At 52.6% G+C, this 70,011-nt stretch overlaps 2 protein-coding genes across 6 annotated transcripts; one reads left to right on the top strand and one right to left on the bottom strand.

Annotated features, from left to right (window-relative positions):
• The first annotated feature begins 26,064 nt into the window (after nucleotides 1-26,064).
• Arvcf (ARVCF delta catenin family member) lies at nucleotides 26,065-50,547 on the top strand. The gene is given in 20 exon segments (XM_028854180.2): nucleotides 26,065-26,253; nucleotides 31,212-31,442; nucleotides 39,212-39,370; nucleotides 39,544-39,967; nucleotides 39,970-40,039; nucleotides 40,923-41,422; nucleotides 41,931-42,114; nucleotides 42,575-42,692; nucleotides 42,961-43,132; nucleotides 43,620-43,637; nucleotides 44,496-44,567; nucleotides 45,720-45,847; nucleotides 46,088-46,238; nucleotides 46,512-46,710; nucleotides 46,800-46,911; nucleotides 47,007-47,094; nucleotides 47,383-47,436; nucleotides 47,663-47,748; nucleotides 48,295-48,414; nucleotides 48,839-50,547. Coding segments are annotated over 19 exon segments (2,928 nt in total). The 5' UTR covers nucleotides 26,065-26,199; the 3' UTR covers nucleotides 48,403-48,414; nucleotides 48,839-50,547.
• A 240-nt stretch (nucleotides 50,548-50,787) lies between these two features.
• LOC114681004 (catechol O-methyltransferase-like) lies at nucleotides 50,788-68,119 on the bottom strand. Of its 5 annotated transcripts, none has more exons than XM_028854192.2 (5): nucleotides 68,032-68,119; nucleotides 55,180-55,339; nucleotides 54,548-54,741; nucleotides 54,129-54,260; nucleotides 50,788-51,274 (listed from the first exon to the last, which is right to left on the bottom strand). In XM_028854192.2, exons 2-5 carry the CDS (start codon nucleotides 55,316-55,318, stop codon nucleotides 51,083-51,085), a joined length of 657 nt encoding a protein of 218 aa, XP_028710025.1. In that variant the 5' UTR covers nucleotides 55,319-55,339; nucleotides 68,032-68,119; the 3' UTR covers nucleotides 50,788-51,082. The 5 variants fall into 5 exon arrangements, with proteins under 5 accessions (XP_028710025.1, XP_037065809.1, XP_028710024.1 ...); XM_037209914.1 differs by having other exon boundaries at nucleotides 55,180-55,447; nucleotides 68,032-68,049; XM_028854191.2 differs by lacking the exon at nucleotides 68,032-68,119 and adding an exon at nucleotides 67,909-68,014.
• Nucleotides 68,120-70,011: the final 1,892 nt, after the last annotated feature.

The raw sequence follows: 70,011 nt of genomic DNA, 5'->3' as shown, positions 1-70,011 counted from the left end.
GCCTCCCAAGTCTGGCAGGCCGGGCTGTGCTCTGTGTACCCGCTGGGCCATGAGACAACAGAGGCTGATGAGATGCCAGCATCTCCCTTCATGCTCTTAATTTTAAAAAATAGGTCCGTGTCTGCTTGTTTATAGAAAATGTAGAAAAGAAACTATGCTTGTCCCTCCACAGCTAGCACCGCGGTCCTCCACCTTGTAAGTCCCACAGATTGGCATGCTGTCCTCCACCTTCTGAGTCCTGTCCTCCACCTTCTGAGTCCCACAGACTGGCACTCAGTCCTCCACCTTGTGAGTCCCACAGACTGGCATGCGGTCCTCCACCTTGTGAGTCCCACAGACTGGCACTCGGTCCTCCACCTTCTGAGTCCTGTCCTCCACCTTGTGAGTCCCACAGACTGGCACTCGGTCCTCCACCTTGTGAGTCCCACAGATTGGCACGCAGTCCTCCATCTTGTGAGTTTTCACGTCTTGTTTTGTTGCTGTGCCGAGGGTGGGGCCCGGAACCCTGCTCCTTCCGTTTATTTACCCTCTGAGTTTGCTGTGGATTGTGGTCTACTCTTCCATGTCCTTCATTGATGTCTTCCGTTGCCCACCTCCAGGGGGCGTGGCTCCTCTCCATGCAGCCTTGCACTTTCCCTGGATGCTTGGAAACGTTCCCTTTTTCCTGTGGTGCGAACTGCAGCTCTCTGCCAGATCAGGGCTCCTGTGGAAAATGCCTCATGCACCCAGAGCCACTTTTCTGTTTTAGAACAACTTGGACCTGACCTTGAGCTCCTAGGAGAGCAGGATGTATGTGTATGCTTGCTACAGACTTAATAGTGAGAAAGATCAACACATCCTTGAGGCCTGGAAGACCAGCCCATGACCCTTGACCTCACAAGTCTAGTTCTGTTCTCTCAGAGCTCCCCGCCTCTTGGTGTTAGTTTCCAGAACCATCCATCCTCTGGGAAAGGGTCTCCATTACTACCCGCAGCTTCTGTGGGCTGCTGTCAGGCCTGGGAAGCCCCCCCCCCCACTGGGCCTGGCTCACCACTGCTTTAGCAAACATTTGCCTCTCGTCCCTTACCCACCACAAGAGTCCCATTACCCTCACGATAAAAGCTCTCCTCCACCCGCCAGTCCACTAGCAGCCTCTCCCATCCACACCCTTCTCAGCTCTGCAGCCTGTGAGACAGCCCACCCTCCTAAGCACCTTACACGTGTGGGTCTCTGGCCCCCTGTAGTCCCGAGGCTGTCTGCCCCAGGGCCATGCCTGGGCACACCCAGCCTAGGGAGCCCTGCTGCTGTGCAGCCTGGGCACTCTTCTCTAGCTGTGGGACCTCGCTTCCTCGTGTGGATGGACCGTAGCTCAGCTCTGCTTTATAATCCAGCAGAGGCCAGTGTGCTCTTGTCTCCTCCCCCAGCTTAACCTTTTCAGATGAAGTGGCAAGGGAAAGGAATGTTTAGGATTTTAAACATCTTCCTGACCCAAGCACAGGTGGCGGAGGCACGTAGGGAGCTTCACGTAGCCTCACAGGTGGAATTTCTAGGTCTTTCTTCAATTCTGTCCTCTCTGGAGCACACCTATTAGACAGGTCTTAGTTCTGGAGTGTGAAAGATAGGCAGTTATAGGCATGTACTTTTTTTGTTGGTGGTGTTTTGGACAGGATCTTTCTATGTAGCCCTGGCTGGCCTAGAATTTGCTATGTAGACGATGCTGGCCTCAAACTTATTCTCTGAGTACTGGGATTAAAGTCATGCTCTACCAAGTCTGTTCTTAAAGTATGATGTAGGAGGTTCCCCACACTGTTTCTTTGTTATCTATAGATTGATCAATCAATCTACCTACCTACCTATCATCTCTGTGTGTCTGTGTCTGTCTGTCTGTCTGTCTGTATGTATGTATGTCTGTATGTCTGTATGTCTGTATGTCTGTCGAGACAGGGTTTCTTTGTGTAGCCTTGGCTTCCCTGGAACTCACTTTAGATCAAGCTGGCCTCTACCTTAGAGATCCACCTGTCTCTGAGTGCTCGAATTAAAGGTGTGCACCACCACTGCCTGGTAGATTTATTTATTTTTTATTTTGTGGGTATGGGTAGTTTGCCTGCATATGTCTGTGTGTCGTGTGCATTCAGTGCCCACGGAGGCCAGAAGAGGACATTGGATGCCCTAGGACTGGAGTTCCAGATGGTTATGAACCATTTTGTGGTGCTAGGAATTGAACCTGGGTCCTCTGGATGAGCAGCCAGTGCTTTTAACCTCTGAGCCATCTCTCCAGCCCTCCCTACTGTTTTGAAATAGCAAACACTATTTTTAAATTTTTATTTTTGATATCGTCATTTGAGAGAGAGAAAGAGAGAGAGTGTGTGTGTGTGCGCGTGTGTGTATTTGGATGTGAGAGGCTGTCAGTTTCCACAGTGCAGAGTGTGGAGGTCAGAGAACAGCCTGAGGTGCCAGTCTTTGTCAGCCTTTAGTGGAAGTCAGCTGTGCACTCCAGGATCCGCTTGTTTCTGTCTCCTGTCTCCCCATCGGAGCACTGAGATTACAAACCCACATGACTCGGGCTGGCTTCACCTCATCCACCGAGTCATCTCCTAAACCCAGTTTTGTGATTTCTAACATTATACAAGGGGAGTCTTTTTAAATTATGGTAAAACATTCTTAACCCTCAATTATACATTTCACCGGTGTTAAGTATATTTGCATTGTTCTGCAGTCAGCTCCAGACTTGTGTTTGCACACCCGGAGCTCTGGGCAGTCGTGTCCTGCTTCCTCTCCAGGGGATCTGATGCCTTTCCTGGCTTTGTAAATACCTGCACTCAAATGTGCACATATCCACAAATAACACACGTGTTAAAAAGAATAAATTTAAAAAAAATTCATGTGTAGGCAGGCTTGGTGGTTCATCCTTGCAATCCCTGCGTTCAGGAGGCTGAGGCAAGAGGTTGCTGCAAGTCCCAGGCTAGCCTGGGCTACAGAGTAAGACCCTTCTCATTAACAGGAACACGATTCCCATGTATGAGAGTTTCCTGCCTCTTGTTTTATTTTGTAGACAGGTTCTAGATTGGTGGCACATATGCCCAACCCTCCTGGAAGCTGAGATTGCAAGCCTGAGCTGCCATGCCTGCCTTCCTTCTTTTATAAGGCCAAATGATACTACGTAGTATTTACGTTTATTCCTCCACCAGTGTATGTTTAAATTGCTTCCTTCTCTTGGCTTTACAAATAATACTTCTTCTGTAAATGTCAGTGAGTATCTAGATGTGTCTTCAAAAGCTGCTTTTAGCCGGGTGGTGGTGGCGTACGCTTATAATCCCAGCTCTCGGGAGGCAGAGACAGGAGGATCTCCGTGAGTTCGAGACCAGCCTGAGCTACAGAGTGAGTTCCAGGACAGCCACAGTGGATACATAGAGAAACCCTGTCTCAAGAAACTAAAAAAAAAAAAAAAAGACAAAAGCTGCTTTTAGCCGGGCAGTGATGGTATGCACACCTTTAATCCCAGTACTTTGGAGGCAGAGCCAGGCAGATCTCTGTGAGTCCAAGGCCAGCCTGGTCTACAGAGTGAGTTCCAGGACAGGCACAAAGCTACACAGAGAAACCCTGTCTCGAAAAAACAAAACAAAAAAAAAAAAACAAAAAAGCAAGTTGGTTACTCTCAGGCTTCTAGCAGCACAGTTCAGCTGAGATTCATTCTGGATGAGGACTCAGAGGCATCCAGTCTGAGGAAACAGGATCATCTGAGGAACTGGTGAGGTGAGGTGGCTGTGGCCTGTTCTGTCTCTCTGATTTTCCAGCATTCACCCCAATACCTGGCTCAGGTTTGATTTAATAATAAGAACTTTTAAGATTCATGCTACATGTAGCCCTGGCTAGCCTCGAACCCCCAGAGGTCCAGCTTCCTCAGTCTCCTGAGTGCTGGGATTGAAAGTGTATCACTGTATCGAGGTAAGACTTATTTCCTGGCTACCCAGCCATCTTTCCACCCGCAGTTTCTTGGTTGGCTTTTTTGTTGATTTTTGAGGCAGGGTTCGTGTAACCCAGACTGGCCTTGCATGTGGAGTGTGACTGAGGCTGGCCTTGAACTCCTGATTAATTCCCCTTCCACAGCCTCACAAATGCTGCAATTACAGGCATGTGTCATCACGCCTGGCTTAGACAGATGTTTTTAATTGTTTGTTTGGTTGGTTGATTGGTTTGTTGCTAGGGATTGAAGCCAGGACCTTGCATATGCAAAACAAATGTTCTACCCTTGCTTTTACCTGCAGCCCAGTGTTTCAATTCTGAACTCATCATTTCATTATTTTGTTGCCAGTTAACTTTGGCATCTTACTTAGAAATGCCAAACCCAATGTCATGAAAAATTTCTTGTAGGTTTAAAGTGTCAGGTGTTACTTTTATTTAAGTTTCTGATTTGTTTTGAGGTACTGGACATATATGGTGATAGATAAGGCTCCAACTTCGTTTCCATATGAGATCTGGTTTCTCCAGCTCTACTTTTGAGGAGATTCTCTTCTCACTGAGTGCTCTTGTTACCCTTGTTGAAAGTCGGTGACTGCATCCATGAGATCTGCTTCCCATGCTCTGTGTTTTGTGCCAGTGAACAGTGCGTGTGTCTGATCGGCCTGCCCCTGCTTCCTGAATGCTGGGGTTAAAGGCGTGTATCACCATGCCAAACTTGTACAAATGTTTGGAAGTTGGCCGAGGGAACTGTAGCTCCATGGCAGAGTGCTTGCCTTGCTTGCATGAGGCCATCGGTTCAATTCCCAGCACTTCCCATGCCCCCCAAAAAAGTTTGAAGTCATAAGTATGAGGTTTCCCACTGTGGTCCTTTCCAGGACCCTTTGGGGACTTCGGGTTCCTCTGTGGACCCAGTGAATCTTTTGATACATGTCATTAGATTTTGAGTTGAAATACATTAAATCCTTAGGTGTAGTTTCATCCTAAATACTAGTAAAGTCTTAGAGCTGGCAAGATGGCCAAGTGGGTAAAGGCTTGCCACCACCAAGCCTGATGACCTGAGATCACCCTGTGGGCCCACATGGTAGCAGGAAAGAATCAACTCCCCAAGTTGCCCTCTGACCTCTACATATAGGCCATTTGTGTTTATATCTTTGTAGTTTTCAGTGTACAAATCTTACATTTATTGCTGCTGCTGCTGCTGCTGCTAATGATGATGATGGTGGTGGTTTTGAGACAGGGTCTCCTTCCCCAGGCTGCTCTGGAACTTGAGGATGACTCTGAACTCCTGATCCTCCTGCCTCCACTTGGAGGGTTGGGATTACAAGCATGTCCCACCATGCCTGATTTGTTTGTTTGTTTGTTTTCCCGATACAGGGTTTCTCTATGTAGTGTTTTTTTTTTTTTTTTTTTTTGGTGCTTGTCCTGGATCTTGCTCTGTAGACCAGGCTGGCCTGGAACTCACAGAGATCCACCTGCCTCTGCCTTCTGAGTGCTGGGATCAAAGGTGTGTGCCACCACTGCCTGGCCCACCATGCCCGAATTATGTGGGCATTGAACCCAGGAATATTTGCCTGCTAGGTAAGCATTCTGTTGAATTACATCCCTGGTATCAGTCTATTTTTTGTTGTTTTTTTATTATTATTTTTAGTGTTATTGTGAATGGCAGATTTTATATGCATTGTGCTAGGGATCAAATCCAGGGTTTTATACATGCTAGTCAAGCATTCTACTGCTAAATATCATTCCCAGCCCTCAGTGTTTTTGAGATAAGTTTTCACTTTGTTACTCAGGCTAGCCTTAAACTCACTGTGTAGCCCAGACTGGATTCACACTTGTCACACTCTCCCTTGGGATTATAGAGTGTTCCCACCTGATTATAAATGGAATGGATTTTTATCTTTTCTTTTTGGATTCTTTGTTATTAGTGTACAAAAATGCAACTGACTTTTCTATGTAGATTTGTATCTTATGACTTTGCTGATTTTAAGTGCTAATGTGTTTCCATGTGTATAAAGTCTTTAGGGATGCCTTTTTTTTAAATTTTATTTTACAATACCATTCAGTTCTACATATCAGCCACGGGTTCCTCTATTCTCCCCCCTCCCACACCCTCCTCTTACCCCCAGCACACCCCCCATTCCCACCTCCTCCAGGGCAAATCCTTCCCCCCAGGACTGCAATCAACCTGGTAGACTCAGTCCAGGCAGGTCCAGTCCCTTCCTCCCAGACTGAGCCAAGTGTCTTAGGGATGCTTTTTATTCCCACTATGTAGCCCTGGCTGTCCTGGAACTCATGTGTGGACCAGGCTGGCCTCAAACTCACAGAGACCTGCTTTCTTCTGCCTTCCAGGTTCTGGGATTAAAGCTGTGTGCCCATTTCTTGCCTAATTGCTTTTGGCTAGGACCTCTGTGTCTTAGTTAGGGTTTCTATTGCTGTGAAGAGACACCAAGACCACAGCAATCCTGTAAAGGAAAACATTTAATCGGGGTGGCGTATAGTTCAGAGGTTTAGTCCATTATCATCATGGCGGGACATGGCAGAATGCAAGCAGACATGGAGCTAGAGAAGGAGCTGAGAGTTCTACATCTTGATCGGTAGGCAGTAGGAAGTGACCTGTGTCACTGGGTGTGGCTTGAACACAGGAGACCTCAAAGCCCACCCCCACAGTGACACACTTCCTCCAACAAGGCCACACCTCCTAATGGTGCCGCTCCCTATGAGGGCCATTTTCTTTCAAACCACCACATTCTACTACTGTGCCCCCTTAATTAATTTCTCTTGATTAGTGTATTAATGTGGTATATTGATTTTTGTTATATTAGTACGAAGGATTGAACATACTTTTGTATGTTGAACCATCCTTGAATTCTAGGAGCAACTGCCACATGGTCAGAGATTAAAATCCTTGTTATATATTGCTGAATGGAGAGTGTTTTGCTTCAGTATTTACTGGTTATGTGGACCTGTGATTTTCTTTTCTTTTAGTGTCTTTGTCTGAATTTACTATTAGAATAGTGCTACCTTATGGAACAACGGGTTTTAGCTGTAAGCGCACCTTTTCATTTTTTGAGAAGAGTTGGAGGGAATTAGTGATAGTTTCTGAGTGTTTAAATGTTAGGTAGAGTTAACCAGTGAAGCTGTCCAGCTCTGGAGTTCCTCTTACTAGGCTTTTGACCACTGTTTGACTGCTTTTTGGTTCCAGGCCTATAGTATTTCTGTATAACAAGACTGTTACCCCAGCCTTGCAGCCTGTGGTTGACTCTAGTTCAGAATATTAGATGGAAAATTCTAGAAAGAATTTGTCTCATGTCATAGCCATTGTGTGACTTATATCACAAAAAAAGGTGAATACAGATACAAGATGCCAAGAGATAGATGCTGTTACTTATTTGTCCGCATTATTTACCAAGTGTGAGAAAACAGAAGGTACAAGGGAACCCACTTGGCAGGTGATTGGAGAGAGAGAGAGAGAGAGAGAGAGAGAGAGAGAGAGAGAGAGAGAGAGAGAGAGAGAGGTGTACATTACCTCAGGCAAGAGGGAGAGAGAGCAGGGAGTCGGTAGAGCTTGCTTTTATAGGGCATCTCGCGCATGCATGTATGGGCTTACGTAGCTACACCATGCATGCGCATGGATTGCATGATCTTGCTGTGTGCAGATTATGTGACCACGCTGTGCATGGAATACGTAGGACTTAAGGCCCTGGAATGTCTAAGCATTTTGCCTGAGTGCAGCGCACGCTCAGTCATGTGACTCCAGAAGTGCCTAGGAATCACAGCAGATGCACCACAGTCACATAATTTTTATCATGCTGTCTGGTTGATGTGTTTTATCAGTGATTGTTATGCCCATGTTGCACATACTTTTTAAGTGTAACTTTATGATCGGTAGGCATGTATAGGAAAAAGCATAGTGTATCTCTTACTACTTCCTGCAGGAGTTTTGGAGCTAGCTTTGAACATCTTGAGAGGTAAGGTGTCTGTGTAGAAACAGTTGGGAGCTTCTGATGGAGTCCCTGGCTGAACTCGCGCCACTGGGGAGCACAGTGAAATCACCAGGGTCATAAAAAGCTGAAAGGATCAGCTCAGGTCCAGCGGAACCACCAGGCAGTGGTTACCTCCTCCCCGTCCCCACATTCTGGCACAGGAAACTGAAACAGCGGTTGGAGCAGAGGGCTCACAGATGCCGTTCTTTAACCCAGCCCTCCGCACATGCATAGACCAGCTAAGGCAGGAGAACCCCAGGGACGCACCTAACTGCTCACTTAGTGCGAGTCAGCCAGAGACTGACTCGTAGTCCTCAGAGAGAGCCGGCGGGTGGCGCAGTGGGTGAGGGCGCTTGACACCCAGCCTGATGACAGGAGCTTGGATCCGTGGCGGAAGGAGAGAACTGAATCCTACAGGTTGTCCTCTGACCCCCAAATGTGCTGAAGCAGACTCCATTCCCATCCACAAATAATGTAGCATTAAAAAAAAAATTAAAGCCCTTAGCAAAAGGGAGACAGCAATGGGATCCTCATCCTAGAGGAACTCCCAGTGGTGAATAGGCTTCCAGCAGCTGGAGAAGTGATATGAGAGGTCAGGTTGAACCCAGAAGTCAGACAAGTCAGTTTTCAAGGCCTAAGCCTCCTGCTCTCTCCCTCGGCATCTGTTCCTTCTGTACCCATACCTGGGTCTGTTTACCAGGTGTGGTGATTTGAATAGGTATGGCCCCCAAAGACTCATGTGTTTGAATGCTTGGCCCATAGGGAGTGGCACTGTTAGGAGATGTGGCCTTTTAGAGGAAGTGTGTCGCTGTGGGGGTGGACTCTGAGGTCTTGCATGCTCAAGATGTACCCAGTGTGATACACAGTCACTTCTGCTCCCTGAAGATGAAGATGTAAAACACTCAGCTCCTTCTGCAGCGTCATGTCTGCATGCACACCACCATGACAATAATGGACTAAACCTATGAACTGTAAGCTAGCCCCAGTTAAATGTTTACCTTCATAAGAGTTTCAGTGGTCAGGTAGGGTGGCTCACACCTTTAATCCCAGCACTTGGGAGACAGAGGTAGGCAAATCTCAGAGTTCAAGGCTAGCCTGGTCTACAGAGTGAGTTCCAGGACAGCCAGGGCCACAAGTGAAACCTTGTCTTGAAAAACAAACAAACAAAAACAGTTACTGTGGTCATGCTGTCTCTTCACAGCAGTAGAAACCCTAACTAAGACACCAGGCTAGCTCAGCGTTACTCTGTTACTGTGCTGTGTTGTTTTATCTTTTATTTCCTACTCTTTTTTTTTCTTCTTCTCCCAAAAGCATTGTCTGGCCTGGTCTGTGCAATCTCCATGACTCACCTCCTGAAGTGAGACTGTTCTGCATTATCTGATAGTAAATCTTTAAAAATATCTTTTTAAGGCTTATTTTTATTTATGTGTGTGCTCACATAGAGGTGAGGAAAGAGCATGGGAGCCCCGAACGCTGGAATCACAGGCAGTGGTGGAACCCCCGGGTCCTCTGAAGGAGCAGCAGCTACCCTGAGCGCTGAGCCATCTCTTCAGCCCGATAGCCTGTTTCCCTCTCTCTTTTCAGTCTCTACTGGAGGTCCTCACCCCCGTTTGCAGCTCCCCTCCTTCACTCTCTGTCACCCCAACACCAGTCACTGGTCTGCTACCAGGGACCCTTACTCCCCATGGTGATTGTTCCGTCTGTTTTGTAGTTGACCGCTTTTCTGTCCGATAGCTGGTCTACCCCTGCATAGAGTCCTGTTGTTCAGATAATATGTTACTCTCAGGAGAAGACTGGAGACAGCCTGGCCCTCAGCTGCAGTCCAACGAGAGAATGGCCCTACAACCTTATCTATCTGAAACACTGCAAACACTGAAAGATTAAAGGTGACCTGAACAATAACAACAGAAATCAACTGTCAGTCTGTCTCCTAATGTTCAAGTTCCAACACAGTATAAATAACATGAAAAGCCAAGGCAGTGTCTCCTCAGAAATGACCAATCCCACATTCCACAGGAATGGCCCCCCAGTGAGAGTGACTTAAATGAAATTCCAGACAAAGAATGATTATAAATATGTTCAGAGAGCTGGGCATAGTGACTCACACCTTTAATCCCAGCACCTGGGAGGCAGAGGCAGGCAGATCTCTATGAGTTTGAGGCCAGCCTGGTCTACGTAGTGAGTTCCAGGACAGCCAGGGTTATATAGTGAGACACTGTCTCAAAACCAACTAACCAACAAAAATATGTTCAAAGAAATGAGTGTGGACACAAACCCGAGTGAATTCCAAGAGAACACAGATAATTGATTGAAATAAGGAAGACACACAGGATATGGAAATGGAATTCAGTCAAGAGATAGAAATACTGAAGGAAAACCAAACTGAGATGATTGGATTGAAAAATCAACCAAATCAAACCCTCAGTGAAAGCCTCACCTATTGAGTGGTTCACAGGGAGGACAGAACAGCAGGTCTCTGGGACATGGGGAATTGGAACCTTCAGTGAAGGACAAAGATAACAAAAAACATGCGAATAGAACATTTGAGATCTTTGAGACACCATGAGCAGACCTAATCTACAAATTATGTAGAGATGAACTCCATGCCAAAGGCATAGAAAATATTTTCAATACATTGAAAGCAGCCAGTTTCCCAAATCTAGGAAAAGAGGCTCATCCAAGAAAAAGATGTATAGAGCCCCAGACAGACAGGAAGGAAATCCCCCCTATTGTTAAAACACTAATTATACACAACACAGAAAATGTATCGAAAGCTTGAAACACAAAGGCAGACCATCAGAATAATAGCAGATTTCTCAGTAAACACTTCAACCCCAGAAAGGCCTTTGTGATCCAATTCAAGTTTTGAAAGACCACATCTGCCACCTGACACTGCTGTACCCAGCACAACTATCTCTGGCACCTGACACTGCTGTACCCAGCACAACTATCTCTGGCACCTGACACTACTGTACCCAGCACAACTATCTCTGGCACCTGACACTGCTGTACCCAGCACAGCTATCTCTGGCACCTGACACTACTGTACCCAGTACAACTATCTCTGGCACCTGACACTGCTGTACCCAGCACAACTATCTCTGGCACCTGACACTACTGTACCCAGCACAACTATCTCTGGCACCTGACACTGCTGTACCCAGCACAACTATCTACCACCTGACACTGCTGTACCCAGCACAACTATCTACCACCTGACACTGCTGTACCCAGCACAACTATCTCTGCCACCTGACACTACTGTGCCCAGCACAACTATCTACCACCTGACACTGCTGTACCCAGCACAACTATCTACCACCTGACACTACTGTACCCAGCACAACTATCTACCACCTGACACTGCTGTACCCAGCACAACTATCTACCACCTGACACTGCTGTACCCAGCACAACTATCTGCCACCTGACACTGCTGTACCCAGCACAACTATCTACCACCTGACACTACTGTACCCAGCACAACTATCTACCACCTGACACTGCTGTACCCAGCACAACTATCTACCACCTGACACTGCTGTACCCAGCACAACTATCTACCACCTGACACTGCTGTACCCAGCACAGCTATCTCTGGCACCTGACACTGCTGTACCCAGCACAGCTATCTCTGGCACCTGACACTGCTGTACCCAGCACAGCTATCTCTGGCACCTGACACTGCTGTACCCAGCACAACTATCTCTGCCACCTGACACTACTGTGCCCAGCACAACTATCTCTGCCACCTGACACTACTGTACCCAGCACAACTATCTCTGCCACCTGACACTGCTGTACCCAGCACAACTATCTGCCACCTGACACTGCTGTACCCAGCACAGCTATCTCTGGCACCTGACACTGCTGTACCCAGCACAACTATCTACCACCTGACACTGCTGTACCCAGCACAACTATCTACCACCTGACACTGCTGTACCCAGCACAACTATCTACCACCTGACACTGCTGTACCCAGCACAACTATCTACCACCTGACACTACTGTACCCAGCACAACTATCTACCACCTGACACTACTGTACCCAGCACAACTATCTGCCACCTGATACTACTATACCCAGCACAACTATCTCTGGCACCTAACACTACTGTACCCAGCACAACTATCTCTGGCACCTGACACTGCTGTACCCAGCACAACTATCTACCATAGTTGAGTGAGAAAGAAAAACACTCCAAGATTTTTTAAGTTGGCTAAGGAATTTATGATCTTGTGATGTGAAGCCAGGTCTGCAGAGGAGACTGGAAGGAATTAGGACTGAAGAGAATGACTAAACACACCCAAGAGCTACAGGGAAGAAATGATGCTAGCACAATAGTTAAATTAAAGTGGATTAGAAAAATGCTGAACACTGAAGCATGACAGGATTTAGTACAAACTTAATGGTTCTGAATATTAATGATCTCAACTTCCCAATCAAGTCATATTATCAGATTAGAATAAAAACAAGAGCCATGTCTTTGCCTCCTCCAACCATATATAACAACACCTCATCATACATATATAGTGGTTCGAATAAGAAATGTCCACAATGTGTAAACCACACTAATAAATCCTGTGTGTGTGTGTGTGTGTGTGTGTGTGTGTGTGTGTGTGTGTGTGTATGTATGCATGCTTTTGTTTTGTTTTTCGAGACAGGGTTTCTCTGTGTGTAGCCCTGGCTGTCTTGGAATTTGCTTTGTAGACCAGGCTGGCCTCAGAGTCACAGAGACCTTCATCCCTCTGCTTCCCAAGTGCTGGGGTTAAAGGTATGTGCCACCATGCCTGGCTGCTTTCTAGTTCTCTTCAGCACGGAGATTTTAAACTTTTAAGTATAGAGTTCACCATCAACAAAGGACTATCCATCACCTTCCCCCCTTGAGTTAAACTCTGAGTGAAATACTTGGGTATAACTTCTTTCTGCCTGCCTCTGCCTTCTGAGTGCTAGGATTAAAGGTGTAGTCACTACTGCCTGGCTCAAATGTGTATTTCTGTTTCTCTAGAGAACCCTGACTAATATAAAATATAAAATAAAAATATTCTAAACAATATCCAATAAAAATAGCTTGAACAGAGTTCTCAAAAGAATATGAATGGCCAATAGATTTTTTTTAATGTTCAGTATCAAGGAAATGCACATTAAAACCTCTTGTCTATTGTCAAGAAAACAAATGACAAGTACTGAGGATGTAAGGAAAAGGGAGCCCTTGTCCACTGTTGGTGTGAGTGTGAACCAGCACAGACATGATGGAAATCCATGTGGCGTTTCTCATACATATCAGCTGTACCCACTCCTGGACACCTACCCAAAGGAGTCTGTATCCACCACAGAGATCTTTGCTCATCCATGTTTATTGCTGCTCTATTCATAATATCAGGGAACTGGAATCAGAATGGATAATGAAAATGTGGTACATACACACATGGAATTTTATTCAGATGCAAAAAGAAACTATGAAATTTGCAGGAAAATGAATAGAACTGGAAAATATATTAAATGAGGTCTTCTAGACTCAGAAAAAAAAATGATGCCTGCATGAAAACCTACTCAAGGTGCTTTGAATTTCAGAGATGCAGGGATAGTTAGGCATATACAAATCCATAAGTATAATATCTCACATAAATAGGAGTGTTTACAGAGCCCAGGAAACTAGAAATGGGCCCATGACACAGGAAACAGGCTGTGGGAGTGATGGCAGGGCACATGTGACATGAATATGGAAGAGGGTCTATTGGGCACAGAACGGCTTAAGCGGAGCCTGCTACAGAGGTGGGGGAGGGGCCTCCAAAACTAAGAATGTATGAAGCAGCCAAGAGGAAGTCTGATTCTTGGTAAGCTGATTGAAAAATAAAATATTTGGGCTGGGCGGTGGTGGCGCACGCCTTTAATCCCAGCACTGAGGAGGCAGAGGCAGGTGGATCTCTGTGAGTTCGAGGCCAGCCTGGGCTACAAAGCGAGTTCCAGGAAAGGCGCAAAGCTACCCAGAGAAACCCTGTCTCAAAAAACCAAAATAAAATAAAATATTTGAGTGAAGGTGCCCTGCATGGGTGGATAAAGTTACTCTCAGAAACTCTAGCTGTTAGATGAAAATCTTAGCTACCTCCTTACACATTGTCGGCCAAGGAAGCCCCTGAGGCACCTGCCACAACTGGATGGTAGATAGTACTGATGAAATAGCACACACTCTGACTGCAGGACATGGAGAGGTGCGGATGAAGATCGGGACCAAGATGGAAGCTTACTCCCCAGTGGCCAGCCCTCGTAGAGCCAGAAGCGTCTCTGCAGACTGTTTTGGGGAGAATTGTCATCAGCTGTCCTTGCTGTGATGCTAATCTTGGTCATCAACTTGGCCACATCTGGAATCTACTAAAACCCAAGCGGCTAGTTTGAGGTGGGAAGACCCACCCTAAACTTGGACCCCAACTTCTGGGGGCAGCCCACAGAAAGGGCCAGGAAGAAGGAAGCTTTGGTTTTTTGCCTGTTTGCCTAGAAGCGTTCCTTTGCTGATATCAGAACATACTCCTTCAGGATCCCGACAGAGACTGAAGACCAGCAGCCCTCTGGGAGTCCTCCAGGACTCGAGCACCAGATTGAGACATCGGAGACGTCCAGTCTTAGGGACTGAACAATTACAGGGTTCTGGGCCTTTGGAGGGACAGCCGCTGCTGGACTACTTTGACCAACATCTTGTGAGCCACTATAGTAAACGCCATAGATTATTTTCATCCTATCAGTTCTGTTCTTTTAGAGAACCCTAGTAGAGCTGTGGACCCTGAGTGCAACGCTGCTGACTGTCTGTCCAGACATGGTGTTCCCCCTGGTGCAGCAGTGGCAATCTATTCTGAGGGTAGCCAACCACTTTCTTATTGGTGTTGAGGCCTATTCATAAGGAAATTCATGTCTGGGACTGTGAACCTGGTCAAAAGCCCGTGGCTGGGAAGGTCGTTCATAGGCTTTAGTGTGCAAACCACAGCTGTTTTGCCCATCAGATTCCCTTCTAAATGACTCTTTATGCCCATAGATTAGTGTTGCTGTCAGCTTTGGTCACAGAAGCTTGTTTTTGCAGGAGACAGTGGTAACTGCAGAGACTCGTAAGTGCTGGGCCGTAAGTGGGACATCTACACCCGACTCCTCCAAGGCTTAGGGAGCACCGTAGGAGAAGAGATGGGAACACTGTAGTCACTGCAGGGAGGAGGGGATGGTGGAGAATGCTCGCTCCTGGGCAGGACAAGGCCATTAGCTCTTGAAGACTGATCAGCTGGGGCTGGAGAGATGGCTTAGTGGTTAAGAGCACTGGCTGCTCTTCCAGAGGTCCTGAGTTCAATTCCCAGCAACCACATGGTGGCTCACAGCCATCTGTAATGAGATCTGGCGCCCTCTTCTGGCCTGCAGGGAAACATGCAGACAGAACACTATATACATAATAAATCTTTAAAAAAAAAAAAAAAAAGACTGATCAGCTGTAATTATCCATACACGATTTGCACAGGACTAGTGGCCCTGCCAGCACCCTCTCATGGAGAGGGTACCATCATCCCTTCCTCAGGATTTATAGGATAAGTAGGAGAGACTAACTGGGAAAAGGGAGGGGGACCAGGAAGTCAGGAGAAGATGAGAGGCCAGGGTAAATATGACCAAAACACACAATATACACACAGGAAAATGTCCTTGACACTGATTATGTGTGTTTAATAAAACAGGTTTAAAAATAAAAGACAAAAGGAGTGTAGCTTCCTTGAGTGTAGTTTTTACTGGAAAGGCAAGAAAAATGCTTATTTTCCAGTTCTCTTAATTGTCAGTTTTCAGAATAAATTGATGCCTTAGAAATGTACAGTGAAAAAAAATATACAGTGGTTGCTGGCTGTGGTGGTACAGGACTTTAATCCCAGCACTCAGGAGGCAGAGGCAGGTGGATCTCTCTAGGTTCAAGGCCAGCCTGGTCTACAGAGGGAGTTCCAGGACAGCCAGGGCTACACAGAGAAACCCTGTCTCAAAAAAAATAAAAAATAAAAAATAAAAAATAAAATAAAATAACCTGCCCCCAAGAAATACACAGAGTTATCCAGTGTGTTTTATTTTGCTTATTTCCTGATGTTTTTATATTTTTAATATTACTCTAAGTTGATGGTTTTTTATTAACTCAAAATGACTTACTGAATTATTGTCATCATTTTTAGCTACTCAGTCTTTGAGATATGGTAATTAAAAGTCATCAATCCAAAACCAAACACAGCAGCAAAAAGATGTTGAGGTACCAGGCAGGCAAATGGCTGATACCTCTGGTCTCAGCTTCTCAGAAGACTGAGGTAGAGCGATCACCTGTCTAGGCTCCTTGAGCCCCACACTGGGCTTTGGGCCTTGCCCTGAGGCTTGAGATCTGTTCCCTGCGGTAAACGAGGACTGCTTTGCTTAGGATTCTCTTTCATGATTCAGTCTTGACAGATGGTCTGTTCCTAGGAGTTTGTTCATTTTGCATAGATTATCCAATTTGTTGGTCATAATTTCTAACCAGGCTTTCTTACTGTCTTTTTATTTTATTTTTATTTTTGGAGACAAGATCTCTTTATGTAGCCCTGGTTGTCCTGGAACTCACTCTGTAGACCAGGCTGGCCTTAATTCACAGAGATACACCTGCCTCTGCCTCCTGCTGAGATTAAAGGTGTGCTACCTCCCTGGCTCTCTTAAAATAAAGGAAGAATCATGTCAAGACAAACATTTTGATTGCTGTGTTGTTGAGCTGCTTGGCTTGGCCAGATCTTGTTTCGTGTTTCTTGGAGTCACACCCAGTCTTGGAGCCACACCCAGTCTTGGAGTCCCAGCCCTCAGTCCACAGATCCTGTTCCCATGATAGTAGCCGTGCTCCCAGGAGCAGTCAGATGACGCTGCTGGTATCTTCATGTCTCACAAACTTCTGGGGGATTACCCAGGACTTGTTCTGTACAACAAATATGGGTTCCCTCTGGTTATCCTGAACTTACAGGCCTGACGTTTATTTTCCCTTTTAATTCTTTTTATCTTTAATTATGTGTATGTGTGTACACATGTGAGTTCAGGTGCCCACAGAGCTCAGAGGTGTCAGATCCCCTGGAGCCGGGAGTACAGGTAGTTGTGAGCCGCCTGACCTGGGTTCTGGGAGTCAGCCTCGGTCTCCAGTCCTTGCTTTGGTTCTTAAACACTCCTTTAGAGTCCAGGGCTCTGGGTGACATGTTTGCTCTGAAAAGCCTGGCAGAATGGAGGAGAGCATGAGGCTGGAATTAGAAAGCCTCACCTGCTGCTTCCTGAAGGACTTCAGAGCTGGTTTAATGTTCTGAAGACCTCATGTATTAGCCAGACACACAGTCCACACCTGCACTCCCAGTTACTCAGGAACTAAGACAGGGGAATCACTTGAGACCAGGAGTTCAAGACCAGCTTGGGCAACATGGTAAGACCCTGACTCTAAACAAACAAAACAAAACAAAAACACTCTCCAAGTGTGCGTTTTAAAAGCCATCTTCCGCCGGGCAGTGGTGCATGCCTTTAATCCCAGCACTCGGGAGGCAGAGCCAGGTGGATCTCTGTGAGTTCGAGGCCAGCCTGGTCTACCAAGTGAGTTCCAGGAAAGGCGCAAAGCTACGCAGAGAAACCCTGTCTCGAAAAACCAATATATATATATATATAAATAAAAGCCATCTTCCTAACCATAAGAACATCAAGGATTTAAGAAGTGGCTGCCAGGCTGTTAGTATTTGTTGATGAGCAGTGACCAACTTCTCTAGGGCTTAGCACAGTTTGGTGGAAAAGTGATCCAGGCCCACCCAGCACGTCAGGAAACCAGAAGAAAGGTGACCTTGATAAAACTTCTAAAATGCCGAGAGACATGTCCATTACTGAAGCTTCTACTGTGGTTGAATCTGGCTTGTTTCCGCCAGACCTCAGCTGAAATTTAATTTTACTTTATAAGATAATAAGGACTGGAGCCGGATGGAGGCTTGAGGGGGTGATTAGGGCTCTGCCCTCGTGAATAGATTAACCTGTTTGTTTAGTTGTTGATAGCTATCTAAGAGTGGATCTGCTATGCGGGCCGGTTGCCCAGGTCTCTTGTTCTCCGTGTTTCTAGCATGTGATGCCCTGCAACCGCTTGCAACCCTACCAACAAGGCCACCCTTGGGTGCAGCCTCCTGACCGTAGACCAGAATCATCAGCCCAAATCAACCTCTTTCCTCACTAACCCCCTCGGTGTGTGGTATTAATACTAACGGTAGAAACAGATGAAGACAGCCTCCTTCTGGACAGCAAACTCATCCCAACCCGGGTTCCCACCGAGCCCACCTGGGTACAGTGTCTGCTCTGGTCTCTGTGGTTGAAACCTTTCTGCCCTTGTGGTCACCTAACTCTGGTCGTGTTTGTCATTTTCTGCGTTTGCAGCTTGAGTTGGCTCTCCACCCCACGAGGCACGGTCTCCGTCACTGCTTTTCCTCTGCAGTCGACTCCCTCTGCTGTGGTTTTGTGAACGTCACTTACGATGGTTCCTTTTCTTTCTGGCCTGTTCCCAATTCATCATACACCATCTTTAACCTTTCTGGGGGGTCGTGGCTATAGTTCCTCACCTCTGTGCTAGTAAATGCACTCACGTGACCCAGCTGAAGGCAGCTTTCCCAGGCCTCTCACAGCAGAAGTGTGGTTGTGGCAGGCCTATGGTTGGCTTTGAGAAGATCCCCTACCTGGCTGGGGGTGTAGCTCAGTGCAGAGTACCTGACTTAGGCAGAGCCCTGGGTTATCAGTACTGCACGGTGCTGTATGCCTGTAAGCCCTGCAATGGCAGGCGGTTACATACTGAGCCCAGGATACGTAGAAGGATCCTGTCTCCAATGCTGTCATCAGGAGCAGGGAAGCTGATGACTTTAGGAGGTTAATGTTTAGGGAAGTGGAATACATAGGAGGATCCTGTCTCAAAAAACATCTCCACCCCTCCAAAAAGGATCTCCGAATCATCCGCATTTCCCACTCCTGATGACAGCATTTGGACAGAAGCAAGTCCAGTTCCCAGAGGCTCTGATGCGTGTGAGGTTGGGAAGCGAGACAGAGCACTGAAGGGCCAGCTCCGCACTGGGTGAGGGCAGAGCAAGCCTGTCGCCCATTTCCACTGTGTTGTTTACATACAAAGGCGGGAGTCTTCTCACTTGCTTGAAGTTGGTGGTGCCTGGCCTGTTAGTGTGGGTCCTCCAGCTGAGCTGGCTTCACCAGGGAAGATGGGTCAGGTGCTGGCCAGGCAGCCAGGTTGTGGGAAGTAAAGGCCCAGGGAGCAGCCAGAGCTGTCCAGAAGCCACGTGGTTGCCTAAGGTGAGGACAGAGCAGAGACACACAGACCTTTGGAGCCTAGAACCTCTCTGCTTCAGATATGGTGGGTTAATGCATGGCTGGGTGAAGAATGGGTTTATTCTCTCTGCTGATTAAAGAATTAAAAGGCAGGAAAAGTTTGAAAGTCAAGCAGAGCCGAAGTTTGTTCCAAGAGGATGTTTTTCTTAGAGTCAAACAAGACAAAACAAGGATGCAGGGCAGGAAAGCTGTAACCTCAGCGAAGAGGAGGAGGGGGAGAGGACCTGTGCCAGTTGAACAAGCACAGCGGTCAGCACGGTCAGCACGTGGCAGACGAGCAGCCGCCTGGTGGGGAGGGAGCTTTCAAGAAAGACGAGGAAGCCCACAGTACAAAACCAAACCTGCACACTTAGGTCCTGGCCCGCTCTGAAGAGACAGAGGCAGAGGAAGAAAGACAGGCACACCTTTCCAGTCAGGATGCAGAGAGCAGAGGACCCAGTGGGACCTGTGACAGCTCGGAGGGAATGCTGGGGGCAGGGATTCTACGGGGAAATGTGCGGTCTCTATTAAAGGATGATAATTCCACCTCGGTGTGGCTTACCTACCTTTTGAGGGGTGGGCCCTTGGCCGAGTATTGACTGTGTGGACTGGAGAAACCCTTTTATGTTTTATTTTATTTTTATTTTTTGGTTTTTCGAGACAGGGTTTCTCTGTGTAGCTTTGCGCCTTTCCTGGGACTCACTTGGTAGTCCAGGCTGGCCTCAAACTCACAGAGATCCGCCTGCCTCTGCCTCCCGAGTGCTGGGACTACAGGCATGTGCCACCACCGCCTATGTTTTATTTTTATCTTTAAAGTTAGTCTTTTATTTATTTATCTATCTGCTTATTTATTTTATGCGTATGAGTGCTCTCTCTGCATGTATGACTTTTTGCCAGAAGAGGGCATCAGATCCCACTATAGACGGTTGTGGGCTTCCACGTGGGTGCTGGGAATTGAACTCAGGACCTCTGGAAGAGCAGCCAGTGCTCTTAACCGCTGAGCCATCTCTCCAGACCCCTGTTTTATGTTTTAGAAGCTTGTAATGTCACATCTCCAGCTGGGTTAGAGAGTTCATCCTCTTGGCCGGAATGAACTAGTTTTCCCTCAGTGAGGCTTTCGTGCTGTTGTGTCAGGTCAAGGGTCGTGCGCCACTTGATTCTGGCCTGCTTAGCAGGAGGGTCGTGTCAGGGACAGTCCTCCCTCGAGGATCACATGCATGCAGACAGGTCACTGTTACCAAGGAATTGCAGCTCGGCCCCCTCCTGGGGGGGGGGCTGTCTTTTCCCTTCCTAAAGCCACGGTGGCGGTGGCAGGCAACAGGGAGAATACTGCCGGTTTCTTGTCCCAGAGGTCGGGGGGCGGGGGGACTGTGCAGAATGGTGCTGGTATTCTCGCCAACGCGTTTCATGGCAGAAGCCACCGATGGCTCTTCTGTTCCCAGCACGCTTGCCTCACATAGAAGTCCTTGGATCAGGGGCCTTCAGCATCCCAGCCTGACACAGTCCCATGCCCACCGGAGGGCAGGCCTGAGCCCCCTGAGCTGGCCGTGATTTCGGCTTCCTCTTGCCTCCTCCCATCCAGAACCAGGTGGCCACAGTTCTACCACAGCTGTGCCGTCCTGACAGCCCAGCCGCAGAGGACCTCCTGCTCCCTGTCATGTCTCTCAGCATCGCCCAGATTGGACCATCACTTAGGCACTACCCACAGGATAGGAAAGGCCAGGGCATCGCACAGGGGACAGTCTCCTTGCTGGAGTATGGATTCCTTGGTGAAGGAATGAGTGGGGAATGTTACTACATTTTTCTAAGCAGCTGTCTTTAGCGGATGTGGACGAGTCTGCAGAATCTCCATCTTCCCTGGTAGGGGAGCCCCCGAATGTTCTGTGGGAGCCGTGTGTGCTGACTGAGGGGATTTGCAGGTCCCTGCATCACATCCTCACGTCCACAATGTCAGCAGATAGCTTGAATGCCAATGGGGAAGCGGGCTGGGGAGGGCAGCATGGGCCCATGTCAGAGCTCCATGTGCTGCTTGCTCATTCACAGACCCTGCTGAGTTGGGAATGGTCTCTTGGCCGGTCTCCCTCGAGTGGGCACACTCACACACAAAAGGGTGGATCCCCCACCCCCTCTGGGGCCCATGCTCTCTCATGCTGCCACCAGGACTCGTTACCCACTCAGGGCTTAGTTAGTAAAGCTGTTGTGGGTCAGACTGAGGTCACTTGGTGAGGGCCTCTGGGCAGAGGCCCAGCATGCCAGGGCACTGCCAAGTGCCTGGTCAGCAGCAGTCAGGGTGGGCAGGACCCCCTCAGGCCAGGATGGCTGGGAGGGATCCATGTCTGGGCTGCCTCTGGCTGAGGCCTGCTGTAGGGTGGCCTGGCCATCTCTTGGCCTCCCGGACTGTGATATTGGAGCACATAAAGAGCCACTGCACTCGGGAGGGTCTGCACAGGGTGCCTGTCACCATGTGTGGGACTTACACTGTCCCTTGGAACGAGCCGGTCCACACACAGTGAGACCCTCCTGACCAGGCCGACCCTGGGGCTGTAGGTACTGCAAAGCTGTTCCAGGCTACAGTTTTTTCTAGGACAAGCAGGGACGTTGAGATTCTCGGGCAGGGGGAACGGATGTCCGAGAAATAAAAGTGACAGAGAGCTGGAGCAAGACCTGGATGCCATCGCCAAGGCCCCTCAGCAGACTCGGTATTGAACCTCTCCTGCCAGCCCAGAAGCTGTACGATCCCAACTGCCTGTCTGCGGAGGACTTCCAGCATCCCGGTTTCCATGGGCTCTTCAGCCCAGCGCTGTCCCGTGGCCATGTTCAGGTGTTTCCTGTCCCATGAGTGTCTTTCCCACCACCCAGCAATGTCTTCTTTGTCCCAGGGATACAAAGCTTGGAGGACAGCCACTGCTTGCCCTGGGGGTCTCTCTGACAACCCTTAACCAACTTTCCTTACCAACTTTCCCTGACCTAGGGGCTGTTCTGTGGGTAGTCAGAGCCCGGCACAAACCACTAGACTTCCCCATCCCATCTCCTTAGCTTTGTATCCTGGGAGGCTGGACTGGGGGCCACCTTTGTCCCTCAGAGGCTCTCTGACTACAGCAGGGGGGGCGCACCTCAAAGGGGCTTTGTGTCGCCACAAAGAAGCTCTGTCCCTCTGAAGAAGCCTGAGTGTTGCCATGGTAATGGAGGGGCCTGGCAGAAAGGGTCCCACCATCCGAGGCGAGGCGGGGGAGGGCATTGCAGGCCAACACCACAGTACGCAGGGCTAGCAGCCAGCAGTCAGTGATGCTGCACCTGCCCAGCTGAGGCCCTTACCTTGAGGACACTGTCCTTGACAGGGCCCCTGGGGGACTCTAAGTACTGGCGGGGACAAGAGGGGGGCCCCCAAACCTGCTGAGCTCAGTCCCCTCTTCAGTGTACCTCGATCCTCATGTCCACCCCAAAATGCAGCGGACAAGCTTGGTTCCGTGCCTGGGACCTCAGCGCCTGCTTCCTGTCTCCTGAAGGTGGGAAGTCACCGGCAGTTGCAGTCTGGGTGACTTTCGGAGGAGGGGATGGAAGCTGTAGGCTGGCACCTCCACTGCCTGACCCCACTCAGTGGGGTGACCCTGGTGGCTTTGTAAATGGATGGGATCTACTGAGCATCCCCATATCTCGGAGGAGATTAGGGAAATGCCCTGGCGGGACTTGAGCCCGACGACACCTCCAGCTAAATGGGCAGTGGCTCCTTTCCAGTAGGGATGCATTGGACATCTGTGAGAGGGCACATGCGGGGGACCCCAGCGACTGTGGGCCTGAGGCACAGGCCCCTCAGAGCCTGCGAAGGTAGCCCCATGGGTTGCAGCTGGTGTCTGCTTCAGACGGAGATGGGGTAGCAGGGACTGCCCCATTGGGGGACATCTGTCTTCCATACCCCTATGTTCTTATGGAGAGATGAGTCTCAGGGAACATGGAGGCTTGAAGGAAACCAGACGGGGAAGAGGTGTTGGCCCCCAAGGAAATCTTTTTTTTTTGTTTTGTTTTTTTTGTTTTCGAGACAGGGTTTCTCTGTGTAGCTTTGCGCCTTTCCTGGGACTCACTTGGTAGCCCAGGCTGGCCTCAAACTCACAGAGATCTGCTTGGCTCTGCCTCCTGAGTGCTGGGATTAAAGGCGTGCGCCACCACCGCCCGGCCCCCAAGGAAATCTTGATCCCAGGATCTAGCAGTAGCTCCCTGTGGCTCGGGCCTCCTGCAGGGCACAGCTTCCAGAATACTGACATGCCCACCGGCCTGGCATCTTGCACTGACTGACAGTCCCCAGAGTCTCCCAGTCACGGACCTCGGGCTCCTCAAACCTCAAGTTACCTGGTCCTTGGCCACAGTAGCACCCTGTCCGTGATCAGAGCCCCAGACTCTCAGGTCGGCCCCGACATAACCCCCAATCTCCCCAGATCTTTCCACTCAGAGGCCCTCTGCTTCGGGCCCACCAGCAGTCCTTGACCCTTGCTTGACAAGCCCTGGGTCCAAGGTGCCCATTAGTGTAAGGTAAAAATCCGCTGAGGACTCCCTTCCCCGTGAGGTCCCTTCCCCAAAGCAGTGCTGTTGAGGCACTGTGGGCACACCCTAGGAGACAGAAGTCCCTGAAGAGTCTGGCTCCCCACCCCCACCGGACTCTGCCAGAATGGTCTGCCTCTTTGTGGGAAATCTAATTTCCAGGCTGTATCTGATTAGGTTTTCCAGGCTGCCTGAAAATCCAGCTGCTTCCCTGGGCAGCAGGCTCGTCCTTCCCCCTCCTCTCCGTCCCCCTCCTCTCCCTTTCTCCCCCTCCCCCCTCCCCCAGCAGGCTTGGCTTTTCCAGGGCCTGGTTGAAAACATAGCTTCCTCTTCCCCTTTCTTAGACTTGATTATACCCATAACCCTGCTTCTCCAACGTGTGTACCTGGAGCCCTGGGTCAACCCTAGTACCAGGACACCCCAGCTACAACTGTGACCCCAGGATGTGGGTCCTTCTAGTCTTTCTGTGCTTACAGGTGCACACAACCATTCCCATGCCTCTTGCTTGAGGTCTTCAGCCAGTCACCTGTGTATGCCATTTCACCCAGTTTCAGCTGGTTTTTTTTTCCCTCCTGATTTATATAAGAGCACCTTATGAGCAGCTAGGTAGTGGTGGTGCACACCTTTAGTCTCAGCACTTGGGAGGCAGAGGCATGTGGATCTCTGAATTCCAGGCCAGCCTGGTCTAGAGAGCAAGTTTCAGGATAGCCAGAGCTACACAGAGAAACTTCATCTCCAAAAAAATAAAACAAAATAAGCCAATAAAAAAAGAGTACCTTATGAGTTAAGGATATTACTTTACTGTTGAGTGTTAAATACTTAACCCCAACAGGACAGCTGTCTTTGAAGTTCTGTATGTCTGCCCTCCTCTGTCCCCCACCGCCTCATTTTTTAAAAATAATTTCTCTTATGTGCATTGGTGTTTTGTCTGCATGTATGTCTGTGTGAGGGCGTCAGATCTTGGAGTTACAGACAGTTGTGAGCTGCCATGTGGGGGCTGGGAATTGAACCCGGGTCCTCTGGAAGAGCAGCCAGTGCTCTTACCTGCTAAGCCATCTCTCCAGCCCCCTTCTTGAGCTCCTAAGCCAGCAGTGACAGTTCTCCGCGTGTGGGTCATGACTCTCGAGGGGTCGAATGACCTGTCACTCCATTCACAGGGTCCCATATCAGATATCCTGCTCATCAGATATTTACAGTTCCTAACAGCAGCAAAACTACAGTTTTAAAGTAGCAATGAGATAATTTTATGGTTGGGGTCACCACAACATGAGGACCTGTATTAAAGGGTTGTAGCATTGGGAGGGTTGAGAACCATCTTAGGCTCCCATGATCCTCCTGCCTCAGTCTCTCGAGTAGCTGAGAATGTAGGAGCATGCACTCCGTGCAGCTGCTTCCTTCCACTGTCTTCTGGAAACGATTGAGGCTCCGAGGGCAGGGGAGAAGGGAGGAGAAGGGAGGGCCGGCGGCGGTCCCCCCCCCCCCAGCCTCTGCCGTGCTGGAGGTGCTGTGTAGCCAAGCCGCTGCTGTCACGGCACCTAAAATGCCTACTGTGTGTGTGTCTCAGTGTGTCGCTTACTGTTTGAAGATGTGACCGCACTGTGTAGTGTTTTTGTTGTTTTAGTGTACAGATATGTTTCCTCCTCACAAAGTCCTGCCAGTGCATCCTTACGCTGCTACAAAGAGGCTGAGAACAGCGCCTTCCTCGCCCAGCACCCCAGACCCTCCCGCCAGAGACTCTGTGGTCCAGACCTTGGTGCATAGTTTGTGAACCTCATGCTCCAGACCTCCTCTGACTTGTCCCAGCCTGGCACAGTGCCTGTCCTTTGGAGGTTGGCTAGAAGCCGTTCCCAAATTTCTGGGTATCACTTGACCTCAATGAGCATGACAAGATAAAGATGGAGTCCTCCCAAGGCTTATGTATATAGGACGCATGTCTTCTTTGCTGGCAGAGCTGGGGGCAGGAGACCAAAGCTGCTCCCATGATGGCCTCGCAGGCAGAGAGGATGGGCTTTGGCATGTCTGCATCAGCTCCTGCCAGCCTACTTCCCGGTGCCCCATCCTTTTCCTGCTTGGGATGGGCAGAGTGCGGAGTATGGGTTGGGAGGAGGTTTGGCTGTTCCCAGTGTCTTCCTGGGCTCTGATAGGTGGCTGGGAAAGAGCCTGTAGCCAGGCCCCCTCCCACCCCCTACTGACCCTTAGGAAATTCCTTTAATTCCTCGACCCTAGTTGGACTCAGCCCTGTAATTTGCTTTTCCGGGCCAGGCCTTTGGCTGTGTTCTTTCCGAGGAGGAATGTCTGGGTCAGCAGGAAGACAGCGGCTGCTGCTGTGGGTTCCAGGGGAAAGAGTCAGTCCCCACCCCATCCCTGACGGTGCCCGCTGCCCCCCATAGAGTGGTGATGGCTCCATTTGCTGCAGAGGACACAGCCACTAGGCATCCTTTCTCTGTGATGGTGAGACTGCATTCTTACGCCCGTCATTTACGCTCCCATCTTTCCATTCTCCCTCACTCTCATCTCACTGTGTCTAGAACTTTCTACTTAGATCAGGCCAGTCTCAAACTAACAAATCTGACTGTCTCTATTTCCAGAGCGCTAGGACCATGTGCTTGCCCAGCTGTCTGTTTTCATTCATCCTTCCCTCAGCTCTCTGGCCTCCAGCCATTCCTTCGATCTGCCCTGTCTCCCACACATCCCTACCCATTCACCCATTTTCCTGCCCATCAGACTATCCGCCCTCCAGCTGACCTCTCGTGGGCTTATACAGCCATCTTCCTGCTGCTGGCACCTAACTGTTTTCTCACTCATTCATTACCTTACCCCTTCCAGCCAGCCTCCTGTTCTCCCATTCTTCCTCCAGTGACTCAGTAATCTATCTACTCCCTCATCCCCCCATACATACATCTTCCAGTCTGCCATCCATAATCATCTAACTCATTCTCCTACAGTCACAGCATCCACCCACCCACTAGCTCATGAGTCCATAGCCCACCATCTCCACTGCCCACCCCTTCATTTACCTGTTTGTCTGTCCCTCTCCACCTACTCACCTGCCTACCTCTCTGCCATCCGTCTGTCCATCCCATCTCCTCTGCCTTCCTGTCTGTGATTTACTGTTTCTCTAGTCTCCATCTCTGCCTATTGCCTGGGTCAGCTTGCTCCTGCCTAAGGTCTCTGCGCTGTGCCACTCCCTGCCCGTGTGGTTATGAGAGCACAGGTAAGGGGACCCTGAACCTGGCGCTGGTCACTGACTGCCTTCTGTGTCTGTGGCTCCAGGGCTAGGCTGTCACTCTTCTTTTTGATTTTGCTGTTGTTTTTAAAAATCTCTCTCTCTCTCCCTCTCCCTCTCTGTGTGTGTGCGTGTGCATGTGCACGCATTATGTAAGTGCAGGCACCCACATACCACAGTGCACATGTGGAGGTCACAGGACAAACTTTGCTGTCAGTTCTCACTGTCCATCTTGTTTGTGACCAGGGCTCTAGCTAGCCTTGGAACTTCCCATGATTCTCCTGGAAGGAGCATGCTAGGATTACAGACACTTGTGCCACTGTGTCTGGTTTTTTTTTTTTTTTTTAAAGATTTATTTATTTATTATGTATACATTGTTCTGTCTATACATATCCCCACAGGCCAGAAGAGGGCACCAGATCTCATTACAGATGGTTGTGAGCCACCATGTGGTTGCTGGGAATTGAACTTAGGACCTTTGGAAGAGCAAGCAGTGCTCTTAACCTCTGAGCCATCTCTCCAGCCCCTGTGTCTGGTTTTTACATGGATTCTCGGGACCAGAACTCAGGTCTTCAGTTAAGTGCAATGAGTACTTTACCCCCGCCCCCCAGCCATCTTCCTAGCCCTGTGTTTTGTTTGTTAACTTGTTTTGTTTTTGTTTTGAGACAGGGTTTACTATACAGTGCTAGTGGTCCTTGAACTGTGTAGACCGGGCTAGCCTCTGCCTCTCAAGACTGGGATTGCCCATGTGTGCCACCATGCCTGGCAGTCACTGTTCCTTCACAGTGACTTGAGTTTTCCAAGTTTAACCTCAGTCCTGACTTCACAACTCCCTCTTCTAAGTTCTTGGGTCCTCTGGCCTTGTTCTGGTGTTCGGTCACACCGAGGGTCCCCTTTATTCTGTCTCGTGCACATTAACAAGAACCGTGCGGCTGGTTGTTGGGGCCTGTTGGGGTGCTGTGTGGTGCAGAGGTGCTGGCTTGTCCCAGGCGAGCAGAGGCTGGCAGTGAAGGCCAAGGCCCCTGGCCTCACACCTCCTGACTGTCCTGAGGTGATTCTGGGCTCCGGCAGATGCGTGCCCAGTGCCCACCCCCTAGCTAAGATCTGCAGCCCTGTGCCCCAAGCCCTAGCTAGGAGAAGCATCTTTGAGGTCTCTATGGTCAATTTTTTTTTTAAAATCATGCATTTTTCTTCCCATGACAGCATATATTTATTGTTTTTGTTTGTTTTCTGAGTTCCACTATGAAGCTCTAGCTGTCCTAGAACTCACTCTATAGCCCAGGCTGGCCTCAAACTCACAGAGATCCGCCTGCCTCTGCCTCCCGAGTGCTGGGATTAAAGGTGTGTGCCACTACATCCAGCTTTATAATTATTGTTTTAATATAAAAATAGCATTTTGAGGGGCTGGAGAGATGGCTCAGGGGTTAAGAGCACTGGCTGCTCTTCCAGAGGTCCTGAGTTCAATTCCCAGCAACCATATGGTGGCTCACAACCATCTATAATGAGATCTGGTGACCTCTTCTGGCGTGCAAAGTTACATGGTGTTAGAATGTTGTATACATAATAAATAAGTAAAATATTTTGAAAAAATAGCATTTTGAGTTACTATCCAAAAAAAAAAAAAAAGCTGCCCTGGGCTGGGCATGGTGGTATACATCTTTTTTTTTTTTTTGGTTTTTTGAGACAGGGTTTCTCTGTGTAGCTTTGCGCCTTTCCTGGGGCTCACTTGGTAGCCCAGGCTGACCTCAAACTCACAGAGATCCGCCTGGCTCTGCCTCCCGAGTGCTGGGATTAAAGGCGTGCGCCACCAACGCCCAGCTGGTGGTGTACATCTTTAATCTCAGCACTCAAAGCAGAAGCAGACAGATTCCTGGGAGTTCAGTCTGGTCTACAGAGTGAGTGAGTTCCAGGCTGGCTAGAGGTATAAAGTGACTTTCAAGAAATCCAAAACAAACAAAATAAAACCCTGTCCTTTGGGGTTCTGAGCCTTGGTCACTCACGTCTCATGTGTCTTCATTTGTCTCATATCTGGGCCTCCTCTAATCAGCCTAGATGGGCACCCGCAGCCCTTGGGGTCTGTACCACATCCCAGAGCAGGCAGGGCACACATAGGCTGGGAGATGGCAAGGGCTCCACACTCATCTCTCCACTCTGCTGTGGGAATTGCCAAAACTCCACCTCTCCCCAGCCCAGCTAGTGTTTGGGGGTGTTCCTTGGGAAACACTAGTGATTTTACTCCGGGTTGTCTGAATTGGGCAATGGAAGACATTTTTCATCCTAGCCTCAGAGTTCTGGACCCCAGCCAGCCACATCTACCCACCCTTCAGAGCAAAACTTTTTGCCCCAGAGTTGTGGCATGTTTAAGGTGCCTTGGGGCTGGGAAGCTACGGGTTGGAGGGCACAGGGGTGAAATCATAGGGAAGGCAGGGATCACTGTCTTTACACAAGATGGAAGGAAGTAACTCTGGTCCACAAGATCAACATTGTGGTTCTAAAGCTCAGCTTAGGTGGGCTGATGCTTCAGGTCACATAGTTCAAGTGGTCAGGCTCCATTACCCACCTCAGTCCTCCCTAGGGTCAGCTTCCCTCCAGGATGGGCCCTCTTCAGGGCTTGCTCATCATGCTCCTGTCAGCACCTGGGCCCTGCTGTGTGACAGCAGGCTGAGAGCCCCTGCTGTGACGGACGATGCCCTTGGTTCCTGCATGCCATGGTGTCCAGAGCCCAATCTGTACCTCTCTTCCTGTTTCTTTGCCTAGTGGTCACCACCTCTGCCAACAGAAGTCTGGCTAATTTTACAGGCTTTGGTTGACTGAGGACAGTGCCTCTGCCCACTCCAGTGTTTCTGCAGGGTCACATTGGCAGTTTTACTTGTGTGACAGGTGCAGAGGAAATGAACAGCTGTGGGGGCCAACACTCACTTCTTACCTTCCCTGGGCCTCATTTCCCCAGCTGTCTTGCTAGGGGGACTGTGCTTTTTTACTTCTGAGATACATGTATCACCAGCAGGCTGCTGCAGAACTGGTCTTCCGTGGATGCCACCCAGTACATGCATGACCTTCCCTTGCAGGGGCCTTCCTTCTCTTAGCTCAGACACTGTATTGGTTCAGGGGTGAGTGGTCCAGGGGGTTCGCTTTAGTGGGCCAGTGTGGAGCCAGCGGGGAGCAGGTCCCAAGCAGCTCTGGGCTCCAGGCCACACACTGAGGGCGGCGTATGGTTGTACCCCTCCTGCAGCCAAGAGCCAAGATCTGGGCTTTGCATACTTGGCCTACTTTTTGTTGAAAAACAAACACACTGGTCAGCCAGAGAGTGAGTGGCAAGGAAAAATGCTGGCTTATCACCGCACACATCAGGCCCCTCTCCCTCCAATCCCCCAGGGCTCTAGGGCTTCAGGAACAGTGCAAGGCTAGTGTGAGGGCAGGCCTGAGCCTCCCTGAGGCTTGTGAGCTCCCTTCCTCTGGATAAGGCCTCTCTCTCACACAGTCCGGTTTTAAGCAAGGGGAGTCCAAACTTAATATAGCTCTGCTAGAGCCTCAACCAGGTTTTATTCGGCCATGAGAAGTAGAGACAACCCTGTCCTGGGTGGAGTAGTGGCTGTGAGCGAAGGCTGGACTCCTGGTCCACAGTCAGTGTTTCTAGGAGCTGCAAGGTAGTGTTCTTTCCCCGATTCCTTGGTGTCCTGTGCTTGGAGTGGAATAGCCCCTCACATCCGGCCCGCTGGCTGCTCTGACCTGGCATACTGATTGTGTGGCTGCTGATGACCCTCAGCCTCTGTGGGTCCCTGTGAGACAGGACTGAGGTGGTTCCATGAGATTGGAATTAGCTCTCAGAATCAGGGGCAGCCAGAAGCCTGGAGATATTGAGTACTTATCACACCTGCTCTTCTCAAACCTCCTGTCAGGCTCTGAGACACCCATGGTCCATGGCTCAGCTGAGCTTGGCAGGAAACCGAAGAGCCTGGGTCAGAGGCCCAGCCTCCTGGGGAGGGAGTTGCCTGCTTCCGGCCAGCTTCAGATTAATGGCTTTTAATTTAGAATTTAATCAATGCAGCTTCCCTCCAGAGAGCTGGATGCTCTGGTCTGGGAGAGTGTCCTGTGATCTGTGAGTAGGGTGGCAGGGGGCCCAGGATGGCCTCACCAGGTCAGTGCTCCGCCCCACCCTGAGCTTGTTCTGCTTTGCCTGCAGGCGGCTGGCACCCTGGTTATGGAGGACTGCAACGTGCACTCGGCGGCCAGCATTCTGGCCTCGGTGAAGGAGCAGGAGGCCCGTTTCGAGCGGCTGACGCGGGCACTAGAGCAAGAGCGGCGCCACGTTGCCCTGCAGCTGGAGCGTGCCCAGCAGCCTGGCATGAGCAGTGGTGGTATGGTGGGCAGTGGGCAGGCCCTGCCAATGGCCTGGCAACAGCTGGTTCTGCAGGTAATAGTCGGGGGAAGGTGAAGACAGCCAAGTGAGGAAGCAGTTGAGGTCTTGGTGGATCACAGCTAGCATGCAGTGACTTGTAGGTCTGCTGGGCCCTGGGGGGAGGAAAGGGAGGAAAGAGCAGGACCTGCCTGACCCTCAGATTCGGAGCCCTCCATTGAGTGAGCCCTCAGGGCCTAGGTAGCTGGATCGGATCTGTTTTGTCCAACCCAGCAGGATCCCACCATCTACCTACAGCTCAGTGACCTAGCATCAATTTCTCCCCAGGCCATTGCCCTTACACAGCATTCAGGCCCCAGGTAGGGAGCTCTGTTCCATAGCCAGGACCTGAGAATGCTAAAGTGGGGTGCACAGCCAGGCACCAGAGTTTCTTGGCCTTTCCCCACACCCTCATGATGCAGGGAGGTCCCAGAATGAGTAAATGCAGAGGTTTGGAGTCTGCTATGATTATCAAGGTTTCCATTATGGCTGAGGCTCAGCCAGCTTCCAGCAGGAAGAGGAGGCCACTCCTCACCACCCAGAACAGATGCTTGGTCCTGCTGCTGTCCTCTGAGCTCCTCAGTCTCCCTTGTCCAACTCCTGCACTCTTAACCATGGCTGCCCTCCCATGCATTCCAACCCTTCTCTAGTCCTCCTGGGCTTTCATCCTAGGGGACTATGCCTAGCATGCACTTGCTGGAGACTGGAGGAACCCTGGCCCATTTTAGCCAGAAAGGGAAGGAGGCACTGGGCATGTGAGACTCACAGACAAGCTGCCTGTGTTAGGTTTGGGGGACAGGTTGGGACTGGCCCCTGAGTCTGTCCTTGTCCGATGGTTCACAGGTAAGAGTTCCCACATCCATTTACATCTACTCACCTAAATGTAGAAGAGTCAGAGCCAGATTTCCAGATCTCCAGGAGACCCCAAGCCTGTTGGGAGCCATTTTTCTCCTCCCCACCCCCCTCCATTTTTCCTCTTTGAGACAAAGGTAGCCCTGGCTGGCTTTAAACTTACAAGAGATCTGTCTGGCTCGGCCCTGTGACTTCTGGGATTAAAGGTATGCTCCACTACATCTGGCTGAAGAGCCCTTTTTTCAACTACATGGTGCTAAGTGGTTCCTGAAGGCAGAACAGTGAATTAGCACTGGGGGAGTAGGCCTGGATGAGTGGACCACACCCATGAGGAGCTGAGTCAAACTCCAGACTCTCGGTCTCAAAAGGCGAGGCTGTGATACAGTGCGTGCCTAGTTTACAGGAGACCCTACCACATACAACCATATCCAGCCGAATAGTTCTCTACCCCTAACCTTCCCTACCGTATACAACCATATCCAGCCAAATAGTGAGCTCTGTACCCCAAACCTTCCCTACCACATACAACCATATCCAGCCGAATAGTTCTCTACCCCTAACCTTCCCTACCACATACAACCATATCCAGCCGAATAGTTCTCTACCCCTAACCTTCCCTACCACATACAACCATATCCAGCCGAATAGTTCTCTACCCCTAACCTTCCCTACCATATACAACCATATCCAGCCGAATAGTTCTCTACCCCTAACCTTCCCTACCATATACAACCATATCCAGCCGAATAGTTCTCTACCCCTAACCTTCCCTACCACATACAACCATATCCAGCCGAATAGTTCTCTACCCCTAACCTTCCCTACCATATACAACCATATCCAGCCGAATAGTTCTCTACCCCTAACCTTCCCTACCATATACAACCATATCCAGCCAAATAGTGAGCTCTGTACCCCACACCTTCCCTAACCTTCTAAGGCAGTAGAACAGCTCGGCTGGGCCACATGAGGTCAGTGGCAGCCACTGACCCTGAGGCTGTTCCTCAGGCATCAGGGAACTCAGTGCAGCCCTCCCGGGACAGAACAGGCTCTGTTTTCCATCTCATTGACAAGCAGTATGGGAGGACAGACCCAGGGCACCCTCAGGGTCAGCGCCCCGGCAGGAAGCTGTTCCCACAGTCTGGAGCTGCCAACCTCAGGCTGTGTCTTCTCCTTACCCACAACCCCATCCCACTCTTGGCTTTCTTGGCTCTAGCCAGATGGGACTGCGGACATGAAGAGGCTTGGGCTGGCCGGGCCATTGCCTCACTGTTGAATCTTTGTGTAGGAATCTCGATGAGAGGTGACCCAGGACCTACCTCTGAGGCACAGGTCAGCATAGGTGGCTGAGAACTTGGGGTGATGGCTGGGGCCTGCAGCCTGGGAGCTACAGTCGAGGGCCGCAGCCTTGCCCCTTGGGCTGTTCCACGGCCCTCCCTGCCTGCCTTTCATCACCTGGAGCAGAGCGGGGTGGGGTAGGTGGGTGGGCACTGTGACCTGGCTGCTAGGCTACTGCGCCTGCCTCAGGCTTAGCCGAAATGCGTTTGTGCCCGGGGCACTAGCAGTTAGAAAATGCACAGAAGACAGAAACAGCTTCACCGCAAGACCCGGCCTGCATTCCCTCATAAGTGTTCTAGTCACTGGTCCGGGTGACTGTGGGTGGAGGATGGAGGTCAGAGGTCAGAGCATGCTGGACCGAGTGGGGAAACCGAGGCCAGCGGACAAAAAGCCTCGCCTGCATGAGCATGTTTGAACATCTCACAGTGCAGCCACGTCATGGAGGCAAGGCGGGGCCTCAGGGCAGGTTTCACTTTTCAGGTTGGGCTGAAGAGCAGCAGGCAGGCAGGAGGCGGGGGATCCAACCTGGGCTCCTTCCCTGGAGTCCCCTCCGAGCCTCCCCGGGCAGGCCCCAGGTCTGCACTCATTGTCCTGCTCATTGTCTCGCTCTCCTCCCTGTACTGCCTTCCTCCGGCAGTCAGACTCCCCAGGTGTGGCTGCTGGAAGGCTCAGGGTGGAGCAGCTACGTCTTGCTGGCTCTGATTCCCAGAGCCCGTTTGTCATTTCCCAGGAGACGCAAGGCTTGGGAGACAGGGTTTGAAGCCAGCTCAGTTTCCAGGGCTTCTGACAAGAGCCACAGTCCAGAGATTTTTCTAGCCCAGAGCGATTCCAGACTTGGCTTTTGGCCCCACTGTTTGATACATTGTATTAGCCTTCAGAGGGTGAGAAGACACTGTGTTTTCATGGGGAGCTCCAGACACAAACCGGGTGCCGGGTGCCGGTAGGGTCATGCACTAAAGTCCCCACTAAGTTCTGCAGTGACCTTGACTTGGAGACCCATTCGGAGTGAGGGTCTGAGGATTTGCAGTTTGACCATACCAAAACTATGTCTCAAGGCAGGTGACTCACGGTTAGGAGAAGTAGCTTGGCCCAGGTCGGTAACCTTGCCCCTGATCTGCTGCTCTGTGGTACCTCAGTTTACACAACTGTAGGGGTGGATGGGCGTTCACATTCACTGGGGGTAGATGGAGACTTCATCAGGAAGACTTTGCCAAAGTCTCTCGGGGTGGGGGTGGGGTGGGGGTGGGTACTGACCCTAGGGCGCGATGCTGGGAGCCAAGACCTAGGGGCTGGCGAGCGGTCAGGCCTAGCTGCAGAGTCCCGCCCAGGCCTGTTGTGGGCGGAGCCTCGCCCGCCCCGCCCGGGTGCGCCCCGCCCGATTGGCTGCCAGCCGTGGCCGCTGCCAGGTCCGCCTTCACCGGAGCGAGTCAGTAGACCTGGAGCGGCCCGGGGGCCCGCGGAGCGCGGTCCGGCTGCCGCCCCCGCCGGCTTGCAGCCCCGAGCCTCGGTCCGATGCCGGCCGAACTCAGACAGGTTGGAAAGAACTCGGTCCCCGCGGGGGGCGGGGGCGGTGTCCTGAGGCCCTAGCCTACCCGGGAAGACCCGCTTTTGTTTAGGCGAGCCGCGAGCGCTCGGCAGCTATTGTCTGCTCCGGAGCCGGCATTGCTGACCCCGGGGCCGGGAGCGGTGGCGGGAGTGAGCCTGCTGCCTGCGCGGAGGGGGCGTGTGCGAGCACCGTGTGCGAGCGCCGTGCGCGGCTGTACGGCAGGGGCCGGAGCCCCGCGTGGGGGCGCAAGCCGGGAGACCCTGCGCTCGGATCGAGCATGACTCCCAGAGGGTGCACCCCTTCGGCCGTGGGACAGGTGGCGGGGGTCGAGGGGGCGGGACGCAGGGCCTTCCCTGCGGCCCCTCCCCGGACAGAGTGAGGCCTGCCTGCCAGCCCAAGGAAGCTGGCCTAGGCCTCTTGCTCCCTGGGGGGCTCTCTCGCCTCTCCTCCACCCGCCTTCCGCGCGCCTCTGACTACACTCTGGGGACCAGTGGAGCAGCTTCTGGAGGTTTAATGGAAACCCTCTCTGCCGCGGCATTGCACGGGAGGGGAGGGGAGGGGAGGAGCAGAGGCTGGTACTGCCCACGTGTGGTGGCGGGAGGGGTCTGTCGGCAGCCAGCCTGTATGCCTTCCAATACTGGTGAGGGGCAAGGATGCAACCTGCACTGTGTTCAGAGAGTGGGGTTCGTTAATAGGCAGGGAAATTGCGGCCGCTTGGAGCAGGGACTGCCTAAAAGACACTTGGTGGTGGAAGGGAACTCTCTCACACACCTGATAGGGTCCGCAGGTTCTGACCACTGACCGCCCAGGCGGTGGTGGGTTTAGAGTCTGTGTCTGGGGTCCCAGCTTAAGGAAAGCTGGGAATGGTGACACTTGGCCCTCTCCCTCGCTTGTTTAGCCCACATGCCCCTTGGCCTTTTAGCCACTGCCTAGGGCCACATCCCTGACAGGCTCGCTGTTCCTGTGGGCTGTGGAAGCGTTGTGCAGAATGCTGTGGACATAAAAAGAGATGGTGTTTTTGTGGTGACCAAGGGCCTGTCTGGTAGGAGATGCCAGCCTGACTTGTCCTACACTCTGCCTAAGAGGGCCATGCTGGAGTTCAGAACGCAAGCCATCCTTCCACTGGTGGCTATCTTGTGCCCTCCGGGGCCCTGGCGGTGTGGGCTCCGGGTATGCATCTTACTTTATTCTGTGGTTGATGTATGTCAACAGGTCCCACACAGGGTGTTGCACAAGGCTTATGGTCTGTTCTGCAAGATGTGGACTGTAGATGCTCATCCATACAGTGCATGAGCTGTTACGTCCCAGTGCGTCTTGGTTTCCTCCCCTTGGTCCTGGCGTTGGGCGGGTGGGTGGGATGGGTTCCTGTGGCCTTCCCTTCTGTGCACGAGGAAACTGAGCTCTCAAAGGTTTGTTCAGCGCTGTGCCCTGTGGGGCTCCTCCCGGGAGCATGGTGGCCGGGTAGGTCCTCCACAGGCAGGGAGAGAGCTCTAGCAGACCCCAGGCCTGCCCAGAATCAGCTGTTAGGCTACAGGGTAGAAGTATGGAGAACGAATAGGCCGTTGGGTTGGTATGACACATGGAGACGCTCCACCAGCCTTCACTGTTGAATGTCGATCTTGCTGCTTGTCAGCACACCATTACACAGACCCGCCACAAAGAAATTACAGAAGCTGAGTCCCAGGGTGGCCTTGAGCATCTTACTGCCAAAGGCCTCAGTTTCCCCATCTGTACTACCACTGAAAACCCAACAGTCAGTTGGTGATAGGGTGTCAGTGACTCCTTCCCTGTGCATTGGAAGCACATGTAAGGGCTAGTACCAATAAAGGTACAGACAGGTGGGTGGTGGTGGGGTGCATTTGAGAACGGGCATGTGCGTAAATCAGTGCACTTGTACCTGTGTTCCTGACTGGGAACTTGTGCATGTATGTACACATGCTCCTGTTTGAGGGGTTAGAGACGTGTGCTTGTGTGAGTCCAGATCCCTGCCTGTGTGTGTGCCCAGGCATGTGTAGCTGGCCTGATTTTTCCCAGGAACATGGCTGACTTGACACTCTTGACTGCCTGGGTGAGGTCATTAACTGTTTTTAGCTTCCTGAGGTCATTTGCTAACAGAGACTCTTGGAAGCTCAGGATCCTCAGCCCATGTGTTAGTGGGTGACTGCTCCTGCGGGCTGCCACCCTTTGCTGGAGCCTGGGTCTCCAGACCACTCCAGTTGCTGTGTGTCATATCCTCAGCACAGCCCAGGGTCTGTGATTCACAGTGTCCTCTATCCTTCCTCGCTTTACCACCTAGATAGAGAGTCGGGCAGGGTTCTTCTTTGAATGTTTAATATATGTAGATGCATGCAAATCTACACAGGGGCCCTGTCCCCTGGCAGAATGTCCCAAGCAACTCGTCCCTCAGCCTTGCTCCTCCCCCTCCTCCATATCTAGGAATGCAGCCCCTAGCCTCCCCCTCCCCCAAAAAAAACAAACAAAAACCCTCTTGACTAGCTCCCCAGGGTCCAGCAGTGAGGCCTAAGGCTTGACACTCAGTCACCAAATAGAGATGGGACAGCCCAGGCCTCAGCACAGAGCTGTCCCAACTACCCAGTGTCCTTGGAGAAGTGCCCAGGTCACCCAGTCTGGCATCTTTCCAGTTGTCCCCCACATTGGGCCTCGTCTGTTTCTCTTTCCCAGGGAACAGGGTCTCCTCTTCCTGGCCAGGCCCCAGCAGACATTCCATCTCATCCCTAGGCTAGGAAAGTAACTGCCGAGGCAATGTCCCAAAGAGGTGAGGCAAAGCTAAAGTCTTCCTCGTTAGATAGGTTCCTGAAATCCCTCTGCTGGGACTGCATAAGTTCTGGGCAGCCCTGCTCCTGAGGGAGGGAGCGGTGTGCTCTGTGCCTCCACTTGCCCGTCATGCTAGTGATACACTGACACTCATACGCTGTCTCAGTCAGGGACCAGGTGCTCCCCCAGGACAGGAGCCGGCCTGAGAAGGTTTCCTGACCTGATGATCTCAGCAGGAAGGCCTGTTGTGAGGACAGCCTGGCCCCCTGCTTAGCGTAGCTCCCAGGCCAGGCAGGGGCATTGTGGCTCCTGAGCTGGGGGAGATGCCGTGTGCACCACTAACCCTCCCCAGGCCTTGGGTGGGTGAGGCACAGCCCTTCTGCTGACCCAGCCATGGTTATGAAGGAGTGTGTCTCCTCTAACCCGCCCATGGTAGCTTGAGTTCCAACCCCTGTCCAGGCCAGATGCCAACCCTGAGATGTGGACAGGGTGAGGCCCTGGGCCCAGGGCGGACGGTGGCTCTCAGATCCATGTGCCACTGCACAGCAGGAACTGGCCTGTCTCTTTGGAGTTGGTTTCCACACTGGCTAGTCTGACTAATATACAAGTGGGCCTCAGTCCATAACGGTCTTACCTAGAGTTCCCCCATCACGCCTCTGTGCAGGGTGGTGACAAGGTGGCTGTAGGTAAGAATCCATGTACCTAGTGTCTGATATGATGCCTGGTCTCCATGTCCCAAGAGCATCTGGGCCGGAAGGAGCAAGGATACTGTAGCACTGTGGGTGGGTGTTGTGTTCTGGGAGGTGGGTGTCCCGGAACTGTGAGGACTGCTGGCTGATCTTGGCACAGGATTGTGTGAACCGTGCTGAGACTGTGTCTCCAAGACTTGGCTGTTCAGAGTTTGTAGAGGAGGATGGGGAGGAAGGCCTACTTGAGGAGACAAGTGTCATCAGGAGAACATCTTACAGGACCTTCTTGGTCCTTTTTGGGCCTAGAGAAGCCTGTGTAGAGCCAGCCTGGCTTTGTCAGGGTGCTGTCCAGGTCTCTAGAGTCACCAAGCCCATAAACGACTTTCTTGTCCGTCAGGTCACCAAGAAAGTTAATCAAGACTATGGCCACAAGGATAATAGGCTAGGTGCCTTTGGTCCAGATGGACTCCCCTTGGACCGCATCCCTAGGTTGAGGAACTGATAACGCCTGGTGCGTGGTCAGCGGAAGTCCAAGGCAGAGCCTGTTGTTCGTGGAACCTTGACCTCTGGCACCCTTCTCCTTCTAGGAGCAGAGCCCGGGTAGCCAGGCATCGCTGGCCACGATGCCGGAGGCACCCGAGGTGCTGGAGGAGACGGTGACAGTGGAGGAAGACCCCGGCACGCCCACCTCCCACGTGTCCATTGTCACATCAGAAGATGGTACGACCCGGCGCACTGAGACTAAGGTATGTCCAGGCCCGGGCAAGAAAAGGGCAGCTTGGACAACCACAGGCGTCCCTCTGTGGCACGGGCATGTGAGCTGGCCCCTAAGGACCACTCGTTGTTTGGATGGAGAACCCTGGCGCCGTCCAGGTCTCTAGAGCCACGAAAGCCCATGTGCCACTTTCTTGTCCGTCAGGTCACCAAGACAGTGAAGACTGTGACCACAAGGACAGTACGCCAGGTGCCTTTGGGCCCGGACGGACTCCCCTTGCTGGACGGTGGCCCCCCACTCGGCTCTTTTGCTGATGGGCCCCTGGACCGGCATTTCCTTCTGCGTGGTGGTGGCCCAGCAGCCACGCTCTCCCGAGCCTACCTCAGCAGTGGAGGTGGCTTTCCCGATGGCCCCGAGCCCCGCGATATCCCAAGCTATGGCAGCCTGTCCCGAGGGCTTGGGGTACGGCCCCCACGTACCGGCCTCCTGGGCCCGGGGCCTGGGGATGGCTGCTTTACACTGCCTGGCCGCCGAGAAGCCTTCCCCATGGGCTCTGAGCCTGGCCCGCCAAGTGGCCGCTCCCTGCCCGAGCACTTCCAAGCTGAGCCGTACGGCCTTGAGGATGATACACGGACCTGGAGCCTGACTATGGCACAGCAGCGCGGAGGAGACATGAGTATGGGCGGGGTCTCCGGGCCAGGTGAGCGCCGGCTGCTTGTGACTGCCTCTTCCGGGAATTCTGACTTCCGCTTCCCAGCTACAGAGTATCCCACGGGCGGTCAGGCCGCATTTCAGTGTGAACTGGCTTCCTCTCTTCCCAAGGATGGCAGCAGGAGCAGGCCTGGGGTGATAAACATTAAGCTGGTGCCAAAGCCTAACGCTGGCTCTGTTCCAATCACCTGCTGGCCAGGAAGGCCCAGGCGTCAGAGGCTTACATCTGATGACATCACATCAGAAGATGGTGTGACTCCGCTTAAGGCCTCGGATGTTTCTAACCCTAAGTCTCTACCATGCACACTAGCTGCAACCCAGAGGCCCTGGGCCTTCTTGGCACGGCCGCTGAGCCTGCCCTTGATGCCTTCCCCATTTATGTGTGTAGCCTGAAACCATGACCACAGCCTGAGTCTAGAGTTTGCTGTGTGACTCTGGGCAAGTGACCTGACCTTCCTGGCCTCAGAACCTTCCCCGGGAAGTGGGCTTGAGAGTTCACAGGACAACTGAGAGTCAGATGTGTCTCATTAGATGGTCTGATTGGAGTGGCCACTCACAGGGAGGATAGTCTACCATTCAGATGCTGGTATAGTCAGCTAACGTGACAGAAAGGAGGTGGGATTCCTGCCCTGTCACTGACAGAAGCCACGGTTAAGTAACAGTGTTAACGAGTGGACCTCCTGACGTGGGAGGGAGGCAAGCCCATTTAATGGCTGCATTTGGCTGTAACCGTGACCTTGCACTGGCTGGACTGGGGTGGAACTCTTGGTGTCCACACTGTGTTGGGGGCTGAGAGACAGGATGCTGAACAGGGTGGGGGTGGGGCTGCAGGCTGCTGGGAAGGTGCTGACAGGATCTCTTCACCCTCACAGGGCCTTTGAGGACACGGCAGACGATGCGGGTGAGCTGGTAGATGAGCGGCCTTCGTTCCCAGCAGCAACGGCCCCTCTGGCCCAGCCTGAGAGGGGCAGCCTGGGCAGCTTGGACCGCGTGGTGCGGCGCTCGCCTTCGGTGGACAGCGCCCGCAAGGAGCCACGCTGGCGGGACCCTGAGCTGCCCGAGGTGCTGGCAATGCTGCGGCACCCTGTGGACCCCGTGAAAGCCAACGCGGCGGCCTACCTGCAGCACCTCTGCTTCGAGAACGAGGGCATCAAGCGGCGAGTGCGGCAGCTGCGCGGGCTGCCCCTGCTCGTGGCGTTATTAGACCACCCTCGGGCCGAGGTGCGGCGCCGGGCCTGCGGGGCACTGCGCAACCTCTCCTATGGCCGCGATGCTGACAACAAGGCCGCCATCCGGGACTGTGGGGGTGTGCCGGCCCTGGTGCGCCTGCTGCGAGCCGCCCGTGACAATGAGGTCCGTGAGCTGGTCACTGGTGAGTGGGCCTTGGCCATGGCTGACAGGAGCGTGGCTCAGCCCGTAGGTGGAGGCAGCAGGAGTCTAGCAGGCCCGGGTGCTGGCGTGGGTCCCAGGAGTAGGCCTTGTGTCTTGGAGAGCCTGGAGTGGGGGTGGGTCACAGGGCTGACTCTCCATGGCCCTGTGGCCTCATGAGCATCTGCCGTCCACCCCCTCCTGCAGCGGGGAGTGGGTGGGATAAACTGTTACTGTGCCTCTCTTAGAAGTTGCCCCTTCCCTACTAACTGGAAGCCACCACTAGGTGCTGCCAGGACGTCTTGCCCGGGCTCGGTGGGGCCCTAGAACCTCTTAGAGCTTTCACTGCTCCTGACTTCTTATGTGAGCCAGGTGTCGCTCGTGGGAATTCTTGCCACGTGTGCAAAGGCCCTTGGTGCCATCCTGAGATCACCAGCCAACCCAAAAAAAACCCCAACAAAACTACGCTAGCTTCGTGTGCCTGCCGGGGTTTTGACTATGGCACATTACAGGCACCCTCTGGAACCTGTCATCCTACGAGCCCCTGAAGATGGTCATCATTGACCACGGCTTACAGACGCTGACCCATGAGGTCATCGTGCCCCACTCAGGCTGGGAGCGGGAGCCTAACGAAGACTCGAAGCCCCGGGATGCCGAGTGGACAACCGTCTTCAAGAACACATCAGGCTGCCTGAGGTGTGGGCAGCGGTGGGGCATAGGCCAGATCTGCAGGGTGGCAGGAGCTTGTCCAATCTTAGGAGATTCTGAGCCACATCCTAAGTCCCTGCGATTTCCAGTGGTGCTGTCCTCACACCCACAGATGGAGTCCTGTGGCCCCGAGGTCCTGCTACAGGGTCCTGATGCTGGGAACTGCTGTTGAAACGATAGGGCAGAATTGCCTGCATATCATGGATTCTGGCCTCTTGGGGCCCAGCTCTATCCTATTCCAGTTCAGCTGGAAGCCAGAGAACCTGCTTCCTCCCCCACAGATACAAGGCTAAAGCCCAGTGCCTGGGACAGTCAGGCCACCCTGTCCACCTTCCCTGTGATCCACCAGGACCCATGGTGCAGATGAAAGCCACTGAGGCCTAGTGGGCTGGGGAGTTCAGAGAGGCAAGAACGGGGGTCACTGGTGGTCCTGCTCCCTTCCACCCAGGAATGTGAGCTCGGATGGTGCAGAGGCCCGGCGGCGACTCCGGGAGTGCGAAGGGCTGGTGGACGCGCTCCTACATGCCCTGCAGTCAGCTGTGGGCAGGAAGGACACAGACAATAAGGTGGGTGGGACAGATGGGAACTAGGTTCTCGGAGCCTGAGGGTCACAGGAACAGGACCCAAGGTTGGGAGCTCCCTAGAATGGCATCGGTGGGAGCAGGTAGTAACTACCCAGAGCGGAGGACGTGGCCCCTCCAGGCAGTTCCCCCAGCGTAGGCTGACCGTGCTGGTGGTGTTCACTGGCCATAGCTTCTTCACACGTAGGGCCTGGGAAGATCAGCAGCCCCCTTTTTCGGTGTTCGTGCCCAACCAGGCCACCTCTTCCCACAGTCAGTAGAGAACTGCGTGTGCATCATGCGGAACCTGTCCTACCACGTGCACAAGGAGGTTCCAGGGGCAGACAGATACCAGGAGGCCGAGCCTGGGATCCAGGGCAGTGCCACAGCCTCCCAGCGTCGGAGAAAGGACGATGCCAGCTGCTTTGGTGGCAAGAAGGCCAAAGGTGTGTGGGTGAGGCTGGGATATGTCTCTTTCCCCCTGCTCCCAGGGCTCAGGGCTTTCCATGTCCACGGCAGGTGTTCTGGAGGCTACAAGTTGGGAAAGGTGCAGACCCAAGGCCCAGCCTTAATCCCTTTCTGTGGGCCAGGCTGTGGTTTCCACCTTTGTCTCTACTCTGGGGCAGGATTCTGAGGGCCTGGCTATTCACAGAGCACCCTGTAACCACACCCCTTCCCCCGGCACCTGCAGGGTACAGGTTTCAGGTCCCTGCATCCTCCAGCAGAGGCAGTGGTACAGGAGCGCTGCCTTCACCCGCCCCTGACCACAGGCCTTCCCTGTGCCTTATGGGTACTGAGCCCCCAGAGTCTCTGGAGTGAGGCTGCACAGCCTGCTTGCTTGGCCTGGTGTGGGTGGGAGTCTGAGTCCTGGGAGGGTGCTGCTGCTGCTGCTCAGGCTCATCTCCTCTTTCCTGTGCTTCCTCCGCCGCCCAGAGGAGTGGTTCCACCAAGGTGAGTCCTGTTTGTTCTGCTGTCCAGGTCTGGCAAGTGCAGTGGGCAGCAGAGTGACATTCACGTTCCCTAAGCTCAGGCGGTTATTTCCATGACAACTGTAGGGCAGCTGGGATGCCTTCCAGCCTCCAGGCCCTGCCCCACCCCCGGCCCCTTGGAAGGGCAGCCATCTCCATGACAACAGCATAGACATGGCAGAGACTGGAATGCCGGCCCTGGGCGGGTGGGGAGGCCCAGGGGCTGCTGCTTACAAAGTCAGAACAAGTTACCAAGCCGGTGCTGGGACAGAGCAAACAGTGGCGGGGCCCAGGGAGTGGCCAGCACCAGGAGACCATCTGGCCCTTTGATGCAGTGGGTGATGTGTGGCACAGAGGTACTATACGGGTAAGCAGGGCAGGGGCACCAGGCCCTCTGCAGTGGCTTGCTGCTGCCCGCTAGAGTTCCCCCAGCTGAAGGAGAAGGGGCTGAGAGTTTAAACTGGCTTCTGTAGGGGCTCAGCCTAGATATGGCCATCCTTCTGTACAGTAAGGGTTGGCCCATGACCGGCCCCCAGCTGGGGCCAGTTTTCCCCTTGGATGAACTTTCTGGCCCAGCACTGTGGTCCAGTGTGCTGTGTCACTGGCTCTGAGAAGAGTCTAGGTACTCAGGACATGGTTAGGCTGTTCCTAGGCTCCAACAACGCTACCAAGTCCTGGGCCAACCTGCTTCCTTACTCTGAGGACAGTATATCTATCTCTTCCAGGGTGTTCTTAGTGCCCAGTTCCCGTTGGGCTCAGCAGGAGAGGGCTGTGCCTAACCTGGCACACACTTGTCCCTCATGGACTCTACCTCTCAATGCCTACCACCCTTGTGTTCCAGGGAAGAAGGACGGAGAGATGGACCGGAACTTTGACACACTGGACCTTCCCAAACGAACTGAGGCTGCCAAAGGTGAATGGATGGAGAGGCAGAGCTGGGGAGCCTAGCGCTTGTGCTGGCCAGGGGTCAAGGCTTTGTACCTTTGAGCAGGCCTGGAAGGGGCTGGAGGGTCAGATATGCAAACAATTAACTCTCGGAGTTCAGTTTCCTAGAGGATGGTTGGCGCTTGGCACCTCTTGGGGGGGGGGGTGTCAGCGTGCACAGGTGTTTCAGGTAAACTCCTTCACAGTCACTCAGCAAGCGAGAGGTGGATTGGAGGGACCCTGACAGCGACTGGGCTGTGTTACTTCCAGAGGGCGTGACCCAGGGCCCGGCTGTGCGCAAGGGCTTCTGCAGGCCAGGGTGGGTCACCCCCGCTCTGTTGTGTCTGCTGGGTTTCCAGTGGGCACTGACATGACACTCTGCCTGGGAACTAACCCTGGTGAGAGGAGAGACCGCCTGGTAGGGCCCAGGGTATCAGAAGAACCCAGACGCCCCTAACTGGGCTGTGGGTGGGTCCAGGCACAGTAGCCAGCCTGTGCAGATGCCTTGAGAGGATAATGGGTCTGGAGAGCTTGAGGAGCAAGAGACCCAGCAGGCTGAAGGGGAGAGGGATGAGATGTGGGGTGTGGGAGTAATGTCCTGAGTTAGGCAGAAGCTCTGGGCTAACACAGGCAGGCTTGAAGGCGCCTTAGCGCTTCTCCTTGAGGTCTGCTGGACGCCACCCTTGCTGCCAGGCTGGGCCTCAGTTGCTGGGGAGCCCGGGATGCAGGGCCTGTTGCTAGAGGTGGGGCCCAGCTATTCCATCAGTTACTGGTGAAGGTGGTCCCTGTTGTCAGGGAGGGTAGGTGAGCCTTGTGTTTAGGGCTGCTGCCCTGATCATATCCAGGGAAGGTGAGTTCTGTTGCTAAAGAAGTCCAGTGTCCATCTCCCTCTGCCATACCTCCTGGCTGTGCAGACTACCAGATTACTTCTTTGCCAGCAGAGTTAAGGAAGGAATGGCCTGGTCTGCCTGCTCTGTCTCCTGGCTGGCTGTCAGTTTGCCCATCTCTGAATGGGGACACTAATTGATACTAAACATGACTTCATGGTTCAGCTCACCCGAGCTCAGAACGATGACTAAGAAGGGGCTGGAGGAGGGGGGAGTTTAACCATGACTCTGGGCTGCCATTCCCCTATGTCTAGGCTTTGAGCTGCTGTACCAGCCCGAGGTGGTACGTCTCTACCTCTCACTCCTTACGGAGAGCCGGAACTTCAACACCCTGGAAGCCGCAGCTGGTGCCCTGCAAAACCTCAGTGCCGGCAACTGGACGGTGAGGGGTTAGGTCGGCAGGGAGGGCAAGACCTGGACGGGAATTCCAGGCACTCCCCTGTTCTGCCTCGGGCCCTTGCCTCCATCTGGGCCAGTGGGAGACCAGGGACACACATATCCTCAGGGTCCGGCAGCTCCGAGCACTGTGCCCTGGCCAGCGTGGGTGGTGTGGCGTGGCTGGGGTAGGTGTTGTGCAAGGCACCTCCCCTCTGAGCACTCACCTCCTGTGCCACCCTCACAGTGGGCCACCTACATCCGGGCCACGGTACGCAAGGAGCGTGGGCTGCCGGTGCTGGTGGAGCTGCTCCAGTCTGAGACCGACAAGGTGGTGCGTGCCGTCGCCATCGCGCTTCGCAACCTCTCACTGGACCAGCGCAACAAAGACCTCATTGGTGAGGACGCTGAGGGGCTGACCCAGGACTTGTGAAGCGGGGCAGGTGTGGGGGACAGGCGTTCAGGGGACCCGACTCGACCCATGTGCTTGGGCTGCTCCTTGGTTGAGCTGTGGGAGCTTAGGCCTTCCTGCCTTGGTCCTTGAGGCTCAGCCTTCTGCTATGGAGGTTGTGGCAGTCCTGTTAATACCCTTTGTCTGAACCCTGCTCCTCCCCCAGGGTAGGGCAGAGACGTGTCCTAACATCTGACCCCGCCATCTGACCCCCTCTTAGGGAGCTATGCCATGACGGAGCTAGTGCGGAATGTCCGCAATGCACAGGCACCTGCGCACCCTGGTGCCCACCTGGAGGAGGACACGGTGGTAGCCGTGCTCAACACCATCCACGAGATTGTGTCCGACAGCCTGGACAATGCTCGCTCGCTCCTGCAGGCCCGGGGTGTGCCTGCACTGGTGGCACTGGTGGCCTCCAGGTGGGTGAGGGCAGGGTGGGTTTGGGAGGAATGGAGGGGGACTAGAAGAGGAGGACCACTGACGCCAACCCTGGCTGCTGCCGCTGCAGCCAATCCGTGCGGGAGGCCAAGGCGGCGTCGCACGTGCTGCAGACTGTGTGGAGCTACAAGGAGCTTCGTGGAGCCCTGCAGAGGGACGGCTGGACCAAGGCCCGCTTCCAGGTAGAGCTGCCCTGCCTTCTCTCGCGTTGCCAGGTCTGTCCCCAAGCAGGAGTGTCACTGGCCTTGCCTCTTCCTTGTGTTTTGTGCCTCCTTAGTCCGCTAGCACCGCCAAAGGACCCAAAGGAGCGCCCAGTCCCGGGGGCTTCGATGACAGCACACTGCCACTCGTCGACAAGAACCTTGGTGAGCACAGGGGGGAGAGGGACCGGGCTTACCCTGAGGCACTAGGAAGGTGGGTGGGGTCAGGGAGACGGGACTTTGCTGTTGAGATGGCTCAGTGCTGGAGGCTTGTCATGCGGTCAGCCTCCTGGGAACTCGTCTTCTGTGGGTGGCTGCCAGTAGGCAGAAGACGGAAAGGAGTGCTAAGCACTGGAGGGTCAGTGAGGACTGTCCTGTGGCGAGCCAGCTTGTCTGCCCTGTCCTCCCCATCCTGCCTCCTGCTCACAGACCGACACTGCTCATGCCTTGCAGATGGGGAGAAGTCGGCCACCAGAGATGTGATCCCCATGGACACACTTGGTCCAGGTGAGCAGGGAGCACAGGGAAGGGACAGCAGGAGGGACAGCAGGAGGGACAGCAGCCTGGGATGGGCTGGATCCGGGCTGGGAAGATAACGAGCTGGGGTGGAGGCCTGCCTCGTGGCTGAAGTCGCCTCTCCAGGGCTTTCTCTGTCTGGGCTGCAGGGAAGATCTCCTGTCCCTGAGGTGCCCTCCCCACAGCTCTCCGTTCCCTGATCTCTTCCACCCTGCAGATGGGTACGCCACAGTTGACCGGAGGGAACGGAGGACACTGGGCAGTGACTCCACAGGGGACACCTCTGAGAAGGAGCTGTTGAAAGTGAGTGGCAGTGAGCAAGTACCCAGGGAGGCTTCGTGTTTCGGCCTTGTCAAGAGAACAGCCATGTCGTGCTAAGTTTGATCAGGGCTCTGGGACATGGCTGGGGTGGCACGCGCTTGCAGGGCCCATACATCAGTGAGACTGGTACTGAGGGTTCAGGGCACACACCTGTCTGCTGCAACGGAGCCCAGCCACGGCCTGTATAGGACCAAGTCTGAGCAAATGGATCTCTACCCTTCCCTTACACGGGGCTGGGGGGGGGGTTGGGTATCCTCTGTGGTCCCGGGAAAGGGAAGCACCTGCCACCTACTCTGTGCCAGTATCCTGGCTTCATGTACCAGCCTCTGGGTACATCCATGTGGCACCCACATCTAGTGTGAACCACACCAACTCCAGAGCCGCCCTGTTCGTTCTGCCTGGGAGGGCCCACATTCACCCCACCCCTTCCTTGTGCACAGCGACCAGCCTAGCCTGCCCGTAGTTGCAGTTAACCTGCTTTTTTTTCTGCTTCTAACTCCTGTCTGCCCTGCTCGCCATGCACTGCAGCCCGACCCTGGCAGGAAGGCCCCTCCGCCTGGGCCCAGCAGGCCCTCAGTCAGGCTGGTGGACGCCGTGGGGGATGCTAAGCCTCAGCCTGTTGACTCCTGGGTCTAGCTTGCATGCCTGGTATGTTCCTTCATTTGGTGGGTTTTCCCCCCTGGACTGGGGCTTCTTGTTTGTCCCTGCTTGCTGCATGTCTGAGCTCCCTGTGTGACCCCGGGGAGGACCCAGGAAGACCCATATAGCACAGGAGGGTCCTTTCAGGGCTCACAGCCCTGTTCCATCCCCTGGAGATCAGGCTCCTGAGGACACAGTCCCTCTATTTCCTCAAGTACCCCCATGATGGGCCTGTGAGGACCAGCAGGACAGGGCTGGCCCTGTTGTCTAGGCTGTTGGCGTGGCCCCCCTTCCACACACAGCCACTGCTTCTGTGTGGCCTCTGCAGGCAGCTGCCCTGTGTGCAGACTCCCAAGTCCCCCTGCTCCATTCTGCTGGCTCTGCTGCCTGCCGGGCTCCTGGCTAAAGCATCTGTCTTTGTCTTCTTTTGCAGGGCCCTGGCCCAGCTGTTGGTTCTTAGGGATCACATCACCATAGCTGGAAGGCTGTCCTGAGCAGACCCAGGCCTGGAGCCGGGGCCCCACCCTTATGTGGGGGGTTGGCCAGGCCTCTTGTCCCAAGCCAGGGCCTGACTTTATGGATCTCCCTCTGACTTACCCTCCCCTCTCCTCCACTCTCCTGATCTAACTCTCCAGGCCTGAGTTAGCTGTTTACTGACAAGGTGCTGTGTAGTGGGAGAGAAGGGGTGGGGTGTCCCCATGCAGTGCCACAGAGGAGCAAATACGAGCCTGGAGTGGAGGTCCTGGGGCAGGCAATAGGACAGGTGGGGACCTTGGGAAAGAACGTGGGCTCCCAAGGGTGGCTGGAATGCTACCCCGCATGCAGGCTGACCACAGCGAGGGCTGCTCCAAGAGTCCAGGCAGGGAAGTTTAGGAGGCAGATAGTTGGGGTCAGGCTGTGCTTGCCCCAGCCCCCGTCATGGGTTCCTGGGACACCCTCCCTCTGCAGTGTACTCTTCCCGAGCTGCCTGTGCTGGGGCCGCCCCAGCTGCTCCTGCATCTGCCTAGAACCTCAAGTAACCTCGGGCCTGACTGCCAGCAGCAGCGGGGGACCTGCTCCTCAGTGCCTGCTGTTTGTGACTTAGAGATGAAGAAGACTGACAACAAGCATTCAAAGTGAAACCAAAATAAGACTGTATCAGCAAACACTGACATTTTTGTAAGAAAATTTAAAGATTAAAAGAGCAGCAAAGGAACTGCCTGCCTGTCTTCTGAGTCAGCTCACCAGAGCAGTGCCTGCCCGCCTGCCCAGCTACAGAGGAAGAGGGTTAACAGCCACTGCTGCCACCTGGTGGACATTTCCTCAAGTGCCCTGGCAGGGGTGTGGGGTGGGGGGAGGCTCTGCCCCGGCCCTCAGCCCTGCCCACTCTGTCCTCCTTGGCTGCTGTTGGCACCCTCAGCCCAGGAAGGGCGGCTGGCTGGTTGATGTAGGTCCAGGCGGGATCAGCGGAGGTGACGCTGATCTTTTCTAGTCTGGAAACAGGCCCCTTCTGAGGCTTGGAGGGGGAGGTGGATGGGTGCTTCCTCAGCAGCTGGGTGCCTGGGCAGACGTGCCCTGTGGTCTGAGCACACTTCCTCTTCTGAAAGTCAGGAAGGAGGGCTGGAGAGATTGTCTCCTGAGTGCCACACGGATGGAGAGCAGCATGGGACAGCGTGGCCCCACAGCTACCGGTCCTCAGGGTCAGGGTCAGGGTCAGGGTTCCCAGTCATAGGGTGCAAGGGCGGACTGTCACGTTGTACAGCAGGGAAGAGAGCAGTATGGTGGTTGAGACAATAATTGAGTGGATCTCTTGTATCCAAATAGTTAGAGCTTTAATTTCTTTCATGATAAAAGATCATGGCATAACTAGAAAACGGGATATAAGTCGGGGTTTTTTTTTTTGTTTTTTGTTTTTTGGTGTTTTGAGACAGGGTTTCTCTGTGTCGCTTTGGAGCCTGTCCTGGAACTCACTCTGTAGCCCAGACTGGCCTCCAGAGTGAGGGGATTAGGGCATGCACCACCATGGCCCAGCATTGTTTTTGTTTTTTAAAGACAGAGTCAGTAGCCCTGGCTGTCCTGAAATCAGTGTAGACCAGGCTGGCCTTGAACTCAGAGCTCTGCCTGTCTTTCCTCCTGGGTCTGGAATTAAATTGTGCACCACCACACCTGCAAAGCTTACGGCTCACTCTAAGGATGAAGTGTGAGTGGCTGGTGACAGTGGCAGGCGCTGTGGCCATCTGGTAACAGCCAAGCGGCATCTGGATATTCCCAGGTTCCTGACTTCTGGGGGTCCTAATTGGTGATGGCAGTGCCCAGGGACCTGGCACTGACCCTGTGAGAATCTCTTAGGTGACACCGCTGGTGACACCAGCACCATGACACCTGCTCTGACTTTTTATTCCCTTTGGTTTTCTGGTGTGTAGGATTGAACTCAAGGCCTCTTGCATGTGGGGCAGGCACTGTGACCACTGCACCTCCAGCTCAGTTCAGCCTTTTCTCACAGCTGCTTCCCAGGTCTGCTGCAGTGGTTTTGGATGGTGAGTGAGCTCACTAGCTGTAGAGTGTGCCAGTGTTGACAACCTGGAGCCACAGCACTTGAGGACAGGCTCCAGAAGCACAGTGGGGTCAGGATGAGTGTGTGTCATCAGGCAGAAGGAAGCTGGAAGGAGATCTCAGGGTAGGCTGAGTGGTCACGACTTCATGGGCTGCTTGGACCCTTGTAGAGGGCCTTCTCCAGGCCGTCTACTGTCTCCCGGAACTCAAGGTATGAGCTGTAGTGTGTGCACTCGAACTTGGTGCTCCCCCGCACATATTCCAGGAAGTCAGGGGCTCCCGGGACAATGACATTGTCAGCTAGAAGTACTGTCCCCTTGCGCAACAGGCCACATTCCTGCAGGGGACAGACAGGGAGGGTCATGAATGCTTGGCAAACCCATTGCAATCTAGGGGCAGCTGTCCCCCCATGGAGTCACTTCCAGCTAGTGTCCATTCTCCCCAGTATCCAACCTGGCCCTAGAGGGGCACGTGGGCACCACAGGTTTGTAGATTGAGAAGAGATGGTGGGACCAGAGGGCCAGTTTTCCTCAAACACTCTATGCCAAAAATATGGGTCTTCACCAACAACCCTGACCTTGAGGATCTGTTCTGGACTTTCACCTGGGCCAGGGAAGACACTAGGTGCCTGGGCTCTGAGTAGGAGGAGGGAGCAGTTTCTGGGCCCTCAAAGCAATGGCTCTAGAACCTGTGATTGTGAGAGACCTCCCCTGTAGGGTACTTGTCTATCCACTCCGGCAAGTATGTCTGCTGACAGTATGAAAGCAGATAAATAACAAAGTACCTGACAAGGAGTGGACCTTGTAGGGGGAGGGGGCGGCAGAAGCAAACGGGACACCTGGATGTCTTATTTGAAGGTTGCCCAGGAAGCTTAGGGTTTGTTTTTAACATAATCATGAAACAAAAGTTAAAGCAATCTTGTCTGATGTGGCCCTTATGTATAACCTCAGCATTCAGGAGGCTGAGGCAAGAGGATTGAAAGTTCCAGGCTAGCCTGGGCTACATAAGACATTTGTCTTCAAACACATACACAAAAAGCAACCCAAAAATGGGAAGTAAATCCAGTAAATAGCCAGGGCTGAAGTGTATCTCAGTGGGACCGTGGCCTAAGGTTCTGTTCCCAGCACCACACACATAAAATCAAAACATCCCCACCATCCTAATGCAGGGGAGTCTGTGCCCTTGCAGAACAGAGCTGTACTCCTAACCACAGTCCGGGGCTCCAGCTGCTCCCAGAGAACATGTGGGCTGTGAGAGCTGAGGGACCCTCAGGCAGTCAGTAAATTCAGGGATAGTCTCAGCACTACAGTGTGAATGAGCTTCCCTCTGACCCTTAGTGAAAGTAGAAGACAATGTCATGTCAGCACTGGGTGGAAAGACCTTGGTGAAGAAGGGCCGTGGAGGAAGGCGTCTACCCAGTCCAGAAAGGGGCCCTGCAGTTCAGGAGGGGGAAGAAAAAGATGAGCAGAGAGTTCCCGCCCAGCCAGGGACTCGGAAACATCGAGAGTCACATGGTGACCCTCAATAAGACTAATGACGTCCAGACATAAAACTTCCTGATTTCATCGCTACAGGAAGATGGGGACTTTTGGAGGTGCTGGCAACCTGCTGCCCTTCAGGAAATAAGCCCTATCCTGAGGCAAAGGCAGCACCTGTCCTGTCTGTATTTGGGGACCATGAGCCTCCTGTAAGACATCTCGGGTGAATGTGCAACTGTGTGTGAGGAACTGTGCTTCTATGCTAAGGACAGCGGGGTGCAGAATTCTGTAGGTAAGATGCTGTGGACAGGGTCTCACTATGTATCCTAGGCTGGCCTCAAACACGATCCTCCTCCTTCAAGTGCTAAGATGAAACGCATGCACCACTAAGCCTCGTGGTGAGGTTAGTTTATGATCACCATTCTTAAAGGTTTGTCCTCTGGGTTCCGTTCTCTACAAACATACACCGAAGAAGAAAAACCAGTGCAGCCATTCTTAATGCACCCTGTCTTCAGGAGCTAATTGCCAGGTGGAGCTACAGTGCTGGGATCCGGTAGTTTCTGAGTTACTGAAGAGCAGTGTTTGCTGTTTTCCTAAAAGCAGGCCCTTGCGATTGTCACACACAGAAAGCTGCAGAGACCCACCCGTGCACTGTGCCTGCCAGCTCTGCTGTCTATACTCGTGTTCAGTGTCTGCCAGGGATGAGCCTGTCCAAGCCAGCTGCCCATGGCTGGCCTGCCCTGCTGGTCTCCGTTCCGTCCCCTAACCGCCGGCCCTCTTGCTAGAAACATTCTCTGGTACAACTTCCTGGCCCTGCTATATGCCTGTCTCCCACCATAGTGCTCAGCACCTCTACAACAGTTTGAAGGACCTGAGGTACCCTCCCTAGGCACCATCCATGCCTCCACAAGGTCAGCCAAAATCCTTCTGGATGCCAGGACTCACCCCCCCATCACTTGCCCAAATCTCACTCATGCCTGACCTTTCCTCGGTGCCCTTACATTCCCCAGAACTATCTGACCCACACCCAAGCCACAATGGCCTGTCCTGCCCATGGGCTCCTTGGCTGACCCCTCACATTCCAGACCTCACTGTACACGACAGGGTGTACAACTCTTGAGACAACTGTGGCTGGGCCACAGCACAGGGACAGCGCCATGCTGGCTGTGGAAGACGGTGAGGAAGCCCAGTGAAGGCCAAGGAGCCCCTGTCATGTCTCCTCAAGCTCGTCACTTGGGACTGGGGTGGCTACCCAGTCTTCACTGGGGGTCTCTGCCAGGTGCAGCTGAGGCCTGGGAGGGCTAGGGAGATGCACTTGTATACCGAAGCTTCAGGAAGACCCAGGCCATGCTTGCCGTTCCTGTGTCTAGCCCAGTGGACCCCCAGTCAGACCCATGCTGAGGCCAGTTCTCTCCCTTGGGGACTCAGAGCTGTGTCCTTCATCCCAGGTGTTCTAGTCTCTGGTGCACTTCTCACTCCCTCGCAGACCCCTGCTTGCAGGGCAGGGGTTCCCTGGCCTGGCACTCCTACCCAGACCCCTCCCTTCATTTCCACCTGCCACAGGGCCTCTGCAGCCCACCAGATTCCCAGCCTGACCCCGGACCCTTCTATGTCCTTGGGCCACCCACAGTAGGGGTCCTCAGTGGCCGAGGCGCAGGTACCCCAGCAGTGAGCACAGAAGCCATCCTGCCAGGCAGGGGCAGCTCAGCTCACCTCCAGGAGACGTGTGTCTGGCAGGTAGCGGTCTTTCCAGTGGTCAAGAAAGACCATGTCTAAGGTGTCCACATCATACTTGGTCTTCAGCTGCGGGATGAGGTCCTGGGATGCCCCAATGAGGATGGTGACCTGGAACAGTATTCTGTCAGTGCTGTGCCCACAGGGATAGGCAGGAGCCTGCCTGGACCCACATGTATCTACATCATTTCCTTCGGGGCTCCAGAGAGGAGTCTGCTGGGTAGTCTCTCCTGGGGCGGTCTGGAGTTGCTGGCTCTCTAGGATAGGTCAGGGAGACTGTGCCCTAACCTGCTGGGGTTTCCTCCTGTGACATGACAGGTGCTCAGTGACGGAACCAATCCCTCTCCCTCCCCACTGCCCGCTCAGCCCTCCCAGCCACACTGGTTGCAGGGCCATACTTTGTCCTGCAAGCCTGCCAGGCTCAGCATCTGCCTGGTGATGGCGGCATAGTCCGGGTTCATCTCCATGGTGAGGAGGCGGCCTCCAGGTGGCAGCAGGCGGGCTATCCGTGTGGCCGAGTAGCCACAGTAAGCTCCCAGCTCCAGCACCAGCGAGGGCTTGTACTCCTGAATCACTGCATCCAATATTTGGCCTAGAGGGTGGTGAGGAAGATATGAATACAAGCAGGAGGGGAACCCCACCCCCAGGTCTGGGTCTCACCCCTCCCTAGGCCAGTACCTTTCCCACTTGTCTCAAGCTCCTGATTGCTGCTGAGAAAGACCCTTAGCCTCCTGATAGCCCAGAGGACCTCACTCTACATACCCTTGGAGAGTCCTCAGGATTTTGCACACCACACCACACACACACACACACACACACACACACACACACACACACACACTGCCATCCTACTCCTTCAACTACCTACCTGGTTCCTTCATGTGTAAATGTTACTGTCTCTAAGGGGGTCAGGCAGGGACATGACCCATGATTCCCTCTCCCCTTTAACAGGCTCCCCTGCAGGCTGGACCACCACGCCCAGTTCTGGGTTTCCATTTCTAGGCCACCGCCTGCAAGCTAGGCCACGTACCTTTCACAGCACCCACATGCATGGCCCTCTCCTTCTCTGAGCAGTAGGTGTCAAAGGCATCCATGACGCTCTGGGGGTCTCCAGGCTTGGCATGCTGCTGCACATAGTTAAGGATGCGCTGCTCCTTTGTGTCACCCATGAGCAGGTTGTGGAGTAGCTGCTGCACGAAATCAAAGCAGAAGATGGTTACCAAGGCTCAGCCCAGGCTTGGCAGGAACAGGAGGAAGGCCAAGAACAGGAGACCCAGTGAGATGACAGCAAACAGCATCTGCAGGACCAGAGCAAGGAAGACAGGTTTATGTGCTGTGTGCCCTTCCTGCCGCACCCACCACGTGCTCAGCTTAGTACACCCATTGGTCCCTTGTGCTAAAGGAGGGCCAAGGTCCAGAGCATATGCCCACATGACTCACTGGGTCAGAGCCAGGGGAGATTCGCACCCTGCTCACCAGCCAGCTGCTGGCCAGAACCGACAAATGAGGTTTCCTGGAGCCCTGTGTGGAGGCCAGTGAGGCACGGATCCCAACCCTGGCTGCGTTCTCAGGGAAGGAGCTGACATCTCACACTGAACTGGCATTCTGACTGTTTCAAGCTGAAAGAGGAACTGTGTGTGCAGGATGGGTCACATGCCCTGTCTCTTCCTACATGCAGCAGAATGTGAAGATTTCTTGGGAGGGGGTCCACTGTTATCAAGACAGAACAACAGCCTTCATCAGCAGAAACTGTTCATGGGGCTGGAGACCCAAGTAAATGATCTCACTGGAGTGACACTCATTTTCCAGCTGGATTCACAGCCCCTTAGATGACCAAGTGATATCCCTAGAATCACACAGAGATCTGTGTCCTGTTTCTCCCCACAGAATTAACACTTTGCCTCATAAAGCAGGGAAACCTTGGTCCTTGTTCTTGATTTCCTTTGGGTTGTGGATGGAACCTTGTGTGCTCGAGGCAGGCACTCAACTACTGAGCTGCATTATCAGCCCGATTTCTTGAGCCAGGCTATGTAGCCCAGGCTGGTCTTGAACTCATAATCCTCTTGAGGGCTGGGATTATAGGTGTGTGGTACCATGTCCAATGTTTTGATCATTTCTCTGGTCCACATCTCCTTGTGGAAATCTCCAGGGCTGTGCAACATTAATCCAATGCATGTGTTCTCCTGCTGCTGCTCAGCCTTGTGTTGACTCATTGGCTTGGCTGGAGACCCAGAAAGGAACTAAGGGAGATACTGGGATCGACTGAAGTAGGGAACACCTCCAGATTCCAGGTCCTCTGAGATCATGGAAAAGGGCTGGTGAGCTCAGTGGTACAGTGCTTATGTAGCACACGAATGGCCCCGAGTTCTGTCCCCAGTACAAGGTGAGTGTGAGTGAATACGATCACACACACACTCACCTTCTAGCAAGCAAGACCTGGGGAGAGGAGCCCAGGATCTAATCGACAAAGCTCGACAGATTCCACGCTGACACTGAGCAGAGTTCACTATTCACGGCACGAGCTTGTGATTTATACCACAAACCCTAAACAGAAAGACACAGGAAGGACCCAGAGACACTTCCACCAAACACGTTGTGGCCATTTACAGTTCCTTCCAGAGCGGGCACTGACCTCAGCTGGGTAGGCTTGTGGAAGTCTTAAAGGAGGCAGGCCCAAGCCTAGGTGTGATGGCTGCGTCAGGACAGTCAGGAGAGAGCAGAAGTGACCCAAAGCTGAGGGATCATGGGCACTGACCACTGACATGACCCAAAGCTGAGGGACCATGGGCACTGACCACTGACATGACCCAAAGCTGAGGGACCATGGGCACTGAGAGCAGAAGTGACCCAAAGCTGAGGGACCATGGGCACTGAGAGCAGAAGTGACCCAAAGCTGAGGGACCATGGGCACTGAGAGCAGAAGTGACCCAAAGCTGAGGGACCATGGGCACTGACCACTGACATGACACTGGCCTCCTTTCACTCCTTTCTAATGGCTTAGATTTCCTAACACACGCTTGGGTGTCACAGTTTATGCTGTCCATTGTCCTTACTAGAAGTAGCTTGTGAGTGGTGAGACAATGAGCTATTGTGTTCGATCTGTCTGTCTGTCTGTCTGTCGATCTGTCTAGCTCTATAGTGTGCAACATAACATGTATAAAGATTTAAAAACTGGCAGCGCAGGGAAAGGCTGGGATGCAGTTCAGCTGGCAGAGCGCTTGCCTGGAGTTCATAAAACCCTGGTTCCAGGCCACACCAGCTTAGCATGGTGGCACAACATTCAGGAGGTGAAGACAGAGGTCAGAAGTTCAAGATCATCCATGTGAGTAAAGGACAGCCCGGAAAACATAAGATCCAGTCTCAAAAGGGGGTGGGGGTGGGGTAACAAGGAAGACCCAGGAAACCTTGTAGGGAAGTGTCTTAACAACATCAGTTATGGTTACTGAGGAAATTCATCTCAAACCAGGCTGGAAAGAGTACTTCACTGTCCCTGAAATGGCTTTTTTCTGGGTGGGACCCCGGGGATCGGGCACAAGGCTTCACTGGGCTACACTGCCCAGCCACTTACCTTGAGACAAGTTATCATTAAATTGCCCAGGCTGACCTTGAACGTACTCTATAGCCCAGGCAAGCCTTGAAATATCCTTCCTGCCTCAAACCCAGTAGCAGGAGCCTGCGTCACCAGGCCTGATTTGTTTTCTATTTTAAAGTAAGATAATAAAGTTGACTAAAATATGAAAACATTGGAACCCTTGCACACTGCTGAGATGAAAACTGGTGCAAAAAGTGTGATGATTCCTCCAGAGCCATCCCAAGAATCACCACGTGACAATGCTGTGCAGCCCCAGCTCAGAGCAGGGCTGTGTCTGCTCTTGTTACCAGCGCGTGACTCAGAAGCCACAAGTGGAAGCAACCCCAAGCTTCTCTCAGCTGAAGAACTTCAGTTGTCCAGACACAGAATAGCAAACACCACAGGAGTCCACTCCCAGGCGGGAAGCAGATCAGCCACTGGGGCTGAGGAAGGGGGCAATGTTCAGTGGGTTCAGAATTACAGAAAGTCGAGAAAGTTTTGGTAACAGTTTCGGTAACAGTTTTGCAGTTGTGAATGCCCTTTGTGCCAGACAGATGGCCAAGTCTGATGTTTGTATCCTAAACGTATTTACAAAATTGCCAGGGGGTACACTGAAAAGGGATGTTAATCATCTGCCTAAAGGCTGTTTATGCTGAACCCTGAGCTGTGTACAGCTCATTCAGTGTGGGTTTAACACACTTCTCCAGCTTGTCCGAAAAAAACAAGTTCCTGGATGTGAGAAGCTTGATCTAGATGCTTGATAAAACCCGGCACACCCATGCACACATTAAGGTCTGGGTTAGATTCTTCACTGAAGTCAACTATTGACTTTGGGTTAGTACAAGGAAAAGGAAGCTGAGCCAGTTATTCTTCAGGTGAGCTTTATTAAGAGGACGCCTCAAGCCGGGTGATGGCGCACGCCTTTATTCCCAACACTCGGAAGGCAGAGGCAGGTAGATCTCTGTGAGTTCTAGGCCAGCCTGGTCTACCGAGTGAGATCCAGGGCTACACAGAGAGCCTGGGGCTGGGGCTGGGAGTAAATCCCGGGCATTCTGACAACATTGGGAGCGACAGCATTAAATGGAAGAGAGGAAGGCATGATGTACAGCCTGGGATGTGAACCAGGCCTGGACTGAACCATAAACTTCCCTTGCAGCTGTGAGGGGACGGGCTGCAAGGCCCCAGCAGGGCTCCTGAAGTTCTTGGCTAAGAGCGAGAATTCTGCAAGGAGAGAGAAAGACAGGAAAGGACGGGGAGGAGACGGGGAAGACCGAGCTTGGCAGTGCACACAGGAGGTTGAGGGTCAGGAGAGAGTTCCAGGCCATCCAGTGCTGCACAGGGACACCTGTCTCAAAAGCCCCAGGGCCACATGAGATTGTGTTTTACAACAGGTGGAGACCAATTACCTCCATGATAGCCTCCAGGCACCCCTCCCATCCCTAGTGCATCCGGGTGCCTCCAGCTGCCATCTTTTTTTAAGATTTATTTATTTATTATTATGTATACAGTGCTCTGTTTGCATGTATCCCTCCAGGCCCAAAGCAGGAGCCAGATCTCATTTGAGGCGGTTGTGAGCCACCATATGGGTGCTGGGAATTGAACTCAGGACCTCTGGAAGAACAGCCAGTGTTCTTAACCTCTGAGCCATCTCTCCAGCTGCCATCTTAAGAAGGACCAGCAGTAATGGAGTTTGGACTCTAAGGTTGCAAATACCACCTGAGCTTTCTCTGTGTGGAAGTCTCTAGGCAGGCTGCTGCTGCATCCCTCTGCATCCGGACACAGGCTTTCCAAAGGGTCCCCTGCATTCCACAGGGTGCACTCTGCCTCAGATCAGATCTGTTTCCTCCAAGATCAGGATGCTCTTTGAGCAGCAGGGAGGCCAGAGGGCAATTTGTGGGTAATCATGGAGCAGGAATCCCAGGCCTGGTCTTAGGACAGGTCCTGGGACCTGGCACACCTCTCACTGCCAAGCAGTTCTCTCCTCTGTAAACTGAGGCGAGATTTCCCCCAGATCCTGCAGGACTGAAGAAGGCAAGGCAGGACAGGTTACATAGCACCTGGCACCTGCTGGCCGGCCACAGACATGCCCAGGAAGCACAGAGCATCCATCCAAGATGTGGGTAGTCTGGCCTAATGAGCCAGCCCCTGGGACAGCAATAAGCCCAGCTTAGATGCCTCCAGGACTGAGCAGGCATGGGCCCCTGCATACCTCAGATGGTAACTCCTCCCTTCCAGCGCTGCAGATGGACCCTCAAGAGCATGCACACAGGCATCCTACCAGTCAGGGCCCTGCAGTCCCCATCATTTAAAGAGAAAGCCAGACACGTGGCTCATGTCAGCAACCCAACAGTTAGGAGACCAAGGCAGGAAGCTTACCAGTTTAAAGCTAACGAGCTGTACAGTGAGCCCCAAGTAGCTGTGGCTACACAGTGAGCTCCTGAGGGTGCAGCCCGAGAGTTACACCAGCCTACTGCATCAGTGAGCTCGGGATGAGTAAGAGAACCTGTCTCAGAAAATAAAGTGGGGTCTAGGGATGACTCGGCAGTTAAGAGCACTGGCTGCTCTTCTACACGACCAAGGTTCTCAGCACCCACACGTTGGCTGACACCTGTAATTAGAAATCCAGGGGATCCCATGTCTTCTCCAAGCCTCTTTGAGCACTATACCTACCTACATACAAACATGCTACACAGACATGCAGGTGGGCGGGCCAAACACTCACACACATTAAATATTAAAAAATAGGAAGACAGCTGAAGATGACCTCTGACCTTCACATGCATGTGCATATAGACCCACACCCACACACACACACAATCCTCAAATGAATAAGGCTGAGATGTAGCTCATGTCTAACGTTTGAGGCTCTGGATTCAGTCTTTAGTATGCCATAAAACTGGGTATAATGAACCCACATATACCCAGTTCCCAACACTCGAGGGTGAAGGCAAGGGAATCCAAAGGTCATCCTCAGCTATGTAGCACATTCCAGACCTGCCTGGGCTCCATGAGAACCTGTCTCAAAGCCTCCTCAGTGTGCAGGGCAGGGCTCTGCCCTCCTCGGCTTTCTTCTCAAAGCCAGCCCCTCGTGTGATCTAAGCCTGTGTTCTGCACAGGCGCTTTCAAGGTGCGGCTGATCCTGCCCCACCACAGGATGCTTGAGAGACCCAGTATGAGGGGCAGGGCTGCTTTCCCTCTCACAGGAAGCAGGCCTCCAGAGAGGATGGTGAAGGCCAGAGAGGGCTTGGCAGGCCAGCTGGGGTGATGTTCTCTATCTGGGAAGCTGCAGTTTCAGGCAGCTCATGGGCTGGTGACCAAGGAGGACCCCAGCAGCTGTCCTGTTGGCCAGGCCTGGTTCCCCACCACCTAATCCCCTGCCTTGTCCCAATTCCAAAAGAATGAGTTCTCACCCTACAAGTTTTCTCTTCCTGGTTCCCTCTTTAATTCACTGCTCAGCTAATGGTTACATAACCACCACAGAGCTGGAGTCCAGGGATCATCAGTAAGAAACTGTAACAGTTAAAAGGTATTTACGCCCCTAGACCCAAAAGTGTCTGGGCTCTGCAAAAAGAGACTTTAAAATAACATTCTATCACTGTTAAATGCTCTCAACAACCTGTGTCTCCTGGATACTAAACCAATAAAGGAAACAGGTGCCTTAAAATAATCTGCCTCTGATAAAGCTTATCTCAGGTTAAAAAAAATTAAAAACATGCTCCAATCTCTCTGTCTCTCTCATTAATGCTAACCAGTACAAGCAGAGTACCAAACACTACAATGGTCATCAGCCCAAGACTTTAATTTTCTCATGGCTGATTCATAATATGTTCACAATTTTTGTAAGCTCCAGAAACCAGCTTGAATCCATCTGGACAGGTCGATCTACTTCAGATAAGTGCAACCCAAATTCCTGGTCCTGGGACTCCTCTTCCCTCACCCTGGGACCTCCCTGAAGGTAATTTTTTTTTTCTTCTAAGCTTTTCTCTGTCTCACCTGTCCATCAGAAAAGCAGCCAGAGTGCCAAGCCAATGATGAATGGCTCTGAGGTAGCAGATGACAGCCCACCATGCCAGGACCCGTCTACCTCAGAAGGCCCCTTCCCTACCCACCAAGAGTCAACTGACGCCCACCAAGTCAGCTGGAAGCAGTTTTGGGGAGAAACAACGCCCCTATTCCTGTTCACCCGCTTTTTTATAATAAGCAAAAAGTCTAGAATGTTAGGATTCTGCCCTCACTCTAGCTGCATGACCACACATGCGCAGTTCAGGAGTTAAGCAAAGGGTCTTGCAGTTTATGTCACCAGTGTGTGCTGGTGATCACGTACTCAAGGTGTGGTCACACGATCTGTGCCTTTAAGAGCCATGACTCAGACCACACCCGATCTCTCACTCTGTTCTGCTCTGTCTCTTCCACACAATCTTTCCCGATCCTCGCACCTGCTTTTTCCCCAGGCCTGGTTCTTCTCCCCCACCTCTCTTTATCCTAATAAAGCTCTAAAACTAATACTCGGTTCTGTCGTGACTATGACTTTTCCACTCGGTAACCAGCGCCACCACCATCAGCGCATATCATTCATTTCAGCTGGCCCTGGTCAAAAATCAATACATGACAATAAAACCACAGGAACAAGGGCTGGAGAACAGTTGGTCGCAGTGCTTTTAATCCCAGCACTTGGGAGGAGAGGTACACCGATCTGTACATGAATTCCTTTTTTTTTTTTCTCCAGTTTTTTGAGACAGGGTTTCTCTGTGTAGCTCTGGCTATCCTGGAACTCACTCTGTAGCCCAGGCTGGCCTTGAACTCACAGAGATACACCTGACTCTGCCTCCCGAGTGCTGGGATTAAAGGTGTGCGCTACCACCACCTGGTTATGTAGATGCATTTCTAAATGGTCTTAGTAAATAAGAAAAAAAAAAAAAAAAAGAGTCAAATATAGGGGTGAAAGCTTTAGATCAGGGAAATAGGGAAAGGCACCAGCCAACCTTACCTCACCGACTCTGCAGCTTCCAAATGCCAGTTCCTTCCTGTCTACCCACACCTTTATTGCCTCGCTGTTCAGCCCTCTCATTGGCTATCTCAGCCCAGCTACCTCATTCCCTCTTCCTATACAGCTTTGTCACTTTCTGTCTGTCTGCACAGACCTCCAGGCCTCTATGGTTGGTACTGGGATTAAAGACGTGTGTCACCACACTTGTGTCTGTTCCCCAGTGTGGCCTGGAACACACAGAGACCTGCCTGCTAAGTGAAAGAATTAAGGGCATGCTGCCTGACTTCTTGTTTACTTAAAATGGCTGGCCTTTCCCTGCTGATCTCCAGGCAAGCTTTATTTATTAATATACACATAGTATATCGCCACATTTCAGCACAAATAAAAGATCACCATACTGATCTTTGTGAGTTCAAGGCCAGTCTGATCTCCATAGTGAACAAAAACCTCCAAAAATAAAAAATGAAAAAAGAATTAAGGACATGGAACTGAGTAAAAAGGAAGGAAGACTTAGGCTTGAGTGCTGTCATACAGCACATTGCTACTCCCTAAAAGTTGGGAGTAGCCTTTAATCCCAGCACTCGGGAGGCAGAGGCAGGCGGATCTCTGTGAGTTCGAGGCCAGCCTGGTCTGCAAAGCGAGTTCCAGGAAAGGCGCAAAGCTACACAGAGAAACCCTATCTCGAAAAACCAAAAAAAAAAAAAGTTTCTATTATTCATCAGCTGGTTATAAAAAGAAGCTGGTGGGCTGGAGAGATGGCTCAGTGGTTAAGAATACTACTGGCTGCTCTTCCAGAGGTCCTGAGTTCAATTCCCAGCAACCACATGGTGGCTCACAACTATCTGTAATAAGAGCTGGTGCCCTCTTCTGGCCTGCAGGGATACCCGCAGGCAGAACACTGTATACGTAATAAATAAATAAATAAATAAATAAATAAATAAATCTTGAAAGAAGAAGGAGCAGCAGCAGCAGCAGCTGGTTTCTCTTGAGCTATCCATGACTCCTAACTATTCAGTCAATTATACTTTGTTAAACTAAATCGAAACATTTATCTCTTCTTCATTGTCTGATCCCTCCAAATATCAAACTTGTCAAGTGCTTCCTTTCATGGTAAACATCCTTGCACAGGTGCAATGGGATCTGTGTTCTCCCAAGCACGACACAAGTGTGAACTTCAGGAGAGGGTGGCAGACAGGAGTGTCCCTTTGGAGAATGATTACCCAGACGCAGGGAGCGCCAGAGGGCTTTAAGGAACTAAGTCTGAATCTCTTGAGTCAATGTTTACAAAGCCCTCTTGAAAAACCTCGATGGCCGAGAGGTCACAACTTAGCAAGCTCCAAGTTAGCAAGGTACATGAAGAGGTTGTCTCAAAACAAAACAACTCCATGTTGTAGTTTAAAACAAACAATTATGCACCAAACCATGGGATATGGTGGTGCACAGCTTTGATCCCAGCTCCCTGGGTACAGGTAAATCTCTGAGTTCAAGGCTAGTTTACAGAGTGAGTTCCAGGACAGCCAGGACTACACAGAGAAACCCTGTCTGTCAAAAAAAACAAAGTAACAAGCAAGTAAATATATAAAAAGAAAAACTTTCTGATTATATTAGAATTGGCCTGCTTATTCATATCAGTATAGTAAGAATAGTAATTGGTCTCAGAGGTCCACAAAGAATTTTAAACTTTTCAAAAGCCTCTGAAGGCTCAAAAGTGTCCTAGAATCTTCCATCAGACCTCAATGCAGTATCCATAAATTTGGGTGTACCTTGTTCTTATTGAGGTCAAAGTATCCTGAGGTTGCTGTGCCTGCCTTGAACTCACAAAGACTTGATTGCCTCTGCTTTCTTAGAGCTGGAATTAAAAGTATGCGTAGCTACAAACCTTTTTTATTTTTATTTTTGTGTCTGTGTGTGTGTGCCCAAAGAGAAGAGGGCTTGGATCTCCTGGAGCTGGAGTTACAGGTAGTCATGAGTCACCTGATCTGGGTGCTAGAAAACAAACTCAGGTCCTCTAGAAGAGCAGCATTTGCTCTTCACCCCGATCCATCCCTCAGAACCCAGAGTTTTTGTTTTGGTTTTTGAGACAGAGTTTCTCTGTGTAGCCCTGACTGTCCTAGAACTTGCTCTATGGACCAGGCTGAGCTCAAACTCAGAAGTCTGCCAGTCTCTGCCTCCTGAGTGCTGAGATTAAACATGTGCACCATCACCACAGGCTTAGAATTCTTTTTTAAACAGGAATCATAGGCTGTGGTGTACCTCAGTGGTATAGAGGGTTAGCATACAGTACTGGTGCAATCCCAGTACTGTGCAAAAAGTCAAAATGTTGCTTTACCTTTGATCAAAAGGGAGGTGATTTGTGCAGCTTCTCAGATTCTTAGTTCCCTTTCTGCTCCCATCTTCTCCTGTGGCTTGGACTTGCTCCATAGCCAGGACTGGCCTTGAGTTCCTGAGCCTCCTGCCTCTACCTCCCAAATGCAGTAATTCAAGCATGACTGCTATACGTCCTCATGCCCAGATTCAGATTCTGAGGATTTATGACCTACCTCTGCATCGGGTTTCATCCCATTTTCTTACATGCTGTATTGATTTTTTTGGGTGGTGGTGGGGTCCATGTAGCCCAGAGTAGCATCAAACTTGCTATGGAGATGAGGATGACATCAAATTTCTGATCCTCCTGCTTTACATTTTGGGTGCTGGAAATACAGACATATCCCAGCATGCCCAGGTTCATTAAGTGTTTGAGAGAACCCAGGGCCTCATATGCATGCCAGGCAAGGACTCTACCCTTCTCAAGTCAGGAAAACTTAGGGGAAAAGGAAAAGAAGCCCCTTATCCCAGGATCTAGTTTATGTTTTCCTGTGGGCTGAGGGTCAAGAAACTTCAATACAACTGATAAACCCAAAACTTCCTACAGAAACAATACTGTTTCCCTAAAGGCATTGCAAATGACATTAAAACAATTGGTTCAGGAAGACCAAACAGTTCCGATTCCCAAAACCACTTAAAGTCAAACAAGGAAATACATGTCTATAATCCCAGTGCTGTGAGACGAGAGAGAGAGAGAGAGAGAGAGAGAGAGAGAGAGAGAGAGAGAGAGAGAGAGAGAGAGAGAGAGAGAGAGAGATGGCACCTCAGCTTTGGGCTAGCTAATATAGCACAGGCAATGGTAAACAAGAGAAGATACCGCCTCAACCAAAGAGGAAGGCGGGAAAAGAGCCACGGTTGTCCTGACTTCCACATGTTCATCATGGCATGTACTTGCTGATTCTCCCCAACACAAACACACATACTCACACAGAGCCAGGCATGGTGGCTCCCAAATGTCGTCCCAACACAGGAGAGGCTAATGCAGGGTCCTGGTGCAAGTTTTAGGCCAGCTTAAAAAAGAGGAACCAGCAACAGGAGCAAACTGTGCTTCCTTAGAGCCAGAATGTTTGCGACTTGGAGCTTCACTGTGTCAGTGCCCTGTCATCCCCTAATTAAAAACGTCCCTCACGAGACCATCTCGCAGCTTCATTTGCGAAAAGGAAACTGTGCCCTCTTGTTTTCAAAGACAGGGTCCCATTCTGTAACCCAAGCTAGCCTAGAAATCACTGTGCAGCACAGACAGGCATCAAAATCGTGATTGCCCTCCTGAGTGCTGGGATCCCAGGTGTGTGCCACCACACTCTCTTAATCCTTCAAACTGGGAGCAGATACATCCACATGTGACATCTGGCTTCAATGCCTCACTAAAACTCTGTTCTCAATTTTTCTCCTTCCTAATTTCTTGTCACTTGGAACAAAAGCCCGACAGTGTGGGTCCTTGTCGGGATCCATTCTTGATGTAGCTACTCCGATAGAAACTTTAGAGCCTTTAACACACCAAATACCCTATAGACAACCTTCTGCCTGGAGCCAGGTGCCATGGGCCACGTGGGAAGTCCTCTACTGTGTCCATACAATGTCCCTGGAAATGATCATGCCTGAAACCTCATGGTCAATCACTTCATTTCAAACACTCACAGGATACCTGGAAACCCTACAGACTACCCCCCTGTCAGAGACCTGGCCACTGGCATCTAGAACGTGATCAACACATGTCCACTGGACTCAAAAGTCAATTTGTATCAAACATTAACTTTTATTGGTTTTCTCAAAACCCGCCCTCATAAAACACCTGATCCTTCCAGCTAGAGAGTATCTTTGTCCTAGTACACTTAGTCCTTGTGAGATGAAAGGTCATGGAACAGAAATGGACTTCTGTTTAGTAGGATGTCTCTCCTCCCTGGAAAAGTGTCCTCTCCTTGATCGAGAAGGCTGAGCCACGTTTGGTTAAACTCCTTTTAAAGACTTAACCATGAACGTCTGAGAGCTCAAGGCTGCATCCCTACATCTAATTTCCCCTAGCCTCAGTTTCTGTGGGAGAATGGGGATTAAGTTCCTTAAGCCCCAGGAAAACCATGAGGGGCTTGCATGGACCGCCCTTCCCTTCCCTTCCTGATTTTGGTAATTGCTCCTCACTGACTTCTGCACTCCCTGTTCCCCTCTGGAACCACATCCACTGGGGCCTCCTCTGCCCAAATGGGGATGACTCGGCTAGGCTCCCCTGGCAGCGTTCCTAGGTAAAATCTGCCCCTCCATTACAGCGGTGCTGTGTCTCTGTGACACGCTGTCCTCTTGGGCCCTACTCCACCACAACTCCTAAAAGAGGCTACAATAACCCGTGCCAGCTCCCACCCTACTCCTAAGGCGTGGAGGGCCAACAAGGACCCCAAAGTCCCAGGCCGCACACTTCCTCTTTCTCACATTGTCCCAAAGCCTGCCCCAGCGCTCCCCAGCTTCAATGGGTAGCCCATTCTCTTGCATACAGACCCAGGGTTAATCTCAGGCCTCTTGGAGAACTGTTGAGGAGATTGCTTAACAGCTTCCAACTCCACTGACCACCCGTGGGCCTGGTACCTCTGACCGTCTGGTCCCGATCCAAGAACTAAGTGAGACCCTCTCATGATGGGCCAGGCCTGGATGTGCTGCATCCTGTCCAGGTTAAGCCCATCTCCAGGGACTGGCCCCCCAGGCTTATCTCCCACCCCAGCACTGAGCTTTAAGCTCCCCGCACGAGTGTGAAGACCGGCTGGCTTCAGCGCCCCCAGCCAGGAACAGAGCCCTTCCCCGTGTCCACGTTCCCCAGCCGCGGCCCCCGTTCCCCAGGTGAGATCCAGTACCCAGGTTTGGAGACCCTCGCCCGAGGTCAGCGCCCTTCAGCCCAGTCCCGTTCCACGGGTGCAGAATCCGATCCCGGGTCTGAGCTGAGCGCGGTGCAGGCCTCCGGCCGCCGCAGCACTCACCTCGCCCAGGCCGCGCACAGGTCTGGCCGGGAGGCGCGAAGGGCTCAGGCAGCGCGAAGGGCAGCCCCGGCCGCCTGAGGTCCCCGCACCATGGCGGCGATGGTGGCGGCGCTGCGCGGGCCGGTCGCCCACTTCCGGTCGCGGACACGGGCCTGGACACGCGGGGCCTGGGGGGCGGCGAACGCAGCGGGAGGTAGGGTGGGGAAGTGGGCGGTGCACGGGGAGAGGTGTCTGCGTGTGTCCACGTGGGGTCGCGGTGGCGGGGCTGTGCTGGGACGTGTGCGCGCGGGCGCCACGCAGGTCGGGTATCCGAGGACCGCTGCGCCGGGCAGGAGGGGACCTGCTTTCGGTGGTCGCTCCCTTCTCAGATGACTTCAGTGCTGCAGGTGCCTTGCCTGAGGCCCTGTCCCCAGGATTAATTGTGGCCCTGTGGGGGTGTCAGGGGCCCTGGGGTCACGTGGTGCCACACCGGACCACCGCTCCCTAGTTGCAGGTCCTGGGTTTTGTTGCTGTGATTTTTTTTGGTTTTGCCCCTTCACCCACCCGAGCCCAAGCTGACCTCAGACTGCCCGGTTAGTTGCCACTGACTTTTTGGCCTTCTGGTTTCCTCCCAAGTTTCTGTTTTTGTTGTTTTCCGTTTTGTTGGTTTTGGGATTTTGAGTTATGGTCATGCGCCCACGCTGGCCTTGAACTGCTCTTTGCGCCTCAGCTCCAAATGTTGGGATCACAGGTCCGCACCCCCATGTTCCACCTAGCAAGGACTTTTTACTTGTACACAAGGGAATAAATGAGAAGATGCTGGAGGGCCGTGGGACGAAGACCCAGTCCTTGTCAGGGTCTGTGTGTATCCTTGGAGAGGAGAAGAAACAACTTGTTTGCTTGGCACCAGGGAGAGTTATTGCTGAAATCAGGATAGTAATCAACTTCAAACGGCTCCGGTGGTAGCTGGGTACCCCTCAACATGGTTCACGCTATCCTGGACAGGCGGAGTTCTTCCAGAGCCCGCGCGTGCGCACGTGTACGTACACACATACACACACACACACACACACACACACACACACGCAGACACATGAAAATAAGTAAAATCTAAAGGAAAAACCCACTTTAAATCTGGAGATGAGCTTCATGAGCTCCCATGCCGGGAACCCCCTCTGGTGTGGGATTTGTTTTCATGTGAGCAGGAGGCCCCCTGTCTGGAGGATTCTGGATCAGAGCCAGCCGGGCTGGGGTGAGGATCCTATAGGGTCCAGGGAAGATGCCATTCGACTTATGACTCCAGAGTCCACTCTTTTTGAGTCCCCTCCAGCCTTGCAGTCTGTCCTTCTGGAGCAGGAACACACCCATGTTTTCCAGCTAGGGTCGGGGTTGGGGGGCATCACCCAAACAAGACTGTTGGCATCCTCTGAACAGCTATACAGGACCCCCACCCCACAGGTGATCTCTGGGTGGCCAGCCCGTCCAAGGGAGCTCTCTTGCTTTATCAGAGCCGTGTGCCCTTTATTTGGACCTTGTCATGTCCATTGGAGCCCTGCTTTCTGCTCACCTGTCCAGAACACTGAGTCAGGAGGCAGATGAAGCAGAGACATGTTCTAGACATGAGGCTGTGGGCAGGAGGAGTGGCCTGGCCGCAGTGAGTGAAGGCCAGCATGTGAGGGTTCCCTCCAGGAGCCATCACCTAGGGGAGGTGTCTGCTGACATCTGTTGTCCAGGTTTTGCTCTGTAGAGTGGCATCCCCCAACCCCAGCAGGCTGCATCCCCTACCCCAGCAGGCTGCATCCCCCACCCCCAGCAGGCTGCATGCCCCACCCCAGCAGGCTGCATGCCCCACCCCCAGCAGGCTGCATCCCCCTAACCCCCAGTAGGCTGCATCCCCCACCCCCAGCAGGCTGCATCCCCCTAACCCCCAGTAGGCTGCATCCCCCACCCCCAGCAGGCTGCATGCCCCACCCCAGCAGGCTGCATCCCCTATCCCCAGCA

The sequence above is a fragment of the Peromyscus leucopus genome, chromosome 12, assembly GCF_004664715.2.
Source record: "Peromyscus leucopus breed LL Stock chromosome 12, UCI_PerLeu_2.1, whole genome shotgun sequence".
NCBI lineage: Eukaryota > Metazoa > Chordata > Mammalia > Rodentia > Cricetidae > Peromyscus > Peromyscus leucopus.
This window is presented reverse-complemented; position numbering and strand designations above follow the sequence as displayed.

What these genes read in the sequence shown, in the direction of transcription:
- LOC114681004 (XM_037209911.1), bottom strand. Translation starts at nt 62,788, where the DNA reads ATGAGAGGGCTGAACAGCGAGGCAATAAAGGTGTGGGTAGACAGGAAG. An exon ending in TGGCAGGCTTGCAGGACAAA is followed by an intron (nt 54,261 to 54,547) that starts GTATGGCCCTGC and finishes ATACTGTTCCAG; the next exon opens with GTCACCATCCTCATTGGGGC. An exon ending in CAGACACACGTCTCCTGGAG is followed by an intron (nt 51,275 to 54,128) that starts GTGAGCTGAGCT and finishes TGTCCCCTGCAG; the next exon opens with GAATGTGGCCTGTTGCGCAA.